Here is a 72,089-nt window from a genome sequence, read left to right as displayed (position 1 = left end):
GTTAAATCATTATTTAATAATTATTTCAATTTCACATCATTCTTAATCCTCGTGAAATAATTAATATATCATTTTATTTGTTAATTATTTCTAAATAAAAATATTTGACCTTTTTTAATATATTTTCCCTCTCCAAAAAATATAATAAATTATTCCTAACAGTTAGATCTTCATTTGGTCAATATTATTTTATTATTCTCCATTTTTTAGATCAACCCAATACTTTGTTATCAATAAGAAGGTTTTCCATTCATTTTTCACCATGATCATTATCATTGTCACCACTATCATCTTCTTGCATTGGAGCTCCCACTTGAGTTCTACACATTGTTTTGGGTTTTTCACATATTGAGAGAGAGAATAGATTACTGAAGCATTAATTTCATCAAATGAATCATCCCATGGAGGGGGATTTGCAGGCCCTTTTGTAGATCTCCTTCACTAGGTGTTACCAATAAATATTATCGTTCATTTAAAATTATTTCCATATTGGGTTATTACATTGGGTTTCTATTGTTTTTTGTTATTTTGGATTGCATATATCTTTTTACTGCAAGTTTTTCTCTTTTTATTATTTCATATCTGAAGCGTAAATAACAACAAATTATTGTTAGGGTCACTTGTCACTAGTGACTTAAGTGAAGTGTTTTTGGTACACCTTCAAAGAAATTTCATACTAACAAATGGTGACTCCACTAGTGTAGTAATTCAGTACCTCGGTGACTAAAGTTTCAGTAAATTTTAGGGTTTTCTGCAGCTATTTATAGCCTCTCAATTTCTATTTATAGTTTTCTTTCTTTTTGTCAATTTTTCGAATTCTAGTGGTTTTCTCGTTCTTTCCGCAGGTCACAGGTACCAAAAGAGTAGGAGACAGAAAAATTTATCTGAGATCTATCAACCAAGAGTCCCAGGATAAAAACACACTTTTCAGCCCTATAATTTCATTTCAGAGCACACTTTTTAGCCATGTATCAGCATTTTCCACTGTTTCCAAGTCAGTACCTGCGTTTTGGATTTTTTTCAAGACTTTTTTCAGAATTTTTTCAGACTTTCCGAGAGTGTTGTGTGTGGAATGGAAAGGGTTTCTTATCTCTATTTCAGTTTCCCCTAGGTCTAGATTCTCTCAGTTTTTCTCTTTGAGGAAGGAAAAACCCCCTAGGGTTTTGAGTACACCTCCACTTTTTTAGGAAGAGATTGGTTGGGTGAGGAGTCTAGAGTTTCATTTCAACCACTGCTTTTCAAAGTCTGATCCATTACTTTACAACACTTTTGGGTAACTTAATTTCACCTTTTATCCATTTAGATTTTGGGATTTTCCTTCCCCCCTTAGGATCCCCTTGATCATCCTAGGTTTTGGAGCTTCATACCTATCCTTTACAACATTTGACACCTCTTATTTTTGTTGCGTGTCTGCACCATTTACAACTGATTAATCCATCTAGATATCAGTCCCTTTGACATTAAATATTTTAGTCCTTTTATGTGTATTTGAGTATCTTGTTTTCCTTCTCTTGCTTAGATGCTTGATAGCCTTTTTTGGGTGGGGTTTTGTGTGATTGATTTGTTGTTTATTTTTCTATCATTTTCAGCATTATTTACAATATTTCAACACTTTATTTTCAGCAGCACATGGCGTCATAAAAAATGCTCAATTAACTCATCCACTTGACACATCATTTTCACACACTCACACCCTAAGCAAATGTGAGCTTGGTTAACATTGCCAATCCAAGACTTCAAACACTACACCTTAATAATTCAACACACATAGGTTAAGCCCAATTAGGCACTAGGGCCAAACAATATGTGTAGTTTAGGTGTAGGATCGGTGGGATAGGTTTCCGATAAAACCCATAGATCATTTACTTTGAGACATAGAAGTTGACATATTATGGAGCTTAAAATACTTCACCATCCCATGATCCAAAGCTGAAGTGCATTAGAAATTTGATTCAGAGCGGGTTAGGCTAGGTCATCATGTGAGCAGTTCTCCTAGGGGATACCCAACCCATGGAAAGGAATCTCGTGTGGTGGTCGATCACCAAGATGCTCAAGACTTTACCACCCCCATGGGGCGAAGGTAATTGTAGTGACCAATCTTAGGAAAACACCCTATAGGACTAGCTCTGGGAAGCAATTGGTTCTCTACCCTACCTTTCTCTAGACGACTCTACTGGTAGGGATGAGATTTCGTCAAGTAAGAAGCTATTTGGAAGACCATATGAAACAGTAGATTTATGATTGTTTGAGGAATTAGACCACCTACAGGCTAGAGCTATTTTTATTTGATAGGACATGTTTTCTTGTATTAGAATAGCATCGATAATATAGTTAGTTTACACTTTGCACCACTACACAGTGTGTTTGTTTTTATTTGTTTTTCTTTTTATCCTATCATCACCCTTTAGTCCTTAAAGTCATCATTGCATCCCCTATGCATTTTTCATGGATAATTCGAGGCCTCTACCCTCAGTTTCTACTAAGACATATTACTCCTCCCCATTGAGTTAGAGTTCATATTCTCAGTCCTCCGTCGAGACCTCATTCTGAGTCTAGTTCTACTGATTCTTCCAGATCTTCATTTGATTCTGCATATTCTCAAACCTATATCGTCACCATGTCAGGAACCAACGCAATTGTGGGAAACCAAGGTGGTAACTGAGGTACTAACTAGGGTAATCCCACGAACGGAAACTCCACTGGTATGGTCACTCCTACTCCATTGCTTCCTTTTATGGTTGGTTTGAGTCTCCCTGATTTCAACTAGCTCATCAACGACCCTCTTCTCAATGACCCTAATTGGCTAGCTATGCCTACCAAGATTCCTTCTGACATCCCCAAGTTCGAAGGTAATCCTAGATAAGATCCCACAAATCATGTTCACTAATTCCATATGTGGTGTTCATCCAATTCCGTCACTAAAGACTCCATTCGTCTTCATTTGTTCCAACACACCCTTATTGGAGCTGCTGCCAAATAGTATGTGGACCAACTGCATGCCTCTCATTCCAGATTTATGAATCTAGCCAAAATGTTTCTTTCATACTTCTAGTTACCTCTCCAATATGACACTAGTACTAAACTCTTAACCTCTTTCCATCAAACTTCTGCCACTCGCTTATCTGACCATGTTCAAGAATGGCATAGAAGGAGGAGCATATGTAAATATCCTAAATTAGAATACCATGTTTATATGGATTGGTTCCTTAGATCACTTTTGGCCCCCATTTCTAAATATTTCACTTCTCACTTCCCAAAATCTGACGAAGATGCGCTCCAATTAGCCTTCAAATTTGACCTCATCTATGCCCAGTCAAGTTATGTGTATATTGTCATTCCTAATCTGCCTCAGCCTAGCATTGTTAACACACCTAGGGCATCTCATGTTCTTGATGGTATCATTGGATCCATTTCTCACTGTCAACTGCAACGATATGCTCCACCTCCAATGAGTTATGGTCAACCCCAGGGGGGACCATTTCCTCTTACACCTACCTCCCCAATCTTCCACATGTCATCTCTTATCTAGGTCCCAACACGTCATATGCATATCCCCATCTGCATCAGTAGATGCTAGGGCTAGTTGTTGCTCCAATTTTCTATCCTAATGTTGCCCCACCTCCTTAATATCCATATGCACCACCTAGAGCTCCATCCTTGCTAACACCCCAGCCCCCCATGCCTCCTCCACCTCTGCCACAACAGCGACCTCCCCCACAAGGTCAAGTGAATGCTCAAAAGAGCGCAACCAATCCCTCCAACCCCAAGAAATGGAACAAAGGGGAAAGGTAACTAGAACCAACAATCTTAAGGTAATCAGGGTAACCAAGGTCCACCACCTAATTCACCTCAGGGAAACCAACCTAATTCCGCATCCTAACAACATGGCAGACATCCCAAGAAAAACAAGGCTTTTTGTATGAACAAACCTTGTGCCTATGGTGATGTATATAGCCATTATACTCATGAGTGTCCCCTTTTACCTCAAATGCATCAAGTATGTGAAGCTCAAGAAGCTACTTCTAGAGGACAAAAACCCATAGCTCCTACTCCTCCTCCTGCTTCATCTCAATTGGTTGTTCTTACCAATCCTTTTCCTCACTAAGGATATCTCGCTACTTAACCTACACAAAGTCATGTAGCTCCCCCACCCCCACCATCTAGTCATAATGATTATCAAATTCTTATGATGAATTCCAACGAAGTCAACATCGAACAAATCAACCTTCAGACTTGATTGTGCCAATATGACAATCCACCTGCTAAGTCAGCAACTGAGTCCCAACCCCAAGTTTTCACAAAGCCTCTATCCTCATCAAATGGTACCTTTCATATCCCTCTGCCTAAGGTAGAAGTTTTCCCCAATATCCCCAAAGGTCCATTATGTCGAAACGTGCTTCTACTAAAGCTTCCCATACCTATATCATAGTAGATAACTTAGCATTGTCTCCTATTGCCATGTCAACACTGGAAATCCTCCATACATGCCCATCCCAACAAAAATCTTTACTCTCTTATTTGGGTGTTGTGGATCATTCTAACGATCATATGATTGTATTTAACATTGACAAATTAGAACATCCCCCCCTCCCTTCATCTATTGCATTTCAAATACTAGTCTCCATAAGAAACGCCACTATTCAATGGTGTATCATAGACAAAGGCGCCTCCACCTTTGCGATGGTAGCTAGTGTTTGGAAGAAACTTGGTTCACTTGACATGTCCCCTTCCACCATCACTCTCTATGCTTGTGATGATCATCCCTCTCAGCCCCTTGGCTTATATCGGAACTGTCCTATCACTATTGCCGGCAAGATTGTCTCTATTGACATCGAGTCATTGATTCCCCATTAGATTATAACATCCTCTTGGGTCGTAGCTACACTTATGCCATGTCATTTGTGGCATAGGACATTTGGGGACCATTAAGGTTCTTACTGACATAATATATGACATTATCATTTCTGACACAATCTTCTTGGATTAGGACCCCAGCAACCGAATAGGAGGACATAGAGATATACAAGATATACAATGTATTCATCAAAAAATTTGAAGTGTCACTTGTAAGAAGAAGAAAAAGAACAAAAATCAAGATATTCATTCCATTATATAAATAAATATGTATACTTTTTGAATCATCATTCCAATGAATATATCACAAAGAGAAAATATAAAGGTCCTAAGGATTTTTCTATGACTAAAGGGAAATATTCTAAAGGAAAAAGAGATGAGGAAAAGCTTGATGAAGTACCACATCCATGATTTTTTTCTTATTAAAAAATGCAAGATGGACTCTAAAGTTCATTTAATGGAAGTATCTCTTGATGGGCTTCTAGATTACCATAAAAACAACTGTGAAGAAGAAACATTTGAGATGTCTTTGTTTGTTGAGGCTTTTCAAGAAATTCTCCAACATCAAATGGGAATATAGATATTGGAATTAAGAAAATGGTAATTGATAAGGAATTGTTTTTTATCATAATAGAGATGGTTGCATCAATTTGGATTCTTTTCGGATAATTTTACATAGTTTGGGGAAATTCCATTCAAACAAAAATCTCACGGAGCTTGTGTTATTTGCATTGTTGATATTAACGAAAAACCACATGATGGAAGGATTATTTATACAAATTTACTAAGGAACGTGGAATTGAAAATAATTCACTAACCCTAATTCTTCTTGATTGTCCCAAAAAAAGGGATGATCTACAAATCCATGCGACATAAGAATTATGCATCCACGTTTAGGGTTGTGTATAACATAATGTTAATTCTCTAATCATAACCGCTAGAACAAACTGCCACACTACCATGGACATTAGAAAAGAATGAATTGCATTGGATCTTTAGAGAAGGTCATTAATGGGCATTCGAGCCTTGGAAACTTTCAGATCCTATCGTACAACACAACTTAAACAAATGTGTGATGAATTTTGGGACACAACACACATTATGGTGGGAAGAAAGAGATTTTGGATGCATTATGAGCAACGATCGAGGCTGACATTGTGGAGGCATAATTATCAATAGTGATGATATAATAGCCTGTTATGACAAAAGAAGTGAAATATTTGATGTTCCAAAGTTGTCAACTAGCTTGGTATTTAGAGGTTTAAACCCAAGATTGATCCCCTTTGATGGACCCACTGATGTGGAGGTGCCAACATTCACAATAGCTATTAAATCCCACCAAAAGCATATTATTGAAGCTATAATGGCACATGTAGAATTCATATGGACCGAGGGAAATGGAAGTAGGGAAAATGGTTTCCATGGGTAAATTGAAGGAGATCATTTGTGATACAATTCCAAAGTTGCAAGGAGATATTTTGGTAAAATGCAAAGAAGTGAGAGTTAATGGATATGAAAGTTTAAACAAAAATGAATAATTATCTTTAGGATATTTTTTAAAGATTTAATATTTTTCTTATATATAGTATTGTAGGCGACTATTCTGTTTTGAAAATTCATATGTATATAATGTAAGCAAATATTCAATAAAAAAAACATGTACTTTACCATTAAAATAAGTAATGTTTTGGTGAATTTCATCCATTTAATCATATATATGTAAAAATAAATAAATTTTGAATGATATTGGTGAATAGTTATTTTCAAAAAAATTCCAAAAAATAACCTATTTGGGAAATTTTAGGTAATTATATTACAAGAGAATTGACCAACTAAGTGAATGAACACGTAGAAAATAAGTTACATGTGGAAGGTTTGGAACGAAACAAAAATTGACCAAGAATCGAGAGTTACATTTTATTCTTTATTTTCATATCAAATCTATTGAGGCATTGCACAAACTGACGTAGACAAGATTAGAAGAATGTTGCACCATTTCATAGTCTGAAGTATGCATTGGCACTATTACTGGCAGCACTACAGTAGATCAGAATGCTGTAACTATGGAAATGGTAGAATTAGATTTTCAATGGAGGAGGAATTCAATAGATAATGTTGTTTCAGTGGATAAAGTAACAATTTAGTATCCAGGTGGATGATCAGAGACGCAGAGGTGTCAGGTGTTGCATAGTGACAAACCTCGGTTGAACAAGTATATATTATTTGGAAAATTAAATGCATTAACATACATTACATGTTGAGACAACCAACTATGCATTAAAAAGGGATATCAGACAATTGATATGCTATATAGTTGAAATCCATAATGTTACAGAGATAATTGTTATTAATGTATGCAGACCTAAGGAAGTATAGCAGTGTGCGTTACATAATTAAATGTGGTTGCAAGTTCAACCTGTCATGACAAGAAAATTTTACCATAGATATTCCTCCATCTCTTCCTTGTTCATGTAGTTCAATAAAATGTTTTCCTCCATCCTATGCTTGTTAAACCAAATCTGAAATAATGTTGTCGTGGTACCATAATCCTCTGGCTCCCAAAGGGGCTTGGTATGTTTGGAAAAAAGACCAATAGGAATCCTGCATCATCATGTAATTATAATAGTAGATCTGGTGAAACAATTCAACATTCATTCAATTGTCGATGAGACCAACAATGAACACCCTTGCGTGAATACAGTTTTACTTTGGTTGTTTGCCCTAATATTGGAAGAAAGAATATAAGCAGAAGACCTCTTTGGAATATAGTTCTTTGTTTACATAAACTATTTAAACTTGTTGGGACGTGGGTGGATTTGAATATAACTATTTCCTAAATAGATGCGGGTCAATTGCGCTCTGCTTGGCATGTGCTTCTGATGGGGTATGCCCTATGGTTAATTGGGCTAATACATATCAGAATGCACAGAAGAATGAATGTGAGGATGACATTATGTTGCTAGTTGTATGAAACATAATGGATGGTGGATGGTTGAGATCGTGTAACAGTTGATACTTTTATATATGAAGCATTTGACACGGGACACACTAAAAATCGTTTTATAGTAGTGAGCATTCTAAGTCAGCTGACATGGGACAAGTGTGAAATGTGCAATCAAGACTCAGAATCTAGATATGACTCCTCTTTTCTTTAATCTCGTCAAACTCTTTTGAAATGACACCATTTATTCTAAACGCAAATTCATATCTTCTCACTTATGAATTCATCACAGTGATGTTAGATGCGCAACCGATGTTGTGGTCAGTGGTCATTATGTCTCCAAGAGATTTGAGGTTTTAGGTTTGTATATTTTTTCTTATTCAGGGTGTACAATTTTCTTAGTGGACTTTGTATTGTATAATCATCATTTATTTCATTAGTTGTGTAGTATAGTTGTGCATATATTGTAAGTTTCCATGCAGTACCCCACACCCCATTCTGGTTAGTGTGGTGTTTTGTGTAACAAAATCCAAATTTAAGTTTAGCACAATATGGCTTCTCTTTGTCTGAAGTGTTACAACAAAAATATTCTATTCATTTTTTAGAAATGAATGGAGGTGAATAGTGGCTATCACTTTTCATTTATGACTTGTTCTCAAGACATATAAAATGAATCTTTATCCTGCTATTAGTTTAATTACTATTGTATTCAAAAGAAGGAGCCTTGGTATACGGAACTGGCTCCTTGGGCTTCCAAATACTAGTACAAGACAAAACAATAGTAAAATAGAAGCAAGGATTAGTTTATCATTACTATGGTGATGCACTTTTATCCTTCATTGATGCAATTGTAACTCATGACGGGAAAACAGATTTGAAAGAGTCTAAATTACATATTGAAACTTATAAGATTTTAAGAAAGGTAATTGATTTTTCCCATGCAAATTGAACCATAAAATTAGCCTTTGACAGTACATTAGAATTTGTACTTCTAGAATTTATGCAAGCACTATATATCCCATTAATTCTTTTTCATGGTAAACCATACCCTCTTGCCATTGATGTCAAAAGGGGAGGTAAATAGAGGTGAGGAGAAATGATTCTAAGGACAAAAGGGGAGGATCACAGTGTTTCCATCAATGCCAAAGGGGGAGATTGTGTTGTAAATGAACTTACTACTTGGGGGAGGGGAGGTAAATCAGTCGTGACTATGATTATATAACTTTTAATTGTTATTACCAAAACACTAAATGATTAATGAGCCAATATCAAAACGTAATTAATAGCATGTAGAATAATTATAGCAACAAAGTAAAAACAACATGAAGAATCAACAATAAACCATGCACAAAAAAGGACACAAGGTTTCTCATGGAAAACTGTCTCTAGGGAAAAAAACCACCAGTTGTTGTTGCAGCACAAATATTTTATTAAGTGTTGAACAAATTTTTGCATAGAGGAGCTAACACCCACTAGCTGAAAGACTTGATTACTATGACAATTTTCTAGCAACATCAGTTAGAAAGACACTTCTTGGCATGACTCTACGAACAACCATTCACTAGAAGCCACCACAACCAATGAGCCTCGTTTAATTCTACTAAACTCTAGAGAAACTACTTCTAGTACTAATATGTCTACTAGAAGTTCCCCACCTTAACTACATACTTCCTGTTATGAAGTCTCAATGCCTTCAACACCTCCATGTGAACCATGATTCATGCATTTTCAAACTAGGCTCTCAAATCTTCTCAACATGAGAAACCCAGCAACCTTCTTTCTATCTGATCTGAAAATGATAAGTTGGTGTACACACACTACTCAACATGCTAGACAAAACATTGTAGAACATACTCACACACTCACACCAAACATCCTCCCACACCACCAAAATCACCAACTCAAATCTCTTACACAAGTATTGCCAAACTATCCTCAATAATATTCAAACCAATACCAACCGAAAATACCATGGTTATGCAAATACCTAGGACACTTTTACCATGATAATATCCAAACCAATACCATGGTCAAATACCATGGTTATGACAATAGCAACAACACTTATACCATGGTATATCCAAACCAATACCATGGGAAAATACCATGGTAACACATGCCAACCTACTCCACACACATACCAATACCATAATATTGACAATACCAAGGACACTTGTACCATGGTATTATACACACTCTCAAATCGAATACCAAGGGAAAATACCAAGGTATTGTTGTACTCATGCTCAGTACCACAAGGAGGAACCAAGGTAGTGGTTAACCTTACAAACACACGCATAAAACTTGAAAATATTGGTTGCAATTGCACGCATAAGGAAGCATCCATGTGGTTAAAGGAATATAATTGTACGCATAAAATTGGCTCCATGTGATTGTGGAAAAGTATAGAGAAAAAAAAAATCCTTGACACAAGACCTCTGCCAAAATTCTTCCACATCTTGACATACTTGTTCAACACTTGTACAACTGACAACACATCTATGATAAGACCTGTAACTAGTCATCTGCCATAGAAACCATCGCACTTAATACTTACAATCATCCTCAACCTTTCAATTCATCCACACACAAATCAACTACTATCTGACACTAACATCTGCGACCACTATACCTATAAGTCCATCCAACAAGGAGTCCATTTGTCCCTCAAGCTACCAACAACACAATCATCTGACAACACATTCCTAGGTTGACATCAATGCCAACCATCAATCATTGCATCCAACAATAACATTCCATACAAGCTACCAAGTTGAGATCAATGCCAAAAATCTCCCCCTTTGGAATTGATGGAAACCCCATCTGAACCATTTAAACAACCTTTCAAGAACCAAAATCCTAACTATCTCCCCCTTTGACATCAATGGAAAATGGGGAAAGTCATCAAGCACTCTACTGACCAATACAATAGGTCCCCCTAAGCACTAGCTAAATCTGATCTACAAGCATGATAAGAAGAAGAAACAATCATAACTCCCTCTGTCCTAGCAACACACTCAACTCAGCAGCAACAAATAAATGTGTCTGAGTAGCTGCAAACTCAATCAATAGCACTGAATACATCAACATCACTCTCAACCAAAGCAACAACAAGATATCATGAGGATCAACAAAAATATAACATGAATAGTAGCACTCTCTCCATCACCATCACCAACATCATAGCATAACCATTAGAAACATATAATAGGCATCAACATCAATATATAATGAGCAATAAAAAAATACTAAACATACTTCCCTTGAGCATCATCATCATCCTTCTAAGCAGACCTCCTTGTTGAAAGTGACAGCTCATAGACCAAAGAACTGACTTTTGACCAAAAGTTACCAGGAATTATAAACATTTACATGGTTATGACATCAATGACTTCATGGACCAATATATACTAATGTGTGCTTACATGCTTGAATATGATAGTGACTAAAACAACACTCACTTTTATAGGGATTCATTATGAAATATAAGACTATGACAATGACATTCAAATTCACGTACATTATGACTCAAACTTCTCAGTGCCACTATAATCAGTAATACAATGGGCATTATGCTCAACTCTTGTAGTAGAAAGCATGATACAAATCTCAACGTTTTCTACATTACATGGCTTCGTCATAAAATACAAAACATGTATACAAATTTTTATAACATCACATACTTTTCCATGCTTTCCCTGCAATAAAAAATACAAACTCACAACTTTTGTTATTGCTCTCTGGCCCCCGTAACAACATTGTCATCATAAAACTATAGCATTTACATTCTACATACAAAATCAACCATCATACTTTGTCTCTGCCTTAGTCATTTTTCAAGCTTCAAACCAACAATGTAATTTGACTTTAAGTTGCTCATAAACCATAACAAACAACATATAACATGGAATATCATATGGAAAATATAGAGAACCTTCAACTGGAAGCCAAAAAAAAAAATGTTATCCCTACGAAAACAATATTTTCTATCACAAATTCTTTGTCTATTGCATGTTTCCATTATTGATCTCTGATAAAATACCACTGTACTTTTCTACAATCTATCAATCATAGGAATAATCATATATGGTTACTTGCACAGACAAATTGCATGTGCACTGGTATATTTCTGCATTACTCACATTTTCTCATGAGCACACATAATTCTGGGCAACCCAAAATGTTTGTAATTCAGCTCATTTTTACTAAAAGCTATGCATTCCATTGAACTACTCAACTACCAATAAAAACACATTTCATTAAACAGCCTCTTCAAAGGCACCAAACGCATTTTTCTTGATCACACATTGGCATATCTTTTCAACGATCGTTATGAGTGCACCAACAATGCGCGCAGTAATATTGAATTTTGCTATGACTAAATTATTCCATTTGCACATGTACAAACCCATACATAAGTTCTCCATAGGCAGTGTATTCTTCCATAATTCAGTGCACATCACAACTTGACAGCACCACATATTTAATGTCTTGACTTGATCCATGTATTCAACGCTTTCCTCAACCATGTAGGTGTGTTACACTAATCACCATGCCTCTACAAATGACTTAATCAAACAATTAAATTTAGAACAGTTCCACATAAATATTATGAGTCCTACTATGGAGTTGATCCATATCAATCATTATGCCTCAATACACCACAACGTAGCCCAATCACATAAATACATTCACAACAAAAAAATTGTGGATATATACCTTGGTGTAGCGCCCATGGTATTTTTTTTATACATATGCATTTCAAGACATATCTTCATTCAAACCATATGCATAACTTACAACACTTCCACAACGTGTTCCCATGTTAAATTTCCCATATGGTGTGTTAGAATTAATGGAGATTAGGTGATTATTGTTACCTAGTTATGATTGTGCTTTTCTTGGATATTCAGTTCTTATCATTTAGGAATTTGATTTAATATCCCTAACAATGTGTATCTATTTATTATTGGAGTTTAATGTGAAGCCTAAGCGGCATATTTTCTTGTAGGAGCTCCTGGTGATCCGCACTTGTGAGCTCCTCCTGTGTTGTTTGCCAATTCATGTCTTCCATATGCAAATGTTGACATGGTATCAGAGCTGTGTTGTTTGCCAATTCATGTCTTCCATATGCAAATGTTGACATGGTATCAGAGCTGCAGGAAGGAGGGGCCTGTAAGCTAAGTTGGGAATATAAAATCGCGACGTCGTCGCAGGTTGAATGAAGAGTACTCACGCTGATACTATTCAAGACTATTCAATTTTTTATATTCCGGCATCGTCGCAGGTTTCTGTACACTTGCAACTAGTCGCGAAAAAGAGGTGAACAATCGTGACGATTAAAGCAGTGGAAAAGCAGTGGCTGCGGTAGTTAAAGACTGTATTTGTTTGCTACGGAGAGGAGATTAAATTTGTCGCTACGTATGAAGGAGATTAATGGTGGTTGTCTTTTTGCAGCACATTGCCACACGTGAAGTTTTCTTTTAAATTGTAAACTATTTATGCATATTTTTTAAAAGCCACTCTTTACTATAAAGCTTCAAGTGGATTTTTTTTTACCCACCCTTTTTACATTAAAGCTTCATGTGGATTTCTGAATTTGGGAAGTTTTTTAATTAAATATTTTAATTCTATAATTAAAAACAAAAAGGAATTTCATTATTTTTTGAAGGAATCCTTATTTTAAAAAAAGGGGTGTGTATTTTTGGAGTGATCTTTTTTTAAAAAGAAAAAGAGGATCTGGAATTCTTTTAAGTGAAATTGGAGGAGGGCAATTTTTTTTATGTGAAGGAAATTTGTAGTGAACAAGGTATTTATTTTAACATTTGAGGTTTTCTCAAATTGTTGAAGATTTTATTCATTCAAGATGAATAATCAAATTGTCGAAGCTTATCTCAATGAGAGTAATAAGCTTGATGGTTCCAATTACACAAATTGGAAATTTATGCTCCAGAATCTGCTTGAGGGACAAAATGCTTATAGCATTACTACCGGTGATGAATTCACACTCACTACTACAACTGGTGGATCGAATACAACAATTCAAGACTATGAGAAAAGGGAGATGAAGGCAAAGGTGCTACTCAAGTTATCAGTCAAAGATTGCATCATCCCTCACATTCGAGATTGCAAGATAGTGACTGAAATCTAGACAGTTCTCAAAGAGATGTATGAGATCAAGAACACCAGTCGAACCTTGTACCTCAGGAAGAAGATTCTCTCAACCAATATGGAGGAGAATGAGTTTGTTTCTTCATTCATATCCCGGATAAAGGAAGTTAAAGATAAACTATCTGATATCAGTCAAATCGTGGCAAATGATGATCTGGTAACAATTACCATGAACGACATGATGGATGATCATCAGATGTTTATAACTGAATTGAATGCAAGATGTTGTGGAGGTAAATCCCCTCTGCGGACAGAGGCGATCCCTACTAGCCCAGAGCGGGTGTTCTCATTGAGTGAATTTGTCTCTTTTACTCGGTGTTATGTACCTCGTTTTGCGTCATTATGCTAGGGGCATGCGAACTTATAACAAGCATAGTTTTTCATTTCGAGCTTGTGTAAACATGAAACCGAATCCAAGCAAAGTTTTCCATGGTTCAAGCTTGTGTAAAAATGAACCCATACCCAATTTACATCTCGTGATTGCCATTTTTATCCGCTGAATTCTGCTAGATGAGCCTTGGCTGTTTTCATTCCATCGCTGCCATCTCTTTGGCCGATCATATGCTTTCACTTGGTTGTCTTTCCTTTCTTGAGGAACCGAAGCGATGAGTGGTTTTATTAGCCAGCCTCTTGACCATTACATGTTTTGAGCAGTTCCACCATTACCGGAACCAGTTGCTACCCTTTATACCACTTGTTCCTCTAGGACGAGTCTCATTTAAGCTCTTTTCTGACTCGTAAAATATGAAAAGATTGCCGAGTATTTTCCCTTTCTGACTCATTAAATAGAATAAAAATGGAGGTCTGCTTTCAACTCTTTTCCGACCATTTAAAGATGAAAAGATTGCCGAGTTTTTCCTCTTGACTCGTTAAACGTAAATAATAGGCGGTCATCTTTAAACCCTTTTCCAACTGTGTAAAAAACAAAAGATTGTCGGGTCTTTGTCGTTTCAGGCTCATTAATGGTTACAAAACGACGTGATATCGATCGCTTTTTTACTTTTTCAGGTCGATGTCACTACATATGAAAAGTACTCCTCGATCGTAATGATCGGGCGGTTCTTTCGAGCATTGTTTTATACTTTTTCGGGCTCGGGAGACACAACTTTACGAAAAAGGACCCACCCTTGGATTTTTCTTTTCTGTCGTCTTTTCAGACTCTCTAAACAGGAAAAGACGCCGAGTTCTTCCTTTGTCAGACTCGTTAAAACTTAATGACATCGGATTCTATCGTAATGACACCCCACAAGCATATGCTATCCCCGTCAATCTTGTTAAAAATAACTGGGGTACTCACCAGAAATGGTGGGGAAAATGGACCCATAATTATTGTCGTGTGTCGGCAGTATGTCGCTCTTGAACATGGCAGTAGTCTGCATTCGTGTCTTGGTGGGGACATCTCATCTTGTTTTACACTTGCTTCCGTGGGTTTGGGTTATCCTATTTGACCTCTCATCTGCTCATTGCCTTGTCACCATGACCTCTGCTCATTTGATGTCAAATATTGCCAAGTCCCCTATCGTGCCATCGATATGTTCAAGAGAAGTTGACCTCTGCAGAATTACAACCTCCCTCTGATACCTCACATAATTTTGATTCACCACAACATTCTTCCTCTGTCTCGTGTCACTGATGTGGGAAACACTATGGCCCACCTTTGATCAAGGTCACTTCCTGTCGACTTCAGCTCATTATCCAGGAAGCTGATCTAGAGACTCCCTTCCGGTGCCTTGGAGCCTGCATGCCTCAATGGTAGGTTCTTCGTGTTCGACGAGAGGTTTTCATCATTGGCCTCCGATCGAATGATTCTACGGGTGTTCGACGCCAACTCATTGATTCACACGCCGTAGATTGTACCTATAGTACCTTGAGGACCATTGTCATTATTGGTGGTACCTCTCGCGTTTGTTAACAATTTTTCATCATTGACTGGTAATCAGATGATGTTCATGCATGTTCGACTTCAACTCATGTATTTGCATGCTTGAACTTGTACTCTATCCGGGTCGAGATGGAGCGCAAGACCCTGGATCTTGTCTATTGGAATCCAGGCTGCGATTTGTGGCTTGTTATGATCATTACATGACTCATTCACTGGATGGCTGCGACCATGCCTGAGTCTATTTATCGATCCTCTTTGGATGGCTGCGTCCATGCCTTGGATCTAGATTATTATATACTCTATTATGGATGGCTGCGCCCATACCACATACATCATGTACATGAGATATCAGTTGTACTTCTTTACGCAGGTTCTCCGGCGGCCGTGTTTTCAGTCACGCATGTTCTTGTAAAGCGTTTCACCCCTCTCTCTCTCGGGCCTCATGCTTTAGGGGGCATATGTTACACAGCAATTTGTCACCATTTGTCACCGTCCCTGTTACCCCTCTCCCACACACTGGAGGACTCATTCCGGGACCTGTGAGAAGTGACATGACCTGAAACCACTTGCATCATATTCCTCTAAGTATGAGCTTCATATGCCCTGAAGACATCTCCTGCAAAATACCCATGAAAACAGCTCTTTTTGCATTAGCGCGGGTTCACAGTTCACTGCCCACGCCAATGAGGGAAATCCTCTAAAAAGGGCGCGCCATTGGCGCTATGTCTCAGAGTCGCACTCGCGCCAACCGAATTGAGTAAAGTTTTCAACCAACAAGCTCCCGAAGGTTCTCTTCAACCCATTCACCAACTGAATCTATGTTGAGCTAGGATGGTTTGGCTTCGAATCTCCATAGAAGGGAAAGTGGTTTTCCACCTTTCATGGAAGTTTCCAAGTGATAAAGCCAATCCCATGAATAATGTGGTTGATCCTATCTCTTTCTTCTCTATCTATAAAAGCTTGCCTCTATGCCTTGAGCAAGCTAGTCACAATTACAATAGTTCTAGTTCTAGCATAGTGATAGAGAGTTTGAAGCTGCAAGAGCCTTCTTTGCACCCATAAGGCCAAATCTAAGTAAGGAGATTCTTGTCACCCAAAGAGAGAGAGGCTTGTTCCTCATCCCAACAAGCTTTGCAAGACTTGTGTAGCTGACTACCCAGCCAAAGGAGGATTTGACGTCAGAACAATGGTTGTATTCTTCTTTGTTATTTAATAATAATAGATGACTATCATTATGGTTCCACTCTCATTGTCTTATGTTTGATGTTGAGTTATATCCTTTCTGACTGATATATAATTGCATCTACTAGATTTTATGCTTGTTTTCGTGTTTTTCTTTGCATGTGCAGGTGTCCAATCATGGAGATCGTGGGGATCGTGACCGGCCAAGGCAAAGGAGCAAGGGCGACATCTCTTCTACAAACACTAGCGTTGGAATCCAAGTAGGTTCTCACCATCCACTTTGTATTTGCAATTAGGAACTTGCGTGATAGCATTGTGTGATTGTTGCTAGACCCGGTCTGGGCTAGTAGGGATCGCCTTTGTCCGCAGAGGGGATTTACCTCCACAACAATTTGGCGACTCTGTTGGGGAGTCTTGTCTCTTTGGTTTCTTGTTTGGTTGCTTAGATAGCTTTCTGGGTTGGATTTCTTGTTGTTTCTTGCTTCCTGGTTTGCCTAGATACTGTCTTCAAGCCCTGAGTTGCTTGCTTTTGTTTTTGACTTAGCAAACTTGATTAGCGCGCTTTCTGGCCTTACAGTCACGCCAATTGGCACAATTTGCTCAAAAACAACCCGCGCCAATCCCATGAAGGCACGAGTTGCAGCCTGACAGTCGCGCCAGGCTTGTCAACTTTTCCAGTTCGCTTGTCTTCAAGCCCTCTGAGCTTGGATTTGTATTTTTCCGCGTCTTTTTCAATTACTGGAGTGTGTTTGATCCTTGTTTGACTGGTTTTAGACCTTCATCCTTCGGGTGTTTGCCTCTTTCCATTGATTTCACTTTTTAGCCCTAGGGCATCTAGTGGCTTTGTGCGTCGATCCTTCCGTAGGAGTCTTGGGTTCTTTGATCGTCCAGTCGACTTTGTGATTAATTTTTGCATTTGCTCAGTAGTTGTCAAAGCTTTTTCTTGTTATTCAAGTGATTTGCTTCTTTTTCGCTTGGGTTTCTCTTGGCTTCATTTGGGCTTTAGATCACATAGCTCATAGAGGTCTTTGTGCTTTCTTCTTGGTTTGAAGGACTGTTTTGGTGTTTTGGGGATTCGATTGTGTTCTCATTGAGTGAATTTGTCTCTTTTACTCGGTGTTATTATCTCTTTCCATCCAATATGGTTCCACTATCATGAAGCTTGGGGGGCATGTACCTCGTTTTGCATCATTATGTTGGGGGCATGCGAACTTATAACAAGCATAGTTTTTCGTTTCAAGCTTGTGTAAACATGAAACCGAATCCAAGCAAAGTTCTCCATGGTTCAAGCTTGTGTAAAAATGAACCCATACCCGATTTACATCTCGTGATTGCCATTTTTATCCACTGAATTCTGTCAGATGAGCCTTGGTTGTTTCATTCCATCGCCGCCATCTCTTTGGCCGATCATATGCTCTCACTTGGTTGTCTTTCCTTTCCTGAGGAACCGCAGTGATGAGTGGTTTTATTAGCCAGCCTCTTGACCATTACAGGTTTTGAGCAGTTCCACCATTGCCAGAACCAGTTGCTACCCTTTATACCACTCGTTCCTCTAGGACAAGTCTCCTTTAAGCTCTTTTCTGAATCATAAAATATGAAAAGATTGCCGAGTATTTTCCCTTTTTGACTCGTTAAATAGAATAAAAATGGAGGTCTGCTTTCAGCTCTTTTCCGATCGTTTAAAGATGAAAAGATTGCCGAGTTTTTCCTCTTGACTCGTTAAACGTAAATAAGAGGCGGTCGTCTTTAAACCCTTTTCCGACCGTGTAAAAAACAAAAGATTGTCGGGTCTTTGTCGTTTTAGGCTCGTTAATGGTTACGAAACGACGTGATATTGATCGATTTTTTACTTTTTCAGGTCAATGTCACTACATATGAAAAGTACTCCTCGATCGTTATGATCAGGTGGTTCTTTCGAGCATTGTTTTATACTTTTTTGGGCTCGGGAGACACAACTTTACGAAAAAGGACCCACCCTTGGAGTTTTCTTTTCTGTCGTTTTTTCAAACTCTCTAAACAGGAAAATATGCCGAGTTCTTCCTTTGTCAGACTCGTTAAAACTTAATGACATCAGATTCTGTCGTAATGACACCCCACAAGCATATGCTATCCCCATCAAGCTTGTTAAAAATAACGGGGGTACTCGCCAGAAATGGTGGGGAAAATGGACCCATAATTATTGTTGTGTGTTGGCAGTATGTCGCTCTTGAACATGGCACTAGTCTACATTCGTGTCTGGGTGGGGACATTTCATCTTGTTTTACACTTGCTTCCGTGGGTTTGGGTTATCCTATTTGACCTCTCATCTGCTCATTGCCTTGTCACCATGACCTCTGCTCATTTGATGTCAAACATTGCCAAGTCCCCTGTCGTGCCACCGATATGTTCAAGAGAAGTTGACCTCTGCAGAATTACAACCTCCCTCTGATACCTCACATAATTTTGATTCACCACAACATTCTTCCTCTGTCTCGTGTCACTGATGTGGGAAACACTATGGCCCACCTTTGATCAAGGTCACTTCCTGTCGACTTCAGCTCATTATCCAGGAAGCTGATCTAGAGACTCCCTTCCAGTGCCTTGGAGCCTGCATGCCTCAATGGTAGGTTCTTCGTGTTCGACGAGAGGTTTTCATCATTGGCCTCCGATCGAATGATTCTATGGGTTTTCGACGCCAGCTCATTAATTCACACGTCGTAGATTGTACCTATAGTACCTTGAGGACCATTGTCATTATTGGTGGTACCTCTCGCGTCTGTTAACAGTTTTCATCATTGACTGGTAATCAGACGATGTTCATGCATGTTCGACTTCAACTCATGTATTTGCATGCTTGAACTTGTACTCTGTTCGGGTCGAGATGGAGCGCAAGACCCTGGATTTTGTCTATTGGAATCCAGGCTGCGATTTGTGGCTTGTTATGATCATTACATGACTCATTCACTGGATGGTTGCGACCATGCCTGAGTCTATTTATCGATCCTCTTTAGATGGCTGCGTCCATGCCTTGGATCTAGATTATTATATACTCTATTATGGATGGCTGTGCCCATACCACATACATCATGTACATGAGATATCAGTTGTACTTCTTTACGCAGGTTCTCCGACGGCCGTGTTTTCAGTCACGCATGTTCTTGTAAAGCGTTTCACCCCTCTCTCTCTCGGGCCTCATGCTTTAGGGGGCATCTGTTACACAGAAATTTGTCACCGTCCCTGTTACCCCTCTCCCACACACTGGACGACTCATTCTGGGACCTGTGAGAACTGACATGATCTGAAACCACTTGCATCATATTCCTCTAAGTATGAGCTTCATATTCCCTGAAGACATCTCCTGCAAAATACCCATGAAAATAGCTCTTTTTGCATTAGCGCGGGTTCACAGTTCACTGCTCGCACCAATGAGGGAAATCCTCTAAAAAGGGCGCGCCATTGGCGCTCTGTCTCAGAGTCGCACTCGCGCCAACCGAATTGAGTAAATTTTTCAACTAACAAGCTCCCGAAGGTTCTCTTCAACCCATTCACCAACTGAATCTATGTTGAGCTAGGATGGTTTGGCTTCGAATATCCATAGAAGGGAAAGTGGTTTGCCACCTTTCATGGAAGTTTCCAAGTGATAAAGCCAATACCATGAATAATGTGGTTGATCCTATCTCTTTCTTCTCTATCTATAAAAGCTTGCCTCTATGCCTTGAGCAAGCTAGTCACAGTTACAATAGTTCCAGTTCTAGCATAGTGATAGAGAGTTTGAAGCTGCAAGAGCCTTCTTTGCACCCATAAGGCCAAATCTAAGTAAGGAGATTCTTGTCACCCAAAGAGAGAGAGGCTTGTTCCTCATCCCAACAAGCTTTTCAAGACTTGTGTAGCTGACTACCCAGCCAAAGGAGGATTTGACGTCAGAACAATGGTTGTGTTCTTCTTTGTTATTTAATAATAATAGATGACTATCATTATGGTTCCACTCTCATTGTCTTATGTTTGATGTTGAGTTATATCCTTTCTGACTGATATATAATTGCATCTACTAGATTTTATGCTTGTTTTCGTGTTGTTCTTTGCATGTGCAGGTGTCCAATCACGGAGATCGTGGGGATCATGACCGGCCAAGGCAAAGGTGCAAGGGCAACGTCTCTTCTACGAACGCTAGCGTTGGAACCCAAGTAGGTTCTCACCATCCACTTTGTATTTGCAATTAGGAACTTGCGTGATAGCATTGTGTGATTGTTGCTAGACCCGGTCTAGGCTAGTAGGGATTGCCTCTGTCCGCAGAGGGGATTTACCTCCACAACAATTTGGTGACTCCGCTGGGGAGTCTTGTCTCTTTGGTTTCTCGTTTGGTTCCTTAGATAGCTTTCTGGGTTGGATTTCTTGCTGTTTCTTGCTTCCTGGTTTGCCTAGATACTGTCTTCAAGCCCTGAGTTGCTTGCTTTTGTTTTTGACTTAGCAAACTTGATTAGCGCACTTTCTAGCCTTACAGTCGCGCCAATTGGCGCAAGTTGCTCAAAAACAACCCGCGCCAATCCCATGAAAGCACGAGTTGCAGCTTGACAGTTGCGCCAGGCTTGTCAACTTTTCCAGTTCGCTTGTCTTCAAGCCCTCTGAGTTTGGATTTGTATTTTGCCGCATCTTTTTCAATTACTGGAGTGTGTTTGATCCTTGTTTGACTGGTTTTAGACCTTCATCCTTCGGGTGTTTGCCTCTTTCCATCGATTTCACTTTTTAGCCCTAGGGCATCTAGTGGCTTTGTGCGTCGAGCCTTCCGTAGGAGTCTTGGGTTCTTTGATCATCCAGTCGACTTTGTGATTACTTTTTGCATTTGCTCAGTAGTTTTCAAAGCTTTTTCTTGTTATTCAAGTGATTTGCTTCTTTTTCGCTTGGGTTTCGCTTAGCTTCATTTGGGCTTTATATCACATAGCTCATAGAGGTCTTTGTGCTTTCTTCTTGGTTTGAAGGACTGTTTTGGTGTTTTGGGGATTTGATTGTGTTCTCATTAAGTGAATTTGTCTCTTTTACGCGGTGTTATTATCTCTCAAAATTTTTTTAGTGCACTTTGCCATTGAAAAGAAAACAAACAATCTCTTTTGCTTTGAATTAGTTAATGGAAATTAGAGCTTTTCGTTGTTGTTAGCGATTAGTGACTTTAAAGAAAAGTTTCGTTAATTGCCATTAGCTGCATTAGGGTTGTTGTTGATTGGTTTGTGGTCATTTTGTTTGATTGAAAAAATTCTCAACTCTCTCATAGTTAGTGTTCATCGAACGAAATGATATTCTTTGGCATATAGCTTGCATTTAGGGAATTGTGAGAGATTACATACGGTAGGACCTAGAAATCGAAACCTAATCAAAGATCAACCGTAAAATGAACTGAATGAACTTAAAAACGCATTGGAACATAACGCTCACTATTTAGAGGTCTAGGCTAGAGACGTGCTCCGGCGTCGTTAAACCTAGTCACTTTTGTTTCACTTAAGGTTTGGTGATTCCTCCTTCCATGACGCAACAAGTACCGTCGAGTATATGGGGAGACCCGACTAGGTTATCATCCTTGATCCATAGGAAGCCGTGTCTGCCACCTTACAAGCCGTAACGCACCGAACACAGCATTCGGGAAGATTGACTGCCGTACGGGAAGTCCTTGGTTTTCATATGACTGCCAAGGTGTATATGCGGTTTTACGGATTTGTTTGGTAAACCTTTTTGCCTAGCTCTCCAGAGTAGTCATTTTTGATCCTTTTCAGACTCCTTAAAAGAAAAGGCTCACTTGAGCGCTTGTCACTTCGAGCTCACAAAACATTCGAAGGCGACTAGAGTCATCTTTTTGTCCTTTTCTCGACTCTTAAAACATGAAAAGGTCAAGTTGTGTCCTTGCATCTTAAAATTTATTCGGCCACGTTCACATTTACCCGGTTAGATCTTGTTTGCGTTAGCTTGAGTAGGCTTCTTTTCGTTCTCGATGGCAACCTTTCCGCGGTTCACCAACCTAGGGATCCCCTCTGACGGGAACCCTGGTCATTTCGCTCCTTTTGGAAATGTTGGTGCTCCTTATATGGCAACGTTGTCCCTCCCAGGGTTAACTGTTGGGTTGCCGGTTTGGTTGTTCTCAACCTCTTTGGTCCCTGCCATCTCACCGTCTAGTCAATCTGTCCCTCCACCTAAACAACATCATGTTGATTCTAAGGTGGATCTCTCCCCTTCTACGCCCACTTCTACGTCCTCATCTTCTACTTCACCTGGTGAAAGTCTAGATTCGAGTAACTAGGTGGCTAAGAAGAAGAAGAAGAAGACGAAGAAGAAGAAGGCTCCTAAGGGAGAGGTTACAAGTGCAGCTACCCCCTCGAGTACACCTGAAGTCGGGCCCCCTTCCGCTCCTCCACGGAAGGTCAAGTTTCCTTGTCGATTATGTAAGGAGGACCATCTTCTTCACGATTGTCTTGGCATTCCCAGGGTACTAGAAGTATGGTCTCGCAATCCGGCCCGCCCCTCATCGTCCTCTAAAGCTCACGGTGATGCTACCTTATCAGTCGGGAATGGTAAGGGAAAATGGAAGATTCGATTCCCCTGTAGACTTTGTGAAGGCAATCATCCCCTTCACCTTTGTCCATTCATGGATAAAGCCTCCGTTATCTTGGAAAGTCTTACACCTCCTTCACCCCAACTTCCCATTGGTTATCAACATCTCTCTGTCGCCGCAGATCGTTCCCCTGCTAACAAAGAGATTGATTCATATTCTTCTCTTGTCCAGCTTCCTCTTCCCGAACCTGGCTGTGCCCAGCCTGTCCCAGACCAACCATTGGTCGGAAAAAGTGTCGATTCGAGTTCACCACTCGTCGATCACTTTGTTTCGGACGAGCATCACGCCCATGTTCTTCTCGTCTCCTCAAATTCTCCTGAGTCCCGAAATGACTCTCCTAACCCAGCTGCTCCCGAAGGTTCTCCTTCGGTTCCTTTAGCACATGGGGGCAATCATACGATTCCCCCACCAAGTAGTCCGGTCGCTTCCTTTGATTGGAATCGCCTGATCGTCGGTCGCCTTCCATCCCATATGCCTTTGCAGATCACAGTACATGCCTGTGCTAAGGCAGTACCTGGCACCGTTTTGGATGAAGGGGCGTCTGTCAGTCTTATGCCGTACACTACTTGACAGGCTTTAGGTTCCCCGCAGCTTGGGCCAGTCACTCAGCATCTGTTGGCCTTCGACGGAGGAGCCTGTCCATCTCTAGGAGTTCTCTCGAAGTTCCCTATTACTTTGGGAGGCAAAACCGTCTATATAGATGTCTTGGTTACCCAAGGTGTTTTAGACTTTAGTCTTCTCCTTGGTCGCGACTATGTTTATGCCATGGGGGCCCTCATTTCTTCGCTTTTCCGTGTGGTTTACTTTCCGCACGATGGAAGAATTGTGACTATCGATCAAGTGTCATTCGTTAGTCCCCCGATGTATCCTGCGCCGTTGTCGTCCCCTCCTAGTTTTCATCCACCAGTTGCATCTACCCCACCACAGATCAACTACGTGGCCACCTATCCCGTGCCTGGATCCAGTGATGCCGCCGTCTTGCATAGTGTCCTAGGGGCATTGGGCCCTTACTTCCAAGATGTTTCCCTTCCACCGAGAGTGGCAATCTTGGAAGCCCCAACTTTCTATTCATTATGATGAAGTTCAGGCGGAGCACAGTTCCTTGTCTTGTGTCAAGCTCGTTAAAAAATTAAACAAAGAGTCCCGAGCATGGTTCTTGATCTTGTGTCAAGCTCGTTAAAAAATGAAACAATTTCCCCTTTCCAATCGCGTCTTTCAATTAAGATCTCGTAAACCTTCATTCCATCCACTGTGTTGAATGCAATGAAGCTTGGGGGGCATGTACCTCGTTTTGCGTCATTATGTTGGGGGCATGCGAACTTATAACAAGCATAGTTTTTCGTTTCAAGCTTGTGTAAACATGAAACCGAATCCAAGCAAAGTTCTCCATGGTTCAAGCTTGTGTAAAAATGAACCCATACCCGATTTACATCTCGTGATTGCCATTTTTATCTGCTGAATTCTGCTAGATGAGCCTTGGTTGTTTTCATTCCATCGCCGCCATCTCTTTGGCCGATCATATGCTTTCACTTGGTTGTTTTTCCTTTCCTGAGGAACAGCAGCGATGAGTGGTTTTATTAGCCAGCCTCTTGACCATTACATGTTTTGAGCAGTTCCACCATTACCGGAACCAGTTGCTACCCTTTATACCACTCGTTCCTCTAGGACGAGTCTCCTTTAAGCTCTTTTCTGACTCATAAAATATGAAAAGATTGCCGAGTATTTTCCCTTTTTGACTCATTAAATAGAATAAAAATGGAGGTTTGCTTTCAGCTCTTTTCCGACCATTTAAAGATGAAAAGATTGCCGAGTTTTTCCTCTTGACTCGTTAAACGTAAATAAGAGGCGGTCGTCTTTAAACCCTTTTCCGACCGTGTAAAAAACAAAAGATTGTCAGGTCTTTGTCGTTTCAGGCTCGTTAATGGTTATGAAACGACGTGATATCGATCGCTTTTTTACTTTTTCAGGTCGATGTCACTACATATGAAAAGTACTCCTCGATCGTAATGAGCGGGTGGTTCTTTCGAGCATTGTTTTATACTTTTTCGGGCTCGGGAGACACAACTTTATGAAAAAGGACCCACCCTTGGATTTTTCTTTTCTGTCATCTTTTCAGACTCTCTAAACAAGAAAAGACGCCGAGTTCTTCCTTTATCAGACTCGTTAAAACTTAATGACATCAGATTCTGTCGTAATGACGCCCCACAAGCATATGCTATCCCCGTCAAGCTTGTTAAAAATAACTGGGGTACTCGCTAGAAATGGTGGGGAAAATGGACCCATAATTATTGTCGCGTGTCAGCAGTATGTCGCTCTTGAACATGGCACTAGTCTGCATTCGTGTCTTGGTGGGGACATCTCATCTTGTTTTACACTTGCTTCCGTGGGTTTGGGTTATCCTATTTGACCTCTCATCTTCTCATTGCCTTGTCACCATGACCTCTGCTCATTTGATGTCAAATATTGCCAAGTCCCCTGTTGTGCCACCGATATGTTTAAGAGAAGTTGACCTCTGCAGAATTACAACCTCCCTCTGATACCTCACATAATTTTGATTCACCACAACATTCTTCCTCTGTCTCGTGTCACTGATGTGGGAAACACTATGGCCCACCTTTGATCAAGGTCACTTCCTGTCGACTTCAGCTCATTATCTAGGAAGCTGATCTAGAGACTCCCTTCCGGTGCCTTGGAGCCTGCATGCCTCAATGGTAGGTTCTTCGTGTTCGACGAGAGGTTTTCATCATTGGCCTCCGATCGAATGATTCTATGGGTGTTCGACGCCATCTCATTGATTCACACGCCGTAGATTGTACCTATAGTACCTTGAGGACCATTGTCATTATTGGTGGTACCTCTCGCGTCTGTTAATAGTTTTTCATCATTGACTGGTAATCAGACGATGTTCATGCATGTTCGACTTCAACTCATGTATTCACATGCTTGAACTTGTACTCTGTTCGGGTCGAGATGGAGCGCAAGACCCTGGATTTTGTCTATTGGAATCCAGGCTGCGATTTGTGGCTTGTTATGATCATTACATGACTCATTCACTGGATGGCTGTGACCATGCCTGAGTCTATTTATCGATCCTTTTTGGATGGCTGCATCCATGCCTTGGATCTAGATTATTATATACTCTATTATGGATGGCTGCACCCATACCACATACATCATGTACTTGAGATATCAGTTGTACTTCTTTACGCAGGTTCTCCGGCGGCCGTGTTTTCAGTCACGCATGTTCTTGTAAAGCATTTCACCCCTCTCTCTCTCGGGCCTCATGCTTTAGGGGGCATCTGTTACACAACAATTTGTCACCGTTTGTCACCGTCCCTGTTACCCCTCTCCCACACACTGGAGGACTCATTCCGGGACCTGTGAGAAGTGACATGACCTGAAACCACTTGCATCATATTCCTCTAAGTATGAGCTTCATATGCCCTGAAGACATCTCCTGCAAAATACCCATGAAAACAGCTCTTTTTGCATTAGCGCAGGTTCACAGTTCACTACCCGCGCCAATGAGGGAAATCCTCTAAAAAGGGCGCGCCATTGGCGCTCTGTCTCAGAGCCGCACTCGTGCCAACCAAATTGAGTAAAGTTTTCAACCAACAAGCTCCCGAAGGTTCTCTTCAACCCATTCACCAACTGAATCTATGTTGAGCTAGGATGGTTTGGCTTCGAATCTCCATAGAAGGGAAAGTGGTTTGCCACCTTTCATGGAAGTTTCCAAGTGATAAAGCCAATCCCATGAATAATGTGGTTGATCCTATCTCTTTCTTCTCTATCTATAAAAGCTTGCCTCTATGCCTTGAGCAAGCTAGTCACAGTTACAATAGTTCCAGTTCTAGCATAGTGATAGAGAGTTTGAAGCTGCAAGAGCCTTCTTTGCACCCATAAGGTCAAATCTAAGTAAGGAGATTCTTGTCACCCAAAGAGAGAGAGGCTTGTTCCTCATCCCAACAAGATTTGCAAGACTTGTGTAGCTGACTACCCAGCCAAAGGAGGATTTGACGTCAGAACAATGGTTGTATTCTTCTTTGTTATTTAATAATAATAGATGACTATCATTATGGTTCCACTCTCATTGTCTTATGTTTGATGTTGAGTTATATCCTTTCTGACTGATATATAATTGCATCTACTAGATTTTATGCTTGTTTTTGTGTTGTTCTTTGCATGTGCAGGTGTCCAATCACGGAGATCGTGGGGATCATGACCGGCCAAGGCAAAGAAGCAAGGGCGTTGTCTCTTCTACGAACACTAGCGTTGGAATCCAAGTAGGTTCTCACCATCCACTTTGTATTTGCAATTAGGAACTTGCATGATAGCATTGTGTGATTGTTGCTAGACCCGGTCTAGGCTAGTAGGGATCGCCTCTGTCCGCAGAGGGGATTTACCTCCACAACACAAGAGAAAATCCTCCATGCTTTGAAGAGATCACTGGGATTTTGCTATAGGAAGAGGAAAGTAGGTTGTCTCTCAAACTTCAAAATTCAGATCTTGCATTGATGACAAAGTTCAAGCCGAAAGGGAAAGTAGTGGTTGATCATAGGAGAGGCAACCCATCAAGAAAAAGGACACCACAAGGTATGACCTCGCATAAACATGACTCTACTCCTAAATGCTTTTATTGTGGTAAGATAGGCCATATTGCTAAATTTTTCCATAAGAAAAAGGCATATGAGGAAAGGTACAAGCAGAGAAGACATGCAGGTCATTTGGGTAATGCAGATGCAAATTAGAATCAGGATGTCAGATTGTTTATGGTTGAGGCTGAGACTGCTTTAGCTACTGAGGAGGATGAATTAGATATTTGGTTCGTAGATTCTGGAGCCTCCTCACATATGAAATTTAAAAAGCAATGGTTCAAAAATTTTATAGAGTCCAACACTAGAGTAAAAGTATACCTTGGAGATAATAGAGGGTACGAGATCAAGGGAAATGGAGATGGCCTTGTTACTCTACCTAATGGAAAGATTAGGAATATATCTGATGTGTGGTATATTCCTGGTATTAAGAAGAACCTGAGTTCTATGCCAAATATTACAGATTAGGATCTCAAGGTAGAATTCTTTAAATCTCATTGTATTATTAAAGACTTGTTGGACCAGATGAAGCCTATTGCTAAAGGTATTCGCATAGGAGGACTCTAAAAACTAGATGTGAAGAGTATGCCATAGCAAGCCTTGATGTCATCGAATAAGTCTACTGAAATTTTGTGGCATCAGCGACTTGGGCATATCAATTTCAGTGACCTCCTTTTGTTGCATGTTATAAACATTTTTGGGCATTGCAACCCCAAGCATAAAATGTCCATAAACCAAGGGCTCCTAAGTCCCTAAAAGTGTTTTTCCAACCCCTAAAGGAACAAGGTCAACTGATTACAGCTTCTCCCATAAGTTCTCCATAAAAAACCACTCAGAACTAGTCAAAACAGGATCATTTCACCTGCTCCATAGGCAAAGTGCGTTGCATCTCACCTAAGTACACATAGTGGGTGCGTTGCATTTCAAAAAGCCCTTCTATGGGGTGCGGTGGGCGAGAAGAGACAAATGGTAGTGTCAATCCGCGAGGTGGAGAAGCATGGAATCTTCCAGAAACCTCTCCTGTGACACTTGCCATTCTGAATTCGACCAAGGATGAGTAAGAGATCATCAATCTCCAAGTGGAAGCAAGAACTATCAGAGGGAAGACACTAATCAAATCACAAGCTGACTCATCTCCCTTACAGATATCTATATTTTCATAGTGTTGGGTGATCTAAGCTTTGCATGAGGTGAAGAAGGGCTTACTTGCTGAGAGGATGATGCTAGGTCAAAACAATTGGTTGTAACTCTCTTGGCTCTTTCTTGATTATCAATAAAGCTATTCAAGTTTTCCCCCATACTCTTGTGTCATTTATGTTTCATGCATTTGTATGGTCAATTTACATTTGATCTTAGATTTTTTATGATAATAGATCCATGTTCTTGTATAGTGTTCTGCTTCTTTGATTCTACAGGTACTCTGTGAAGCTGGGTGTACAAGGAAGCAAGTAGCAAAAAACTATCAGAAGAGAGAGGAATCGAGCAAGGAACCAAGCGCAAGATAGAGGTTGGTATCCTTTATTCTTCTCTCATCTATTCTTTATAAAGGAAAACGAAAGTAGTTTTACTTTATTTGTTTCTAAGGTAGCTACCACACCTTAGTGGGATTAGCATTTCTGCATAGACACTTTTCCCTGTAACAAAATGGCGACTCCGCTGGGGAACGACTAGGTTGTTTGTTTATCTACATTTGTTTATTTTATAAACTTACAGACGGAGCCTGAAGTTGAGCCAGGTAGCTTTCGAACTGCATTTGCATAGATAAATGTCGCTTCAGTCAATCTCCAGGTTTTGTTTATGAATTAAACAACTGATTTACAAACTGTCTAATTGCTCTTGTGGTGGCTCTAGTAACCTCCTTAGATCTACCCCTGTTGTTGATTTATTGATTACCACTTGCTCGGCCAAAATCCCTGAACTGAACTGCAAACTGTGACCCAGAACCCAAGTAAAGTATCGTCCCCAGCCCAGCGCAGTCTCTGTTCTGTGAATCTGAAATTCAGCGCACTTCTCGAGTGTAGTAGGTGCGTTGCATTTCAAATTCACTGTGTTACAGGTGCGCTAATCAGACTAGGCATTGTTCCTGAATGTTGGTTTCTGTTCACTCTTTTCAAATCTATTCAAGAATTTTGCTGCCTGTAGTCAGTATACCTCTGTTTGAAACCCCTTTCCTTGCTGTTATTCCGCCTCCATTGTGCAAAGAACTGTAAATGTTTTTGTGTATTTGTTGAGTCATTTTCAGTTCTCCTTTGAAAAAAAGTAACGTAATTGTACTGTCGTTTCTTGATTTGAAAGTGTCGCAAGTGTCGCTTTTAGTCATAGAAGAGAGTCTGATTGCTCTTGATAGTCGATTACCCTGTTACTGTTGTATTTGATCTAAATTAGTAGTTTTTCTAGTGTCGAAAGCAAGTCTTCATTTCCAAATCGCAAAGTGTTGTCATTGTCTTCATTTTTAATTTGAAAAGAAACTTGTTAGTAATTGTCGCTTGAAAAGTAATTCAGATTTGCACATTAGCTTTCTTTTTATCATTCACATATTAAGAAGGCTGAAAACAAATACATGCATGTGCATTTGCATTTAGACTGTTTGATTGGTCTGATTTAGGACAGTGCATATAGTGTGTGCTCTTTGCTCTTTGTTGAAAGAATTCTGTCTTTCTTTCCTTAGTAGCTAGGATTTTCATTGCACAAAGAAGATAAAAGACTATTTATCATATTAGATTGCATTTTAGGAATTGTACATCTACATCACACGGTGAACCTGAAAGGAAAATTTCTTAAGCAAGATCAACTATAAAATAAATTTAATGAATCTAACAACGCTTTGGAACCTAACGCACAACATCTAGAAGTCTAGGCTAGAGACGTATTCCGACGTCATAAAGCCTGGTAACTGTTGTTCTCACTGTTGGTTGGGTGATTCCTCCACTTTGAGATGATAAGTGCCAGTACGGACTTGTGCTCCCACGTACCGTCGAGTATATTTTGGGAGACCACAATAGGCTTAATCCTTTATCCATAGGAAGCCATGTCTGCCGCCCTATCGATCGCAATGCACTGAACATAGCATTCGGGAAGATTTACTGTTGTACCGTAAAAATTATTCTGCAGTTTTGCGATTGGTTTGGTAATCCCTTTGCCTAGATTTCCAGAGCAGTCCCTTTCGTTCCTTTTCAGACTCCTTAACGGAAAAGGTCCATCTGAGCACTTTTCACTTCAGGCTCATTAAAAATCGAAGGCGACCAGAGTCATCTTTTGTTTTTTCTCGACTCTTTAAAATTGAAAAAACAAGTTGTGTCAAAGCGTCTAAAATTTATTTTAAACGGAATAATTGTCACCTTTCCTACGTTGGTCTTGGGTTGAGAGAATGGAGTCCACCAACCAAGGAGTTCCCCTAGGAGGGAATCCTAGTCCCTTCTCCTCTTGGGGAGATGTTGGTGCACCCCACATGGCCACATTGTTACTTCCAGGATTGACGATTGGTTTGCCCGTATGGCTTTTCTCAACCTCCGTCGTTCAGAACACCGCGATTCCTAAACAATTGAGTCAGCAACTAGACATCCCAGAGTTACCCCCCAACCCTCTACTTCATCCAATTCTTCCTCTCCTCCTTCCTCCTCGCTTGATGGGGCTGGTAGAGCCAAAAATCAAGTATCTGAGAAGAAGAAGGAAAATAAGAAGAAAGAGAAGAAGAAGAAGGAGCCAAAGGCGAAAGGGGGCAACCAAGCGTCGTCTAGCGAAAATCCACACACTGCACCGACCAGGCCTAAATCGCCATGTGTCATTTGCAAAGGAGACCACTATCATAGAGATTGTCGCTGCATCCCTCGGATCTTAAGGGACTGGTCTCCTCATTTGCACAACCCAGTGTCGTCAACCTCTGATAATCATGTTGAAAACACACCGTCGACTAGTGAAAGTGAAGTCCCTGGACAAAAAGGAAAGTGCAAATTTCCTTGTAAACTGTGTGAAGGCGATCACGCCATCCACCGTTGTCCCTTCTTAGACGAGGCTAAAAGAGTTTTGGACGAACGTCCGGTTTCACTGTTACGACTTCCTCCTGGATATAAGAAACTCTTTCCGAGTCCGTCGCTAGTTGAAAATCCGGCTGACCCGCCCAGTTGGTCGGCCAAAACATCTATCATTGAAGATAAACCATCTGAACCCATACCAGACGGAATTCAAAAGGTCGAGGCAGAAGTTGACCCGGTCTTGCCTTTAGAGGTTCCGTCTTCAGATGATACAGTCACCGAAGGGAACAAGGATGACACCGTCCAAATTCTTTTCGAAAACACAGACTCCGATGAACATGGGGGCAGTTTACCCATTCCTTTACCGTAGGAAGGAAGTTCATCAGATTCGTACCCGGCCGTCTATTCGGTCCCACCTCCAAGCAACCTCGTTGTTTCCTTCGACTGGAATCAACTAGGCAGACCCCGTTTACCGGCTAGTATACCATTCTGAATCATTGTTCAAATGTATAGAATCATTATGGTTGGTACCATCATAGATGAAGGGGCTTATGTGTGTATCCTTTCCTCGACTGCTTGGAAAGCGGTTGGTTCGCCATCGCTTTTGCTTGAGATGAGAAATCTAACAGGCTTTGACAAAGGAACCAGTCGACCGTTAGGGATCCTTCCCAGTGTGCCCATAACATTGAGAGGGAAAACCGTTCAAATGAACGTAATGGTAGTCCAAGGACCCCTGGATTATAATCTACTCCTTGGAAGAGACTATATTTATTGCATGGGAGAAATTGTCTCCTCACTCTTTAGAGTAATGTGTTTTCCACACGAAGGAAGAGTGGTCAAGCTCGTAGACCAGCTTTCATTTCCCGGTTCACACATGGAAAATAGTCATATACCATCCCTGAATGGTCTTTTTATGCAAGGAATGTCTCATCAATCCCTATTCCGTCCACCTGATGAGCGCGAGTGATTCGGGGGACATGACTGAAACCCAGGGGGCGTGCACCCTGGTCTGCTTCGGCAGGAAAACTTCAGGTATAGGGTAGGTTTCCGCGAGAGATATATGACTAGTCTGACACTCCTATCCGTGATTGGAAAAGGGGGTTAGACTGGAATAAGATTCCCTTGTCAAAGTTATGTGAGTAGAGGCGTCTGTGACACTCACCTTTGTCTATTTCGGTAGACATCACCGAAGAAGTGTTTTGTTTGCGGTGCAGATAGAACAAGCTTTGGTAACCTGAAAGAGGTAAGCCTTTTCCGATGAAACAAATGTTTTGTCAGTATATTGAGAGGTGACCTTGAAACTCTATTTTATAGCTGGGGGCATGCAAACCTTTTGGCGTGCAAGCGAAGAGTGACCATTTATTTTTTTAAATTTGTAGGTCCTCTAACCCTTTAAACTCGTAGGATTGGTCGTTTCCTAACTTGCATAAAGAAAGGATGTGGGGTAAAGATTTGAAAAAATTGTCGTTTTTATATATGAGACATCCTTATTATACGACTGGATTATTCGAGCAGTTTTAGCACATAGTTCAAGCTCATTAAAAAATAAACATAAGTCATGAGCAAATGTTTCCCCCAGCGTTTAAGCTCAATAAAAAGTGAACCAATTCCTGGTAAATAATCATCGTGAATGTATTACTTCAGCCTATAAAGCCTTGGTCGTGTTCCCATCATCACCTCCACTCTATATTGGCCGATCATTCACCTCCATTTGATTGTTTACCCCTTTTGAGTAACAGCTGCGAAGAGTGATCCTATTAGCCATCCTTGTAACACTGTCGTGATTGGAAAATTCCAAACATTACCTGGAATCAACTGCTACCCATTTTTATCACTCGTTCCTCAAAGACGAGTCTCCTTTAAGTTCTTTTCAACTGACTCGTAAAATATGAAAAGATTGCCGAGCCATTAGCCTCTCCAGCTCGTTAAAGGGACCGGAAGTGCTATCCCTCCTTTAGATTTTAATCTTTTTGGAACTGAGGGATTATTACACAAAAAGATTGAGCGCTTGTTTTGTTCGGCTCGTTAAAAGTATCGAAAATTCATCGCTTCTGTATTGTTTTATACTTTTTCGGACTCAAGGTATTAGATGACGAAAAAGGATTTTTGGAGTTTCCTTTACGTCCCTTTCCAGACTCTCTAAAATTGAAAAGGACCGAGTTATCTTTGTCGTTAAACTCGTTAAAACCTAATAGTGACAAACTTGTCCATAGCAGACAAGAACGAGTTTCACTATCGCTAGGCTCGTTAAAACATAGCGATGGGTTTGCCCGAAGGGAAAATTATAGAACACGCATATGTTATCCTCCTCAAGCTTGACAAAAATAAAGAGGTACTGGTTAGCAATGACTGGGGAAAAATTGGGAAGAAAACTTGAAGAAACTTTGTTGGTAGCAAGTCGCTCTTGAACATGACACTTTCACTCTGCATCCAAGTCGGGCTGGGTTGTTTCATTCACCAGTCACATCACCATGGTCCCATCACACCATCCACATTTGGGGTTAATGCTACCAATCCATCATGTCAGTGTCGTCGATATGTTCAAGAGAAGTCACTCAGAGAATTCACCTGTGTCTCCCCCGCTGTAATACATTTACGCTCCATTCTTTCATGACCGCCACCCTGAACCTTATATCACCAGATTGTTTTCACCTCCATTAAAATCATTTGCTCCGTTCCGTGTCATTGATGTGGGATTCATTAAGGCCCTCTTATGACGGATCGTTTCTTGTCGACATCAGCTCATTATCCAAGAAGTCGATCTAGGAACACCCCTTTTAGTACTTTGAAGCTTGCATGCCTCAATGGAAAGTTTCTCACTTCCGGCGATAGGTTTACATCAATAGCCTTCTACCGAAAGATTTTGCGTGGTGTTCGACGCCAAGTCCTTTATTCACACCACGTGAATTGTACTGCAGTACCTTGAGGGTCATTATCATTAGCGGTGATTCCTCTCGCGCCTGTTAACAGCTTACATCATTGGCTGGTAATCAGGCGATGTCTTTCCATGTTCGACTCCAGAACATCTCTCACATGGATCGACTTGTACTTTGAGTGAATATCGAACGAGATTGAAGACCTTGGATCTAGTTTCATCCATCCGAGCTGCGATATATATTCAGGAAAATAAAGAAATCAAATGTACATCATTGCTGCACAGATAATCATCCAATCAAAGGGATGATGGCTCTATCAGAATCATCAGTCTACACTCAGACGATTGTCTGTCCTATGTACATGAAAATGAATTTATAAAGCTGAGCATGGGAATTCCCACCTCAGCTAGATCACGAAAATATTATGAAGATAATGTACTGTATTGTATCTTATTACAGGTCTCCTCCCAGCTTGAAAGAACTTCGGATCCTCATGATAAGGCATTTCACCCGACATCAAAAAGATTAACGACCTCATGCTTTAGGGGGCAACTGTTATAGACATTTTTGGGCACTGCAACCCCAAGCATAAAATGTCCATAAACCAAGGGCTCATAAGTCCCTAAAAGTGTTGTTCCAACCCCTAAAGGAACAAGGTCAACTGATTACAGCTTCTCCCAGGAGTTCTCCATGAAAAACCACTCAGAATTGGTCAAAATAGGATCATTTCACCTGCTCCATAGGCAAAGTGTGTTGCATCTCACCTAAGTACACTCAGTGGGTGTGTTGCATTTCAAAAAGCCCTTCTATGGGGTGCGATGGGCGAGGAGACAAATGGCAGTGTCAATTCGCGAGGTGGAGAAGCATGGAATCTTCTAGAAACCTCTCCTGTTACACTTGCCATTCTGAATTCGACCAAGGATGAGTAGGAGATCATCAATCTCCAAGTGGAAGCAAGAACTATCATAGGGAAGACACTAATCAAATCACAAGCTGACTCATCTCCCTTACAGATATCTATATATGGATCCCTCATCCCAGAGATCCAGAGGCTGGAATTTTGCATCTTGTAAGGAATTGTTTTTGGTTTCTTGAGGCAACATCATAATGTTGGGTGATCTAAGCTTTGCATGAGGTGAAGAAGGGCTTACTTGCTAAGAAGATGATGATGGGTCAAAACAACTGGTTGTAACTCTCTTGGCTCTTTCTTGATTATCAATAAAGCTATTCAAGTTTTCCTCCATACTCTTGTGTCATTTATGTTTCATGCATTTGTATGGTCAATTTACATCTGATCCTAGATTGTTTATGATAATAGATCCATGTTCTTGTATAGTGTTATGCTGCTTTGATTCTACAGGTACTCTGTCAAGCTGGGTGTACAAGGAAGCAAGTAGCAAAAGACTATCAAAAGAGAGAGGAATCAAGCAAGGAACCAAGCGCAAGACAAAGGTTGGTCTCCTTTATTCTTCTCTCATCTATTCTTCATAAAGGAAAACGAAAGTAGTTTTACTTTGTTTGTTTCTAAGGTAGCTACCACACCTTAGTGGGATTAGCAGTTCTGCATAGACACTTTTCCCTGTAACATTGCAGAACAAAGGTATGGTAGATGGTCTTCCTATTTTGAAAATGTTGCATATTGATTGTGAAGCATGTGCATTCGGTAAACAGCATAGAGATGAATTTCCTGCTATTAAAGATAGGAAATGGAGGGATATACTTGAAATTTTACACACTGACTTATGTGGCCCGATGCAGACAAGATCGTTAGGTGGGGCCTATTACTTTTTAATATTTTTTATGATTGTACAAGATTCACATGGGTATATTTTCTTAAACAGAAGAGTCATGCTTTTGAGTATTTCAAGCAATTCAGAAATATGATTGAGAAGCAAACAAGAAAGTTCATCAGGATTCTTCAATCAAATCAAGGCAGAAAATTCAAGAAAGGGGTTTTCATCAAATATTGCAATGAGCATGGGATATAGCAGCAATTTATAACACCTTACACTCCTCAACAGAATGGAGTAGTTGACAGGAAAAACAGAACACTGGTGGAGTGTGCTCGCATTATGTTGAAAGGTAAGAATCTAACTAATGGTTTTTGGGCAGAAGCTGTTAATACTGCAGTATATTTGAAGAATAGGAGTCCTACTAAAAGTCTTGATTATAAGAATCCTTTTGAAGCATTGTTTGACTTCAAGCCTACAGTATGTCACCTTAGAGTATTTGGTTGTAAAGCTTTTGCACATGTTCCCAAAGAGAACAGGAAGAAGTTAGATTCAAAGGCCATTAAATGTACCTTCATTGGATACTGCAGTGAGTATAAGGCTTATAAAATGTTTGATCCTTCTACTCACAAGGTGTTTGTTAGTAGAGACATAGTATTCCATGAACAGGTTGATGATGGAAATCCTATTCAAAATAATGAAGAATGGCATGTACCCTTACTTTCAGATGAGGATTGTGAAACAGGGATCAGTTAGCAATAGAAACAGCAGCAGGAACAACAGCAGCAGGAACAGCAGCAACAATAGTAGGATAAAGAGGATGAAATTGAGTTCAGTCCACAAAGAGAAGAACACAACAGAATAATTGAACCTCCAATGCTCAGGAGATCTAGCAAGCCAAAACAATTACCAGCTCGATATAAAGATTGTGCGCTCATGACTAGTATGTTAAACATTGCAGAACCTTCTAATTTTTATGAAGCTAGTAAGATTTCTGAATGGAAGGAAGCAATGAAAGAGGAATATGAATCCATTATTAAGAACAATACTTGGGATCTAGTAAAGCTTCCTAATGATAAACAACCCATAGGTTGCAGATGGTTATTTAAGTTGAAATTTAAAGAAGATGGGTCTATTGATAAGCATAAAGAAAGGTTGCTAGCAAAGGGGTATTCCTAGAAAGAAGGTATTGATTTTGAGGAAACATTTTCCCCTGCTGCAAAACTAAATACCATTAGACTAGTTATTGCTTTAGCCACTAAGCATCATTGGAAAATACATCAATTAGATGTTAAATCTGCTTTCTTAAATGGTGATTTAAAAGAAGAAGTATACTTAGTGCAGCCTGAGGGGTTTGTTAAGAAGGGAGAAGAGCACTTAGTATGTAGATTAAAGAAAGATTAATGGTTTAAAGCATGCTCGTAGATCCTAGTATGAAAAAATTGACTCATTTTTCCTCATGCATGGTTATAAATGGAGCAAAAATGATCCCAATTTGTATTCTATGTTTAATGATGAGTGACAGATAGTGTTTATTTCTTTATATGTATATGATCTTATCATGACAGGGAGTGCAGACAATCTCATTGAAGAAATCAAGCATTAGTTATCACAGAAATTTGAGATGAAGGACCTTGGATAAATGCATTACTGTTTGGGTCTAGAAGTTTGGAGAGATTGAAGCCAAACTTTCTTGTCCCAAAGTAAATATGCTAAGAGTTTGTTGACTAGATTCAAAATGGATGAGTGCAAGGCTGCATTTGTGCCTTTACAGCAGAACAACAAACTACAGGTGGATGATGGTTCGAAATATGCAGATGCAACATTGTACAGATAGTTGGTTGGTAGTCTTATCTATTTGACTACAACAAGACCAGATCTAGCCTATGTGTTATAGACATTTTTGGGCACTGCAAACCCAAGCACAAATGTCCATAAACCAAGGGCTCCTAAGTCCCTAAAAGTGTTGTTCCAACCCCTAAACGAACAAGGTCAACTGATTACAGCTTCTCCCAGAAGTTCTCCATGAAAAACTACTCAGAACTGGTCAAACTGGATCATTTCACCTGCTCCATAGGCAAAGTGCATTGCATCTCACCTAAGTACACACAGTGGGTGAGTTGCATTTCAAAAAGCCCTTCTATGGGGTGCGATGGGCAAGAAGAGACAAATGGCAATGTCAATCCGCGAGGTGGAGAAGCATGGAATCTTCCAGAAACTTCTCCTGTGACACTTGCCTCTCTGAATTTGACCAAGGATGAGTAAGAGATCATCAATCTCCAAGTGGAAGCAAGAAATATCAGAGGGAAGACACTAATCAAATCATGAGCTGACTCATCTCCCTTACAGACATCTATATATGGATCCCTCATCCCATAGATCCGGAGGCTGGAATTTTTCATCTTGTAAGGAATTGTTGTTGGTTTCTTGAGGCAACATCATAGTGTTGGGTGATCTAAGCTTTGCATGAGGTGAAGAAGGGCTTACTTGCTGAGAGGATGATGTTGCGTCAGAACAACTGGTTGTAACTCTCTTGGCTCTTTCTTGATTATCAATAAAGCTATTTAAGTTTTCCTCCATACTCTTGTGTAATTCATGTTTTGTGCATTTGTATGGTCAATTTACATCTGATCCTAGATTGTTTATGATAATAGATCCATGTTCTTGTATAGTGTTATGCTGCTTTGATTCTATAGGTACTCTGTGAAGTTGGGTATACAAGAAAGCAAGTAGCAAAGGACTATCAGAAGAGAGAGGAATCGAACAAGGAACCAAGTGCAAGATAGAGGTTGGTCTCCTGTATTCTTCTCTCATCTATCTTTCATAAAGGAAAACAAAAGTAGTTTTACTTTTTTTGTTTCTAAGGTAGCTACCCGCCTTAGTGGGATTAGCAGTTCTGCATAGACACTTTTCCCTGTAACAAAATGGCGACTCCGCTGGGGAGCAACTAGGTTGTTTGTTTATCTACATTTGTTTACTTTATAAACTTACAGACGGAGCTTGAAGTTGAGCCAGGTAGCCTTCGAACTGCATTTGCTATGCAAATGCAAAGTAGATAAATGCCACTTCAGTCAATCTTCGGGTCTTGTTTATGAATTAAACAACTGATTTACAAACTCTCTAATTGCCCTTGTGGTGGCTCTAGTAACCTCCTTAGATCTACCCCTGTGATTGATTTACTGATTACCACTTGCTTGGCCAAAATCCCTGAACTGAACTGCAAACTATGACCCAGAACCCAAGCAAAGTCTCATCCCTGGCCCAGCACACTGTCTGTTCTGTGAATCTCAAATTCAGCGCACTTCTCAAGTGTAGAAGGTGCGCTGCATTTCAAATTCACTTTGTTACAGGTGCGCTGATTAGACTAGACATTGTTCCTAAATTTTGGTTTCTGTGTCCACTCTTTTCAGATCTATTCAGGAGTTTTGCTGCCTGTAGTCAGTACACCTCTGTTTGAAACCCCTTTCCTTGCTGTTATTCTGCCTCCATTGTGCAAAGAACTGTAAATGTTTTTGTGTATTTGTTGAGTCATTTTCAGTTCTCCTTTGCAAAGAAGTAACGTAATTGTACTGTCGTTTCTTGATTTGAAAGTGTCGCAAGTTTCGTTTTCAGTCATATAAGAGAATCTGATTGCTCTTGATAGTCGATTACCCTGTTACTATTGTATTTGATCTGAATTAGTAGTTTTTCTAGTGTCGAAAGCAAGTTTTCATTTCCAAATCGCAAAGTGTTGTCATTGTCTTCATTTTGATTTTGAAAAGAAACTTGTTAGTAATTGTCGCTTTGAAAAATAATTCAGATTTTTGCATTAGCTTTCCTTTTATCATTCACATATTAAGAACGCTGAAAACAAATACATGCATGTGCATTTTCATTTAGACTGTTTGATTGGTTTGATTTAGGACAGTGCATATAGTGTGTGCTCTATGCTCTTTGCTGAAAGAATACTATCTCTCTTTCCTTAGTAGCTAGGATTTTCATTGCACAAAGAAGATAAAAAGACTGTTTATCATATTATATTGCATTTTAAGAATTGTACATCTACATCACGCAGTGAACCTGAAAGGCAAATTTCTTAAGCAAGATCAACTATAAAATAAATTTAATGAATCTAACAATGCTTTGGAACCTAACGCACAACATCTAGAGGTCTAGGCTAGAGACATATTCCGGCATCATAAAGCCTGGTAACTCTTATTCTCACTGTTGGTTGGGTGATTCCTCCACTTTGAGACGATAAGTGCCAGTACAGATTTGTGCTCCCACTTACCGTCGAGTATATTTTGGGAGACCACAATAGGCTTAATCCTTTATCCATAGGAAGCCGTGTATGCCGCCCTATCGATCGCAATGCACTAAACACAGCATTCGGAAGATTGACTGCCGTACCGTAAAAAGTATTCTACAATTTTGCGATTGGTTTGGTAATCCCTCTTCCTAGATTTCCAGAGCAGTCCCTTTCATTCCTTTTCAGACTCCTTAACAGAAAAGGTCCATCTTAGCACTTGTCACTTCAGGCTCATTAAAAATCGAAGGCGAATAGAGTCATCTTTTGTTTTTTCTCGACTCTTAAAAATTGAAAAAACAAGTTGTATCAAAGCGTCTAAAATTCATCTAATTCGGAAACATACTTCCCCTTGATTTTTAGTTGATCGAGTAATCCGCAATCATGGAAGAAAGTCAATTGAAACCCCGTCGTTTGCGGAGGCTTACGAGTCAATTGTCTTTGTCTCCAGAATCAAAACTATTACGGACAAAGCGAACTCATTTAACCGGTTCCAAATCTTCTATTAAAGTTAAAACAAGTGTTCCAACACCATCAGAGGCTCCAGTTACTCCAAACATTTTTGGTATCCCTGCCTTTATAGAAGAAGTTCAGCAGCCACCGAGGGATAGTAGCTTTGATCCTAGTTTGAAGGTAAACACTTGTGTGACTGAACCAGTATCATCTACAACCGGTTCAGAGAGTGTTATTCCCCAAACATCTGTCGCTACAGATTCCATACCTTCTTCGGCACCAGAAATATTTTACAGACCTGACGGTCTACCTCTTCCACCTGGTCTGATTGCTATAGAAGAGATTGTGGAGGATCCTCCATCTAGTACTCCATCGCAATTTGGAGTCGGGATCACTCTGTATCCTTCTTCATCAGAAATTAGTCTACCGCCAGCGGAAGCTCCTGTAGAATCGCTAGGTAATATTTTGGATAGACTAGAAATGTCTGAACAACCGTCGACATCTAGGACTATGTCGTCTGACACAGCGACAACAGAACTTCCTGCTATCACTCCAACAATGTTCACCGGTATACCATCTGTCCCAACTAGCTCTCAATCACTAGAAGGGGCCCACTCAGGGGCTATTTCGACAGTATGGTCCGTTCCTGTTTGTTCATCCAGAATAGTATCAGGAAACTCTTATGTTGAGTCTCAACAAATTGATCCTTCAGAATGTCAATTTGGGCAATCCGGTCCTCAAGGGAAAACCATTCCTTTAAGTACCGGATTACCGCCGTATGGGGGGCAGTATACCCTTTCATTGTCTCCTCTGGGAGGACAGCTATACGAGAGTTCACAACAAAATTCAGGTTATGCTGGAATTACATCTAGCGGTTGGGTATCGATACTACCTCAACAACCAAGAGTTGTATATTCGATGCAATAATGTTTACCTATGTCAAATATACCAACTACGCCAGCTATTGTGACAATGTCGCAAGTACAAGCGCTGCCTGTTGTATGCCAACCTCAGGTTTCTCAGGTTGTAATGAAACAACCTCTTGACCCTGCGACTCAACCACAATCGCCGACTGGTGGAATGACACAGGCCCAAACGGGTACAATTACCCCTCATCTTGGTCAAACAGTTAGTATCGGGCAACAGCACATGGCTTCACAACCATGGCTAGTGCAATACCAACAACCGCAATTCCAACAAGTATACCAAGGATCTGAGCAACAAATCTTTGCGAATAGTGGGCATCCGTATATTCAAAACAGTCAAAATCAACCATTCTACAATGGTTATGCCCACCAACCTTACCAAAGTTACCAGCATCAAATGCATTATGCTGGTATGCAAAGACCAACTGCTCAGGCGATTCCATCTTATCCTGGGTATGCTTCGCCTAATCTGAATCAACAGTTACCCTTCGTGGCGACTTTAGAGTTACCGGACCTAAATCGGTTAACAAATGATCCAATCGCTTACGCTCCTTGGTGGCCAGCGACTCTGCATAAACTTCCATCAGATATTCCTAAATTTAATGGAAATCCGGGTGAAGATCCATCGAATCATGTGATGACCTTTCATCTGTGGTGTTCATCAAACACCCTAAACGATGATTCGATTAGGCTTTGCCTTTTTTCAGAGGATGTTAACTTGTCCGGCAGCAAAATGGTATATCGAATTGCCCAGAGCTTCGTTTGACAACTTCAGTACACTAGCCACAACCTTTTTAACCCATTTTCAGTTACCGATAAGGTACGAAATGGGAACAAAACTTCTTACCAATTTCAAACAAACAACGGCCACTCACATATCTGATCATATTCATGAGTGGCGACGTCGTCGTAGAATGGTAAAAACATATGTTCCTAATCAGCTTTTAGCTGAATGGTTTATTAAGTCTTTGTTGCCTTCCATTACAGAAGATGTGGCAAAAGGGGGAGTCATCACCGAAAAGCAAGTTATTGCTCGTGTGTAATATTTAGACTTGATTTACACTCAGTCTGGCACGCTCTACGATAAAATATCTAACGCTCCCAGACCGGAATTCTCGGTCCCTCCTCCTCCTAAATCAAACAATGACTCTCATGCCGATGATGGCGTGATTGGCACGACAGACATGAAATCGACAAAGGCTACATCTAAAAAGGCCTGTGAGATTTCCGGTCAAAATGCAAAAGAGGAACTTCTTGCCTCGGAAGTAAATGCCGTCTCGACAGATAAAGGCAAAGAAACCAAGCGACCAGGAGGCAAGAAGAAAACCAAAGGGAAGAGGAAGAAACAGGAGGAATCATCACCTAAAAAAATCTTCTACAAACCCTCCTGGAAATAGGAAACCAAAAAATCTGTGCTTTATATGCGATGAGGATCATTGGACATCAAATTATCCACACAGAGCTGAGCTTAAAAAATTCTTCAAGAATTCAAAAACCTTAGTAGTATTAACTGATCCGTTTCCGAACCTAGGGACAAATCTGGTTGACAGTGGAAATTCTTCCTCGTCTCAAGTGTTGATGTTGTCAGTTTCCAAACAGCAAAATGATGCTTTGATATCGACAAGGAACAAAGATTATGGGAATCCACAGTTGTCGAATAACAAGGCTAATGAATGACCTAGTAGTTCGACAACAACTTTGACCGAAGTTGTGCCACCCATCATTCCTGAACCAATGATAAAGCCTCCAAATGGAGTAGTACACAAATCGACATTTAATCCTCGTGCCAAAGTAGCACAGAATTATAATATAGTAGAGGACATGGCCCAATCGCTGTCCGCTATGTCGACACTTGAGGTACCACAAAATTGCCTCTCCCAAAAGCAGGATCTATTATCAGTAATAGGTGGGATTGACCCAACGGATTCCAATATTGTATCCTTTAATCATAAAGGATATGACCCTCAGTTACCAGCTCAACTAGCTTTCCTTATTCAAGTGAAAGCCCTCAACAAAACTGTCCATCGAACAATTATTGATGAGGGGGCATCTACATGTATTATGTTGATGAGTTGCTGGAAAAATTTAGGCTCACCACCCTTGTCGCAATCATCAACAATGTTAAAAGCATTTGATGGATGATCATACACTCCATATGGGATTTTAAGTAACTTGCAAGTTGAACTAGGGGGAAAAACAATAGAAATTGATGTTGAAGTAATCGACGGAAGCCTCGATTACAACCTCCTACTGGGAAGGCCCTAGATATATGCCATGGCCGCAGTTGTGTCAACCTACTTCAGGAAGATTGCATTTCCCTTTCAAGGAGGAATTACAATTGTCGACCAACAAACATTTCTCCCCAACAGTTCACAAGTTACGGGAAGCATTCCAATGATCCATGGAAGCAAACATTCACTTCAAAATATTGGAGTAGGCCTCCTAAAATACCCTGCCTTAATGGGTACTTTTGCCCTACTGCCTTGGAGTAATCTGGAGGAAGTGGCCACAGTGGAAACCTACAATATGAAATCTTCTATATCTAATGGATTCGGAAGATTCCTAAACATTTTGTCAGCATGGATCATCGCCATTTTAGAAATATTATAGCAATCAATTTTCTTGGCTTGGGGGGCAAACCCAAATCAACGCTCATTGAGTGTTTGGATAGATAGGTCTAAGGAATATGTCACCTCTTCAGATCCTTGGTCACATGTACATTACACAGACGAAGGAATTGTTCAGTCAATGATGATTGACGGGGCACCATGGGAAGATTACCACCATCGTTCCCATCTTCCGAATTACCAAGAAGATTCTGGCAACCTTAATCATCCTTTAGTTTTTGATTTTCTATCGAATACTGTAAATACAGTGGATTTCGAGGATGGTTCTTATCTCGTGTCGACCTCGTTAAAATATGAAACAAGGAGTCATAAGGATAGTTCTTTTACTGTGTCAACCTCATTAAAAAATGAAACAAATCCCCTTTCCAAATCTCAAAGGTAAACCTTCATTCCAAAAACCGAGTTGAATGCAATGAAGCTTGGGGGGCATGCACCTCGATTTGCATTATTATGTTGGGGGCATGCAAACTTATCACGAGCAGTGTTACTGCAGGGTTCAAGCCTGTTAAAAAATAAACCCGCCACGAGCAGTGTTACTGCAGGGTTCAAGCTCGTTAAAAAATAAACCCACATCGAGCAGTTTTAATGTGGACTTCATGCTCATTAAAAAATAAACATAAGTAATGAGCAAATGTTTCCCCCAACATTTAAGCTCATTAAAAAAATGAACCAATTTCCGGTAAATAACCGTCGTGAATGTAGTACTTCAGCCTTTAAAGCCTTGGTCGTGTTCTCATCATCACCTCCACTTTGTATTGGCCGATCATTCACCTCCATTTGATTGTTTACCCCTTTTGAGGAACAGCTGCGAAGAGTGATCTTGTTAGCCATCCTTGTAACACTACCATGATTGGGAAATTCCAAACCTTACCTGGAATCAGCTACTACCCAAATTTATCACTCGTTCCTCAAAGACGAGTCTCCTTTAAGCTCTTTTCAACTGACTCATAAAATATGAAAAGATTGCCGAGCCATTTCCCTCTCCAGCTCATTAAAGGGACCGGAAATGCTATCCCTCCTTTAGATTTTAATCTTTTTGGACCTGAGGGATTATTACACAAAAAGATCGAGCACTTGTTTTGTTCGGCTCGTTAAAAGTATCGAAAATTCATCCCTTCAGTATTGTTTTATACTTTTTCGGACTTAAGGGATTAGATGACGAAAAAGGATTTTTGGAGTTTCCTTTATGTCCCTTTTCAGACTCTCTAAAATTGAAAAGGACCGAGTTATCTTTGTCGTTAAAATCGTTAAAACCTAATAGCGACAAACTTGTCCATAGCAGACAAGAACGAGTTTCACTATCGCTAGGCTCGTTAAAACATAGCGATGGTTTTGCCCGAAGGGAAAATTATAGAACAAGCATATGTTATCCTCCTCAAGCTTGACAAAAATAAAGAGATACTGGTTAGCAATTACTGGGGAAAAATTGGGAAGAAAACTTGAAGAAACTTTGTTGGTAGCAAGTCGCTCTTGAACATGACACTTTCACTCCGCATCCAAGTCGGGTTGGGTTGTTTCATTCACCGGTCACATCACCATGGTCACATCACACCATCCACATTTGGGGTTAATGCTACCAATCCATCATGTCAGTGTCGCCGGTATGTTCAAGAGAAGTCACTCAGAGAATTCACCTCTGTCTCGCCCACTGCAATACATTTACACTCCATTCTTTCATGATCGCCAACCTGAACCTTATATCACCAGATTGTTTTTCACCTCCATTAAAATCATTTGCTCCGTTCCGTGTCATTGATGTGGGATTCATTAAGGCCCTCCTATGACGGATCGCTTCTTGTCTACATCAGCTCATTATCCAAGAAGTTGATCTAGGAACACTCATTTCAGTACTTTGAAGATTGCATGCCTCAATGGCAAGTTTCTCACTTCCGGCGACAGGTTTACACCAATGGCCTTCGACCGAAAGATTTTGCATGGTGTTCGACGCCAAGTCCCTTATTCACACCACGTGAATTGTACTGCAGTACCTTGAGGATCATTATCATTATCGGTGATTCCTCTCGCGCCTGTTAACAGCTTACATCATTGGCTGGTAATCAAGCGATTTCTTTCCATGTTCGACTCCAGAACATCTCTCACATGGATCGACTTGTACTTTGAGTGAATATCGAATGAGATTGAAGACCCCGGATCTAGTTTCATCCATCCGGGCTGTGATATATATTCAGGAAAATAAAGACATCAAATGTACATCATTGCTGCACAGATAATCATCCAATCAAAGGGATGATGGCTCTACCAGAATCATCAGTCTACACTCAGACGATTGTCTGTCCTATGTACATGAAAATGAATTTATAAATCTGAGCATGGAAATACCTGCCTCAGCTAGATCATGAAAGTATTATGAAGATAATGTATTGTATTGTATCTTATTACAGGTCTCCTCCCAACTTGAAAGAACTTTGGATCCTCATGATAAAGCATTTCACCCGACATCAAAAAAGATTAACGACCTCATGCTTTAGGGGGCAACTGTTATAGACATTTTTGGGCACTGCAACCCCAAGCATAAATGTCCATAAACCAAGGGCTCCTAATTCCCTGAAAGTGTTGTTCCAACCCTAAAATGAACAAGGTCAACTGATTACAGCTTCTCCCAGAAGTTCTCCATGAAAAACTACTCAGAACTGGTCAAAACTGGATCATTTCACTTGCTCCATAGGCAAAGTGCATTGCATCTCACCTAAGTACACACAGTGGGTGCGTTTCATTTCAAAGCCCTTCTATGGGGTCCGATGGGCGAGAAGAGACAAATGGCAATGTCAATCTGCGAGGTGGAGAAGCATGGAATCTTCCAGAAACTTCTCCTGTGACACTTGCCTCTCTGAATTCGACCAAGGATGAGTAAGAGATCATCAATCTCCAAGTGGAAGAAAGAACTATTAGAGGGAAGACACTAATCAAATCATGAGCTGACTCATCTCCCTTACAGACATCTTTATATGGATCCCTCATCCCAGAGATCCGAAGGCTGTAATTTTGCATCTTGTAAGGAATTGTTGTTGGTTTCTTGAGGCAACATCATAGTGTTGGGTGATCTAAGCTTTGCATGAGGTGAAGAAGGGCTTACTTGCTGAGAGGATGATGCTGGGTCAGAACAACTGGTTGTAACTCTCTTGGCTCTTTCTTGATTATCAATAAAGCTATTCAAGTTTTCCTCCATACTCTTGTGTAATTCATGTTTTGTGCATTTGTATGGTCAATTTACTTCTGATCCTCGATTGTTTATGATAATAGATCCATGTTCTTGTATAGTGTTATGTTGCTTTGGTTCTACAGGTACTCTGTGAAGGTGGGTATACAAGAAAGCAAGTAGTAAAGGACTATCAGAAGAGAGAGGAATCGAACAAGGAACCAAGCGCAAGACAGAGGTTGGTCCCCTGTATTCTTCTCTCATCTATCTTTCATAAAGGAAAATGAAAGTAGTTTTACTTTGTTTGTTTCTAAGGTAGCTACCCGCCTTAGTGGGATTACCAGTTCTGCATAGACACTTTTCCCTGTAACACTATGCAATGAGTGTTTTGAGTCAGTTCAAGACTTGACCTCATGAGAACCATTGGATTGTAGCAAAAGGAGTGCTGAGGTATCTGCAAGGAACTTCAAACTTTGGTATTTTGTATTCTGACTCATTTGATGTTAGTTTGACAGGTTATACAGACTCTGAGTGGGCAGGAAATTTAGATGATAGAAGATCAATTACAGGTTAGACCTTCATCATTGGGTCCAGGGTCATCTCTTGGTGTAGCAAGAAGCAGCATATTGTTTCTTTATACTCAGCAGAAGCAGAATATCAAGCTATGTGTGCAGCAGCATGTGGGGCAGTTTGGTTGTGCAGACTTCTCCAAGATGCGAGAGAAGAACAAACAGAAGCTACGTTTATCAATTGCGATAACCAAAGTTCCATCAAACTGGCCTATAATCCTACGTTTCATAAAAACACTAAGCACATAGACACTCAATTTCATTTTGTCAAGGAGAAGGTGCAGTCCAAAGAGACTTGTGTTGAATATTGTAATTCTTGTGATAATATGGCTAATATATTTACTAAGCCTCTGGGAAGACTGAAATTTGATTTGTTTAGGGACATATTAGGTGTGTTTAAGAACCCTTTCTCCATTAAGGGGGAGTGTTAGAATTAATGGAGATTAGTGTTGAAAATGCAACAAGATGATGGAGCTTAGTGAAAAGAAGTCGCTTCACTAAGTGGGCCCACAGGCTATTTTTGGCGCAAAGTCTATTTTTAGACTATGTCTATTTTAGACATATGGATCATGGTCTATGAGTTGCAGGATGCTATTTGTGGATGATTGGTCATGTTGGTAAACATAGATGGACTTCTATTTTTAGACATATGGGCAGAGTCTATTTTTACACTGCTAGGCTAAAAATAGAACAGTCGAATATTATTAGCTCTTAATAATATTTGGACTATAAACATTATATTATCCTATTGGAGCACTTCAGTTCGATCTACGGATGTGGCACATGCAACTACCAGAAGGAAATATGCTTTTCTTATGGGCCAGTTGAGCTATTGCATGATGGACTTCAATTAGAACTCAAGTGATTGAGTTTGGTGGAGTTGATTGAGGAGTTGATGGAGTTGTGTTCAGTTTGACTTAGTTGAACTAGTTGTATTTAGTCTAACTGTAGAATACACTAGTGATGAGTGATGTGAATTAATTATTAATTAATTCACTAATTATTAACTCATAAAGCAACTAAATAATACATCAATTAACTCAGTGCATGGACAGTTCAGTGGAGACAGGTGTTAGAGGTGGAGACTACTATCAGTTGTGACTATAGCTATGCATGAGATTTGCACAATCAGTGATTGAGATTTCCAATGAGGATTGTGCAGTAAAAGCCAAGGAAAATGAGCTTGGATCATTCCTATTCTCACTTTGGATTGCGCAATAGAGGCAGGCAGACAACAGAGGAGATTTGAACCTGTGACTTGATTCAGATCTGAGCTAGTTTGTGTGTAGCAGGTGGAGATAGTACTGAGTACTTGTTATAGACATTTTTGGGCACTGCAACCCCAATCATAAATTTCCATAAAACAAGGGCTCTTAAGTCCCTAAAAGTGTTGTTCCAACCTCTAAAAGAACAAGGTCAACTGATTACATCTTCTCCCATAAGTTCTCCATGAAAAACTACTCAGAATTGGTCAAAACTGGACCATCTCACCTGCTCCATGGTCAAAGTACGCTACATCCCACCTAAATACACATGAGAGGTGCGATGCATACTGAAAAGCCCTTCTATGGGGTGTGATGGGCGAGAGTGTACAAATGGCAGGGTCAATCTGCAAGGTGGAGGATCATGGAATCTTCCAGAAACTTCTCCTGTGACACTTGCCTCTCTGCATTCGCCCAGGGATGAGTAAGAGATCGTCAATCTACAAGTGGAATCAAGAACTATCAGAGAGAGGGCACTAATCAAATCTCAAAAGCTGACTCACCCTCCTTGCAAACATCTATATATGGATCCCTTATCCCAGAGATCCGAGGCTGGAATTTTGTATCTTGTAAGGAAGTGCTGCTGGTTTCTTGGTGTAACATCATAGTGTTGGGTGATCTAAGCTTTTCATGAGGTGAAGAAGGGCTTTCTTGCTGAGAGGATGATGTTGGGTCAGAACAATTGGTTGTAATCCTATTTGCTATTCTTGATTATTAATAAATCTATTCAAGTTTTCCTCCACATTCTCGTATGATTGATGATATATGCATTTGTGTGGTCAATATATATCTGGTCCTATATTGTTTATGATAGTAGATCTATGTTCTTGGATAGTGTTATGCTGCTTTGATTCTACAGATGCTCTTTTAACCTGGGTAGATGAGGAAACGTGTGGCAAAGATCTATCAGAAGGGAGAGGAATCAAGCAAGGAACCAAGCGCAAGATAGAGGTTGGTCTCCCTCTTTCCCCTCTTATCTAGTTCTCATAAAGGAAAACGAAAGTGGTTTTAGTTTGTTGGTTTCTAAGGTAGCTACCAGCCTTAGTGGGACTAGAAGCTTTGCATAGACACTAGATTTTCCAATAAAAAAATGGCGACCATACTAGGGAGCGAATAGATTGTTTGTTTGTCTATATTTGTTTACTTTATAAACTTATAGATGGAGCCTGAAGTCAAGCCAGCTAGCCTTCGAACTGCATTTTCTATGTAAGTGCAAAGTAGATCAATGCTGCTTCAGTCTATCTCTGGGTTTTGTTTATGAACTGAACAATCGATTTACAAGCTCTCTAATTGCCCTTGTGGTGGCTCTAGTAACCTCCTTAGATCTACCCCTGTGATTTATTTACTGATTACCGCTTGCTCTGCCTAAATCCCTAAACTGAGCTGCAAACTGTGACCCGAAACCCAGTTGAAGTCTCACCCCTGGACCATCGCATTGTCTCTTCTTTGGAAACTAGATGCATCGCAGTTCCCATGCGTAGTAGGTGCACTGCATCTCACTTTCCCTGTGTTATAGGTGTGCTGATCAGACAAGACCTCTTCTGCTCTTAGATTTTGGTTTCTGTGTTCACTCTTTTCAGCTCTATTCAGGAGTTTTGCTGTCTGTAGTTAGTATACCTCTGTTGAAACCCCCTTCCTTGCCATTATTCCGCCTCCATTGTGCAATGAAATGTAAATGTGTTTATGTATTGTGATCCATTTTCAATTCTCTTTACAAAGAAGTAGCGTAATTGAACTGTCGTTTCTTGATTTGAAAGTGTCGCAAGTGTCGTTCTCAGTCATAGAAGAGAATCCGATTGTTATTGATAGTCGATTACACTGTTACTCTTGTATTTGATTTGAATTAGTAGTTTTTCAAGTGTTGAAAGCAAGTTTTCAATTCCAAATCGCAAAGTGTCGTCATTGCCTTCATTTTGTCTTGAAAAGAAACTTGTTAGTAATGTCGCTTTGAAAAATAATTCAGATTTTCACTTAGCTTTCTTTTTATCATTCACACATTAAGAAGGCTGAAAACGAATACATGCATGTGCATTTGCATTTAGACTATTTGTTGGTTTGATTTAGGATAGTGCATATAGTGTGTGCTCTCTGCTCTATGTTGAAAGAATATCGTCTTTCTTTCCTTAGTAGCTAGGATTTTCATTGCAAAAAAGAAGATTAAACAATTGTTTATCATCTTAGATTGCATTTTAGGAATTGTATATCTATATCACGCGGTGAACCTGAAAGGAAAATTTCTTAAGCAAGATCAACTGTAAAATAAATTTAATGAATCTAAAAACGCCTTAGAACCTAACACACAACATTTAGAAGTCTAGGCTAGAGAGGTATTCCGGCGTCGTAAAGCCTGGTAACTGTTGTTTTCATTGTTGGTTGGGTGATTCCTCCACTTTGAGACGATAAGTGCCAGTACGGACTTGTGCTCCCACATACTGTCAAGTATATATTGGGAGACCACAATAGGCTTTATCCTTTATCCATAGGAAGCCATGTCTGCCACCCTATCGATCGCAATGCAGTGAACACCGCATTCGGGAAGATTGACTGTCGTACCGTAAAAAGTATTCTGCAGTTTTGCGATTGGTTTGGTAATCCCTCTGTCTAGATTTCCAGAGTAGTCTCTTTCATTCCTTTTCAAACTCCTTAAAGGAAAAGGTCCATCTGAGCACTTGTCACTTCAAGCTCATTAAAAATCGAAGGTGACTAGAGTCATCTTTTGTTTTTTCTCAACTCTTAAAAATTGAAAAAACAAGTTGTGTCAAAGCATCTAAAATTTATTTTAATCGGAATAAACATCACCTTTCCTACATTGGTCTCAGGTTGAGAAAAATGGAGTCCACCAACCAAGGATTTTCCCTTGGAGGAAATCCTAGTCCTTTCTCCTCTTGGGGAAATGTTGGTGCACCCCATATGGCCACATTGTTGCTTCCAGGATTGACAATCGGCTTGCTCGTATGGCTCTTCTCAACCTCCCTCGTTCAGAACACCGTGATTCCTGAACAATCAAGTCGGAAACTAAACGATACCAAAGTTACCCCCCAACCTTCTACTTCGTCCAGTTATCCCTCTCCTCCCTCCTCTTCGCTTGATAAAGCTGGTAAAGCCAAAAATCAAGTAACTAAGAAGAAGAAGGAGAAGAAGAAGAAAGATAAGAAGAAGAAGGAGCCAAAGGCGAAAAGGGGTGACCAGGCATCTTCTAGCGAAAATCCACACACTGCACCGTCCAGGCCTAAATCGCCATGTGTCATTTGCAAAGGAGACCGCTATCATCGAGATTGTCCTTGCATCCCTCGGATCTTAAGGGACTGGTCTCCTCGTTTGCACAATCCAGTGTCATCAACCTCTAATGATCATGTTGAAAATACACTGTCGACTAGTGAAAGTGAAGCCCCTGGACAAAAAGGAAAATGTAAATTTCCTTGTAAAATGTGTGAAGGCAATCACGCCGTCCACCGTTGTCCCTTCTTAGACAAAGCTAAAAGAGTTTTGGACGACCATCTGGTTTCACCGTTACGGCTTCCTCCTGGATATAAGAAGCTCTTGCCGAGTCCGTCACTAGTTGAAAATCCGGCTGACATGCCATTGTGGTTGGCTGAAGCGTCGAGGCGGCAGTTGACCCGGTCTTGCCTTCAGAGGATCCATCTTCAAATGATACAATCACCGAAGAGAACAAGAACGACGCCGTCCAAATTCTCTTCGTAATCACAGACTCCGGTGAACATGGGGGCAGTCTACCCATTCCTTTACCGCAGGAAGGAAGTTCGTCAGAGTTGTATCCGACCATCTATTCGGTCCCACCTCCAAGCAACCTAGTTGTTTCCTTCAAATTGGAATCTACTAGGTAGACCCCGCTTACCAGCTAGTGTACCATTTCGAATCATTGCTCAAATATATAGAATGGTCATGGCCGGTACCATCATAGATGAAGGGGCTTCTGTGAGCATCCATTCCTCAACTTCTTGGAAAGTGCTTGGTTCGCCATCGCTTTTGCCTTAAATGAGAAATCTAACAGGCTTTGACAAAGGAACCAGTCGACCGTTAGGTATCCTTCCCAATGTGCCGATAACATTGAGAAGGAAATCCATTCACATGAACATAATAGTAGTCCAAGGACCCCTGGATTATAATCTACTCCTTGGACACGACTATATTTATTGCATGGGAGCCATTGTCTCCTCACTCTTTAGAGTAATGTGTTTTCCGCATGAAGGAAGAGTGGTCAAGCTCGTAGACCAGCTTTCATTCCCCGGTTCACACATAGCAAATAGTCAAATACCATCCCTGAATGGTCTTTTCACGCAAGGAATGTCTCATCAATCCCCAGTCCGTCCACCTGATGAGCGCGAGTGATTTGGAGGACATGACTGAAACCCAAGGGGCATGCACCCTGGTCTGTTTCGATAGGAAAACCTTGGGTATAGGGTAGGTTTCCGCGAAGGATATATGACTGGTTGACACACCCGTCCATTTAGGAAAATGGGGTTAGACCAGAATAAGATACCTCTGTTAAAAGGTAGGCCTTTCCCAATAAAACAAATGTTTTGTCTGCAAATTTAGGGGTAACCTGGAAACTCTACTTCACTATACCTGGGGGCATGCAAAACTTTTGGCGTGCAAGCGAAGAGTGACCATTTATTGTTTAAATTTGTAGGTCCTCTAACCCTTTAAACTCGTACGATTGGTCGTTTCCTAACTTGCATAAAGAAAGGATGTGTGGCAAAGCTTTGAAAAAATGCCAATTATATGAGACATCCTTATTATACGACTGGATCGAGCAATTTTAACGCGGAATTCAAGCTCATTAAAAAATAAACATAAGAAATGAGCAAATGTTCCCCCAAAGTTTAAGCTCATTAAAAAATGAAGCATTTTCCGGTAAATAACCATCGTGAATGTATTATCATCAGCCTTTGAAGCCTTGTTCATGTTATCATCATCACCTCCACTCTGTATTGGCCAATCATTCACCTCCATTTGATTGTTTACACTTTTTGAGGAACAGCTGCAAAGAGTGATCCTGTTAGCCATCCTTGTGACGCTGCCATGATTGGAAAATTCCAAACCTTACCTGGAATCAGCTGCTACCCGAATTTATCACTCGTTCCTCGAAAAACGAGTCTCCTTTAAGCTCTTTTTAACTGATTCGTAAAATATGAAAAGATTGTCGAGCAATTGGCCTCTCCAGCTCGTTAAAATGACCGGAAGTGCTATCCCTCCTTTAGATTTTAATCTTTTTGGACTTGAGGGATTATTACACAAAAAGATTGAGCACTTGTTTTGTTCGGCTCGTTAAAAGTACCGAAAATTCATCCATTTTGTATTGTTTTATACTTTTTTGAACTTGAGGGATTATATGACGAAAAAGGATTATTGGAGTTTTCTTCACGTCCCTTTTTTAGACTCTCTAAAATTGAAAAAGACCGAGTTATCTTTGTCGTTAAACTCGTTAAAACCAAATAGCGACAAACTTGTCCATACAGACAAGAACGAGTTTCACTATCGCTAGGCTCGTTAAAACATATCGATGGGTTTGCCCGAAGGGAAAATTATAGAACAAGCATATGTTATCCTCCTCAAGCTTGACAAAAATAAAGAGGTACTGGTCAGTAATGACTGGGGAAAATTGGGAAGAAAACTTGAAGAAACTTTATTGGTAGCAAGTCGCTCTTGAACATGACACTTTCACTCCGCATCCGAGTTGGGTTGGGTTGTTCCGTTCACTAGTCATATCGCCATGGCTCCATCACACCATCCATATTTGGGGTTAACGCTACCAATCCATCATGTCAGTGTCGCCGATATGTTCAAGAGAAGTCGCTCAGAGAATTCACCTGTGTCTCATCCATTGCAATACATTTATGCTCCATCTTTTCAATACCGCCATGCTGAACCTTATATCATCATATCGTTTTCACCTCCATTAAAATCATTTGCTCTGTTCCGTATCATTGACGTGGGATTCACTAAGGTCCTCCTATGATGGATCGCTTCTTGTCGACATCAACTCATTATCCAAGAAGTCGATCTATGAACAACCCTTTCAGTACTTTGAAGCTTGCATGCCTCAATGGCAAGTTTCTCACTTCCGGCGATAGGTTTACATCAATGGCCAAGTCCCTTATTCACACCACACAAATTGTACTGTAGTACCTTGAGGGTCATCATCATTATCGGTGATTCCTCTCGCGCCTGTTAATAGCTTACATCATTGGCTGGTAATCAGGCGATGTCTTTCCATGTTCGACTCCAGAACATATCTCACATGGATCGACTTGTACTTTGAGTGAAGATCGAACGAGATTGAAGACCCCGGATCTAGTTTCATCCATCCGGGCTGCGATATATATTCAGGAAAATAAAGACATCAAATGTACATCATTACTGCACAAATAATCATTCAATCTATCTTATGTACATGAAAATGAATTTATAAAGCTGAGCATGGGAATGCCCACCTCAGCTAGATCATGAAAAAGTTATGAAGATAATGTATTGTATTGTATCTTATTACAGTTCGCCTTCCAGCTCGAAAAAACTTCAGATCCTCATGATAAAGCATTTCACCCGACATCAACAGATTAACGAACTCATGCTTTAGGGGGCAACTGTTATAGACATTTTTGGGCACTGCAACCCCAATCATAAATGTCCATAAACAAAGGGCTCTTAAGTCCCTAAAAGTGTTGTTCCAACCTCTAAAAGAACAAGGTCAACTATTTACATCTTCTCCCAGAAGTTCTCCATGAAAAACTACTCAGAACTGGTCAAAACTGGACCATCTCACTTGCTCCATGGTCAAAGTGCGCTGCATCCCACCTAAATACACATGGGAGGTGCGATGCATACTGAAAATACCTTCTATGGGGTGCGATGGGTGAGAGTGGACAAATGGCAGGGTCAATCTGCAAGGTGGAGGATCATGGAATCTTCCAGAAACTTCTCCTGTGACACTTGCCTCTCTCCATTCGCCCAGGGATGAGTAAGAGATCATCGATCTCCAAGTGGAATCAAGAACTATCAGAGAGAGGACACTAATCAAATCTCAAAAGCTGACTCACCCCCCTTACAAACATCTATATATGGATCCCTCATCCCAAAGATCCGGAGGCTGGAATTTTGTATCTTGTAAGGAAGTGCTACTGGTTTCTTGGTGTAACATCATAGTGTTGGGTGATCTAAGCTTTTCATGAGGTGAAGAAGGGCTTTCTTGCTGAGAGGATGATGTTGGGTCAGAACAATTGGTTGTAATCCTCTTTGCTATTCTTGATTATTAATAAATCTATTCAAGTTTTCCTCCACATTCTCGTATGATTGATGATATATGCATTTGTGTGGTCAATATATATCTAGTCCTATATTGTTTATGATAGTAGATCTATGTTCTTGGATAGTGTTATGTTGCTTTGATTCTACAGATGCTCTTTGAAGCTAGGTAGACGAGGAAGCGAGTGGCAAAGATCTATCAGAAGGGAGAGGAATCAAGCAAGGAACCAAGCGCAAGACAGAGGTTGGTCTCCTTCTTTCCCCTCTTATCTACTTCTCATAAAGGAAAATGAAAGTGGTTTTAGTTTGTTTGTTTCTAAGGTAGCTACCAGCCTTAGTGGGACTAGCAGCTCTGCATAGACACTAGATTTCCCAATAACAGTACTTGTGAGGAGTATTGTACTATGTATTGTTACATGTTCTCTATCATTATAATATACAGATAGTTGGGGGTTTTCAGCTATATGCTTTCCCCAGTACATACTGTGTTTATATGTGTGATTAATGTTTCAATGTGCCCATGCGATTGTTTCTTAATTCTGCAAAATTGATGATCAACGTAGAGGAGGTTATGTATTATGCATGCATTCCAAAAATAGTGTATAATCAAGATAATCTCTGTGAATAAGTGTTATATTATTCAAAATTTCTACATGGTACTAGAGTAGAGTTGATCATCAGATCTATTATTTAGAAAGTGATTACATTTTATTTCTTCAGGCAGAGTCTGTAATCGGGCCAGGTAGCTTCTAGATTCATCCTTCTTTTGGAAGGTGAGATATCCAGTAAAAGCCCATACAGTCAATCTCTGTATGACAAATAATTTGTTCTCACAAATTTTAGATCAGAAGCGGTTGAGTTTTGAGCCGGTGGAATTCGAATTTGCAGTAGTGTTTTCTTGGTGTCAAAGTTGAAATGTTTTTCAACGGATTGCGATTGGAGTATGCCGTTGAAGGCAGCTCGAATTATATTGCATGGAAAGATAGGATGGAGGCGGTGTTAGATGACAATGGGTTGAAGGAGTTCATAGAGGCTGAGGTCCCAAAGCCTACTGATGCTTCTCACATTGAGGTTTGGCAAAAGAAGACAGTAAAGTGTCGAAGGATTCTGTTGGAGGGCGTGAAGGATCACATTGTATCCAGCCTGCATGGAAAGGCTTCTCCATACTTGATGTGGAAAGCATTGACAGATTTATTCCAAAGCAAGAGCGACCATAGGAAGTTGGCACTCAAGGATAAACTCAGAAAAATTAAGTGTGAGAAAGGAGACTGTATGCCCAAGTATCTCACGAAGTTCACTCAATGCCGGGATGAGCTGGGAAGTGTGGGGGTGATTGTCGATGATGAGGACTTGGTGAACTTGGCTCTCCTTGGTCTTCCGAAGAGTTGGAATTCCTATGAGGACTCTGTTAATGGTTGGGAGAAATTTCCAGGATTGGAGAGACTTTGGTCGGATCTTGTGCAGGAGGAGATCAAGCGGAATACTAGGGACGGATCTTCATCAAAGGCATCTGATGAAGAAAATTGCGCTTTGGCTGCCAAAGCAAAGAAGGGGAAGAACAAGAAAGCTTCTCATTCCAGTGCGAAAGGCAAGAAGCAGGACATGTCCAAGGTGAAGTGCTTTCACTGTCACTAGCATGGACATTATGCCACAAATTGTCCGCAGAAGAAGAAAAATAAGCAAGCTGCTGGATCTGCAGTGGGAGAGGCCTTAGCCTCGCAGTTTGAGCTGGATTTTTCATTGATCGCATGCTTGGTATCAAGTGTGATGGGATCGGTATGGTTCTTGGACAGTGGTGCGTCTTTTCACATGATAGGAGATCGATATTTGTTTTCTGATTTGGACGAGAAAGATCTTGGAGTGCACATCGAGATGGCGATGATGGTAGATACAGTGCGACCAGTATCGGTACCATTTCCTTTGAGAGGGAGTCTAGTAAACCCTTCGTATTGAATGAAGTGATGCATGTTCCAGGATTGAAGAAGAACCTCATCTCTGTGGCGATGTTAGAAGATAATGGATATGATGTTGTTTTCAGCGAGGGAAAGGCTTTCCTACGTAGTAAGACACCTGGAGAAACCCAGAAGATAGGGGTTCGAGTCAAGAACCTTTATCAATTGCATGTAGATGGCTGCACAGTAATGGCATGCAAAGCAGAAGGATTGGTGAGTCGAGATGATGGCAAGCTATGGCATAGGAGATTGGGCCACCTTCACCATGGAGCCTTGAAGATATTGCAGCAGATTTCTACTGGGCTTCCTAAAGGCACTCTTGCGCAGTCAGATCAGTGCAAGGGGTGTACTTTGGGAAAATTTGTGAAAGCCACCTTTCACGAGAAGGATAGTCGCACCACAACGATCCTTGAGAGAATTCACACAGACGTGTGTGGGCCTTTCTCAGTAGCTTCGACAACAAAGCACAGGTACTATGTGATCTTTGTTGATGATTTCTCTCGAAATTGCTGGATCTTCTTCATGCAGAAGAAGAGCGATACATACTCAAAGTTCTGTGAGTTCAAAGCACTAGTCGAGAAGGAATCGGGGAAGAAGGTGAAGGCTCTTAGGAGTGACAATGGTGGTGAATTCATCTCATTCAAGGACTTCTGCAGTGCAGAAGGGATTCAAAGAGAGCTCATAGCTCCCCATAACCCACAATAGAATGGGGTTGCTGAGCGGAAGAACAAAACAATCGTGGGTTCTGCACGGGTGATGTTGCATGATCAGGGCCTACCCCTTCACTTGTGGGCGGAGGCATGCAATACTGCAGTATATGTGCAGAATCATTGTCCTCAAAGGATACTTGGCATGAGTACACCCAAGGAGGCTTATTCTGGTAAGAGGCTTGATATTTCCCATTTGAGGATTTTTGGTTCTAACGTTTACATGCATGTGACGAAGGATGCCAGGAAGAAGCTGGAGCCAACAGCAGAGGTTGGGATATTTGTGGGGTACACTGATATGCCCCATAACTATCGTGTGTATTTTCCAGACAGTCGCAAGACTGTTGTGCGATGGGATATCAAATTTCAGGAGGAGAAATCCATGAAGTATTCGCTTGAGAGGGAGCCACACTTGCATGCAGATGAGGAGCTATTAGTTCCTAAGGATGAGCTTTAGGACGTGGATCAACCACAAGATGAAGTTCATGGAGTGGAAGAGACCACTCATGCAACGCCAACCATCAGAGGGTTAAAGCACACTACAGAAGTTGAGCGACTGGCTCAAGATGCAGAGAAGGTTGTAGGACCACCTACAGGACAGCGCAGAGAGAGACAGTCACCTGATCAGTACACTAGATACATGGCTCTTGTGAGCAAATGTGTTGTGACTGAGCCATCCTCTTTCGAGGAAGTTGTTGAGGATCCCACATGGGTAGATGCCATGGTGGAAGAGTATGATTCGATTGTCAGAAATAGTGCATGGGAGATTGTCCCAAGATCGGAAGGGAAATCAGTAGTGGGTTCGAGATGGATCTACAAAGTGAAGCAGGCAGCTGACGGGAGTGTGGAGAAGTACAAGGAAAGATTTGTTGCCTGAGGCTCCTCACAGATAGAGGGGATCGATTATGAGGAGACCTTTGCACCTGTCGCAAGGTATTATTCCATACGGACGATTCTTACTCTCTCAACGCAGATGGGGTGGCACATTCATCAGATGGATGTGAAGACTGTGTTCCTCAATGGAGTCATTGAGGAGGAGGTGTACATAGATCAGCCCAAAGGTTTTGAGATCTTCAGCAGCAAGTCACATGTGTGCAGGCTCAAGAGAGTGTTGTATGGGTTGAAACAAGCACCACGTGCTTGGTACACACAGATAGACAGTTATTTCATCGGACTTGGATTCTCGAAGAGTGAGGTGGATCCTAACCTATACCAGATTGTGGTGGAGGGTAAGTTGCTTATCATTGTACTTTATGTAGATGATTTGATTTTGACAGGAGATGAGCTGTTGATACTTTCATGCAAGGAGGATCTTGCTAGAGAGTTTGAGATGAAGGACTTGGGCCTCCTTCATTATTTCCTAGGATTGGAAATTTGGCAGTGTAGTGATGGACTATTTGTTTCTCATGATAAGTATGCTCGGGAGATACTGGAGAAGGTCAACATGCATGGCTGCAAGCCTGTTGATACTCCTCTTCCTGGAGGTTGGAGGAAGGAGGATGCTACTTCAGCAAAGGTAGTGGATGCCACTGTTTATCGACAGTTGGTGGGGTCGCTTATGTATCTGGTCAATACACGACCCGATATATGCTATGCTGTTAACCAGCTTTCATAGGCTATGGTTCAGCCAACCAAGCTCTTCTGGAAGGCAGGAAAGCATGTATTGTGTTATCTCAGAGGCACATCGAGATATGGATTGTGGTACAAACAGGAGGATGAGGTGAAGCTATGTGGCTTCACAGATGCAGATTGGGCAGGGAGCCCAATGGACAGAAAGAGCACATCTGGAGGGATTTTCAGTATCGGGTCGACAGTAGTTTCTTGGTACAGTAGGAAGCAGAGATCCGTGGCACTCTGTTCAGTAGAGGCCAAGTATATGGCAGCAAGTTTGGCTGCATGTGAGGCTATATGGATGAGGAAGATCCTGGTCGAGTTGTTCGGGTCACACTTGGAGCCTACAGTGATTTATTGTGATAACCAAAGTTGCATTAAACTCTTAGCTAATCCGGTATTTCATGATAGATCCAATCACATCGACATCAGGTACCATCATATCAAAGATTGTGTGCAGTGGAGAATCATGTTACTTTCATACATTCCCATGGAGGATCAGGATGCTAATATCTTGACGAAGGCGCTCACCAGCAGAAAATTCGAATACCACCAAGGCAGGATAGGGGTTGCCAATAATCCATATCTTGTTGAGAGGGAGTGTTGAAAATGCAACAAGATGATGGAGCTTAGTGAAAAGAAGTCGCCTTCATTAAGTGGGCCCGCAGGCTATTTTTGGCGCAAAGTCTATTTTTAGACTATGTCTATTTTTAGACATATGGATCATGGTCTATGAGTTGAAGGATGCTATTTGTGGATGATTGATCATGTTGGTAAAAATAGATGGACTTCTATTTTTAGACATATGGGCGGAGTCTATTTTTAGACTGCCAGGCTAAAAATAGAACAGTCGAATATTATTAGCTCTTAATAATATTTGGACTATAAACATTATCTTATCCTCTTGGAGCACATCAGTTTGAGCTACGGATGTGGCACATGCAACTACCAGAAGGAAATATTGCATGATGGACTTCAGTTAGAACTCAAGTGATTGAGTTTGGTGGAGTTGATTGAGGAGTTGATGGAGTTGTGTTCAGTTTGACTTAGTTGAACTAGTTTTATTTAGTCTAACTGCAGAATACACTAGTGATGAGTGATGTGAATTAATTATTAATTAATTCACTAATTATTAACTCATAAATCAACTAAATAATACATCAGTTAACTCAGTGCATGGACAGTTCAGTGGAGATAGGTGTTAGAGGTGGAGACTACTATCAGTTGTGACTATAGCTGTGCATGAGATTTGCACAATCAGTGATTGAGATTGCCAATGAGGATTGCGCAGTACAAGCCAAGGAAAATGAGCTTGGATCATTCCTACTCACTTTGGATTGCGCAGTAGAGGCAGGCAGACAGCGGAGGAGATTTGAACCTGTGACTTGATTCAGATCTGAGCTAGTTTGTGTGTAGCAGGTGGAGATAGTACTGAGTACTTGTGAGGAGTATTGTACTATGTATTGTTACATGTTCTCTATCATTATAATATACAGATAGTTGGGGGTTTTCAGCTGTATGCTTTCCCCAGTACATACTATGTTGATATGTGTGATTGATGTTTCAATGTGTGCATGCGATTGTTTCTTAATTCTGCAAAATTGATGATCAACGTAGAGGAGGTTATGTATTATGCATGCATTCTGCAAATAGTGTATAATCAGGATAATCTCTGCGAATAAGTGTTATATTATTCAAAATTTCTACAATTAGGTGATTATTGTTACATAGTTATGATTGTGCTTTTCTTGGATATTCAATTCTTATCATTTAGGGATTTGATTTACTATCCCTAACAATGTGTATCTATTTATTATTGGAGTTTAATGTGAAGCCTAAGTGGCATATTTGCTTGTAGGAGCTCCTGGTGATCCACACCTATGAGATCCTCCTCTGTTGTTTGCCAATTCATGTCTTCCATATGAAACTATTGACATTGTCGAGTTTGGATTGTATTGATAGAACATATACCATCCCTTGTACACCAGAGGTTCAGTTAGATCTTTCATCTTCTCAAACAGAAAGTGACATCTAGTTTGAATCACGCCCTTAACAATTATCCAAATTAATTTCATTGTTGAGGACATTTTGAAAACCCAAATTAATCAATTCTAACAATCAGTGCACTTGACCAAATCTAGTAGAAATGATCCATAAATTTTGTTTTCCATGAATAATGATAGCTTCAACACTAGGGTAGAAGATTCCAACAGTAGAAATCAATGAGTAGAAAAAATGCTCCTTTGAATATCCATAAGGGTGAAGAGCATCTGAAGCACGTCTTGAGATATTAAGACCACAAGCAAGATGTGTCTAATTTTTAAATTTGTTTTAGAGTTCACAACCTCAACAAGCATTACATGACTTCTTGTTATTAGCTATACTTAAAATTTCATAGAGAAAAACCAAGAAGTTGCATCAATTGATCAAGCTCTACACATGTTCTGCTTTCACTTATCCATTTTCTTGCAAAGCAGGGGTAGAAGAGAATTTTGAAGTGAAATAGTTCACCCCAACGCCAAATGACAAATAATTACATTCCTTGCCAACTCGTGGTAAAATTTTTCCAACACCAATTAATTCATGACTAGAAACAATCAATGCACATATGGTCGACCAATTCACTTTGCACTTTATTGGTGTTAAAGAATGAAATATTTAGTTTGAGTGCCAACTTTACTAAATTTTTTTCCTCACATGCAGACCATCATCTTCTATGAATTTCTTTCCTGTTTTTTATTTACAAAATCTAATCATATATTTTTTGTTTGGTGCGGGTCATTTCTCATTGTTTTTCATGTGCAAGGATTTCAATCATGAGATTTAGCCATAGTTTTTGCAGGAATAAAAGTGGATTCATATTCTCAAAACCATATCATGCATTCAGATCCAATGTCATTCAAGAAACAATCACATAAAGATGAATCAAACTTACATCAGTTGTTGGAAAAATTCTCCTTTTCTTGGAGTAGCTTCCCTTTAATTTTTGTTCTTTTTTCTTCAAGCTCCCCATTAGGCCAAGTTGGCCTCAATTTTCCTTTTACTCCTTTCTCTTCCATATTCTCTTGGTTTTCACTTATTGGTTGCTTTGATGCATGCTGGGAGTATTCACACCAAGATTTGTTTTCTTCCATCTAGACTCCATGAGGGCCAAGGGAAGCTTGTAGTCTTTGGCCTTATGACGAAGATTATCACAAGTAAAACATATTATGTTCCAAAGAAATGGCTGAAAGGATTCAAGTATTTTGTTGATCTGCCTTTTTCTACTTATGCCATGAAACCTACAATCAATAGATTTATGCCCTAAGTCATTATATGAAAAACATTAGCCATAAAATGAATTTTTGTACCTAACCAAAGGTGATCTTACACGATGTGTCTTTTTGTTTGATAGCTTCTTCTACTGCATGCTTCTGCAATTTTCATAAATATGCCCAATATTTTGACAACTAAATAATTTAATTGATCTTAAGGATGTAGATGATTTGTCTAGTACAACTTATGCCTCATTTGTTTGTTGGTTATGTTGTTGTCCTCCATTACTATTGGCACCATATTTTGTTGCTAGTTGTTTAAATGATGTTTCTGAACTTGTTTCTCACTTGTGCGGGATAGGATCTTGAGACTTTTCGCTAGTCTTCAACCAAGTGAATTTTTCTTTCAAATTACTTCTCAATTCAACCACTTCTACTTCCAATATTTCACATTGATATTATTTTCTTCATATTTCTTTCTCATTCCTTCTTCAACCCGCCTTCCTTCATCCAGCTGATTTTTCAGATTAGAAATTTCTTCCTTGAATGCGTGCTCTCTTTCCTCAAGAATCTGAAGAATTTTATTCAGATATTTATTCTCCAACATGAGCTTATCTATCAATATTTATTGGGTTTGTTTTCCACTTCAAGGGTTACTATTATCTTAAGTTCTTCATCCCATATTCCTGCACCGTAAAGACACCTTCCTCACCTCTTGAGGAATCAACTTTAAAACATTGACTATCTTTTTATAAGCTGTCAATCTCAATAGAATCAATATCACTACATGCATAAGGAATGTACAACCAGAAAAAAGATGATTACTACATTTACCTTCATCATTCTTTACCAGCAAGAAGAGGGATTCTTATGAATTAGAAATCTTCTTCACTTGTTTGTTGTTCCTTCTTTTCTAAGCCTTCTTCCTCTTATTCTTGGCCATGGCACACAATTTTATCTTAGGTGGTTAAGCTTCACTGAGAGAAACCTGATCTGATACCAATTGTTGGACATGAGCTTACTACTGGGGGGGGGGGTATGAATTAGTACTGACTATGATTCTGTAAATTTTAATTATTTTTACCAAAACACTAAATTATTAGTGAGCAAATATCAAAACAAAATTAATAGTATGTAGAATCATTGTAGCAGCAAAGTAAAAACACCATGAATAATCAACAATAAACCATGTACATAAAAGGACACAATGTTTCTGGTGGAAAACCATCTCCAAAAAAAAAACCACCCACTGTTGTTGCTACTCAAATATTCTAAAGTGTTGAATAATTTTTTACATGGAGTAGCTAACACCCACTAATTGGAAGACTTGAAAACTATGACACTATGCTAGCAACATCAGTTAGAAAGACTCTTCTCTCATGACTCTACAAACAACCATTCACTAGAAGCCACCACAACCAATGAGCCTTTCCCAATTCTACTAGACTCTAGAGAAATTGCTTCTTGTACTAATTTGTCTGCTAGAAGGCCCCCACCTTATCTACACACTCCCTATTATGAAGTCTCAATTACTTCAACACCTCCATGTGAACCATGTTTCATGCATTTTCAAACTGGGCTCTCAAATGTGCTCAACATGAGAAACCTAGTAGCCTCTCTATCTGATATGAAAATGATAAGTTGATATAGACATACTACTCAACACAGATATAGATATGTAACATGCTAGACAAAACACTATAGCAAAAACTCACTTCAAACATCCTCTTACACCATTAAAATCACCAATTCAAATCTCTTACACAAGTATATTCCAAACTATCTTCAATAATATTCAAACCAATACCAAGGGAAAATACCATAGTTATGCCAATACCTAGGACACATGTACCATGGTAATATCCAAACCAATACCATGGGGAAATACCATGGTTATCTCAATACCCAGGACATGTACCATGGTAATCTCCAAACCAATACCACAGGAAAATATCATGGTTATGCCAATACCTAAGACACATGTACCATGGAAATCTCCAAACGAATACCATGTGTCAACCTACTCCACACACATACCAATACCATGGTAATGGAAATACCAAGGACACATGTACTATGGTATTATACACACTCTCAAATTGAATACCAAGGGAAAATACCAAGGTATTGTTGTACGCATGCTCAATACCATAGGAAAGAACCAACGTAATGGTTAACCTTACAACCATACGCGTAAAACACCAGCTGCAACCACATGCATAAGGTAGCATCCATGTAGTTAATGGCATAGAACCACATGTATAAAACTACCTTTGTGTGGTTGTGTCAAAGTATAGAGAAAAACAAAAAACCTTGAACCAAGACCTATCCCAACCTTCTTCCACAGCTTGACATACTTATTCAACTCTTGTAAAAATAACAACAGATATATGATCAACCCTATAACTTAGTTATCTTCCATAACAACCATTGCACTTAATACTTACAATCCTCCTCAATATTCCAATTCATCCACATACAAATCAACTACTATATGGAGCACTAACATCTGCAACCACTATACCTATAAGTCCATCCATCAAGGAGTCCATCTGTCACTCAAGCTACCTACAACACAATCATCGACAACACATGCCCAAGTTTACATCAAATCCAACCATCAATAATTGCATCCAATAACAACATCATCAATGCACGTGCAACAAACACATCTCCATGCAAGCTACTGAGTTGACATCAATGCCAATCATCAACTCATCATCAAAGCCAACATATTGTTGAAAAAATTGCCAATGATGGCAAGGGAGCAACAAGGTATGGTGAAGTGTTGTTGATCAGGAGGTGAAGGAGTTGAGTATGTTAGAGGCTATTTGCATATGTTGTGATATTTCTTGTCATTGAACTTCTTGCATATATTTCTATGTTGTGAATTCAAGCAATGTTATTGAAAGGATCTGAGGATGTTTTCTTATTGTTGTTGAAGTAGTTGAAGAGGTTAGTTTCATAAGTACTTGAAAAGGTTTAGATGCAATGTAATTAAAAATGGCTTGAGCACTAATGATTTGGTTGAGTATGGTTTGTTTGACAGCAGAACAAAGTGTTGTAAAGATGCATGAAGAGGTGAGGAACCAAAGTCCATACTCTATTGTATGGATAAATAAAACTTTGGAGTTTGGATTTTTTAATCATTAATATTGGCCTATGTTACTTCAAATGTTTGAATAATTTAAGGTCAATTTATGTCTAAAATTGGAAATGGTGTGAAACGAATTAATTGAATGCATAGAGACAAGACTGTTCACTTCATATTCTTGTGTGTAATACAAAAAAACAACAAAGTTTGTTTATACAATATGTGATTTTGGAGGGCTGAAAAGTTAGAGAGCATGTTGAAGAGTTGAGTTGTTGTGAGTCCTTGTTTGTTAGTTACTTGGCACAAAGAGAGAGAGGTAGAAGAGTATATGTGAAGCTGATTTGAGGAGGAGAAAAGGAAGAGATAGATATGGAGGTATGTTGAATTAAAGACTAGGTAAACCAAGAGATTATTTTCTTTATATATCAGGGGATTGTAGTCTCCTTTCAGTTTGAATTTTGAAAAAGAACGAGTTGGAGCCTATTGAAGTGGAAGTAGGAGATTCTAAGCAGGTAGTAGCTCACAGAACAAAATCGAGGTAGGAGCCTCTTGTAAGTTGTATCCTACAAACATTAATGTAAGAGGGAGTAATATGATTCCTAGAAAGTTATAGCTTTCAAAATAGAAGAGAGGTAGGAGCCTCCAAAAGCTGATGTAATAGAGGAAGTAGGAGCTTTCCTTTGCATCACAACAACAATAAATTCATGTCTTCCTTCCTTTATGGGTTTCCTCTTATATATGGTGTCCACATGTGATTAATTTTATGTGTTGATTTTATGTTGTGATTTACATGTTAAATGTTGGTTATATGTTAAATTTTTTGTTCATATGATGTACTTCTTTTCAGTTAATAATTTTAGATAAATATTTAAAGGAAAAGAAAACAAATATTTAATGCCCATGCATGTACTAAATTTATTCAATCGCCCCTCTCAATTTATTCCAGTTTCCAATAGAATTACTTATCTAAAGAAAAAGAAAAGGACTTATTGATTTGGAACTTGAATCTTAGGTCAAGATAACAAAAAAAAGGTGTAAATCATTTTGTGAAGCAAGAGAAAACATATATATATATATATATATATATATATATATATATATATATATATATATATATATATATATATATTCAAGCTACCAATAGGATCTATTATCAATGCTAGCAAAGGAGATAAATTCCATGAAATTTTTTCCTTTTAATCTGCCTCCTAGTCTAGATTGTCTAGCTAACGTATTTTCTCAACTCATGATGGATAATTGAGCCCTCTCCTTAAAATTATGATATAGAAATAAAAGAAATAGAAATAATTTGTCATTTCATAAATTTTACTCTTCTTTTTGTCATTGTAGACCATACACCATCAGAAAGTAGAGACTAATCTCCCTCTGTAACATAAGATATAAAATTATAGAAACTATGTCAACTAATAGACTGAACAAATTCATGGTTAATTAGGTTTCAAGAAATCAGACGAGTTTATAGCAAGGAAAATAATACTACAATGGTGGGAGAGGCCTTCCACACAACCAAAATACAAAATAAGATAGATTCATTCTTGAAGAAACAGAGGGAGAAGGCTTATGACAAATTAGAATGGAGATTCTAAACAATAGTGCCAAATTTTTAAAATTTTTGTTGGCATAATGGTCTTTGGATAGGTATAATTTCCTTATATATTAATGAACAAGCATCCTACTAAATTGTTTGCAACCTAAATATCTGGTTAAAATTTTCCTCTATCACTTCTATTTAAAAAAAAATGGAGCTAAAGGAACTTAGCTCAAGTGCTATGGTTCACAATTTGTGTCCCAAGTAGCATGGGTTGATTTATGATTCCCTTTGATAGATTCAAGTAAGAATTCAAATCGTAAAGAATCTTAGAGTCTGAAATCTACTCCGACTTCCTCACCAAGAATCAACTAGACAAAAGTTTTGTTGTACATCAGGCTTAAAGATGCATAACAGTAACAACAACTTGACATAATTTTCCAATAGTCGTTGGAATTAGTTAAGGTAAAGGGAAAAGAAGTAAAAAATCCCAAGAAAGCTCAAGTCTTAGCATCATCTATTGAAGAGGACTCATTACAAGAATTTAGGTATGCCAAATATGCTTTTATTGAAAATCTTTGATAGAAGATAAGAGAGGCCCAACAAACTACCACAATGCACACCTCAAAACAGAATGGTAGTTCCTCTCAAGAACAGAATTAGTCGCAATCAGAATCAATCATAAGAAAAAATGTCCAAATACCTATGATTGATTCAACTTCAAACTCACCTCCTCTATCTCTGAACATGTTGAAGAAGAATAGGAAGGGACTAATAAGACTCTGTCAAATCAACTTGAATCATAAGAGAATTCATCAGAACACACTAGGTCGGATGAAACAATAGGAAGGGATACTACAAAGACACTGGACAGATTACATACACAGACAACTCACTAGCAAGAGTGACTAGTTCAACCGAATTCGATTAGCACACTGTTATACAGAAAAATGACCTCCTCATCAGCTAAGAGGATAAAGACATGATGACTGAAGGACTGACCAAGTTCATAGGCCCAATTGTCAAGCTAATGTTGTCTAGACACTATCAACCTACTTTATAAAGCTTCTCAACAAACCTACGGGTGTGTTAGTTCCTAGGGTAGCTCTACTTGTTACCTCTGGAACATCGTTAATGACCCTACATCAGTTTCTATGGGTCAAAGGAGCAAACTGACTGCGAAAATATCCCTAGATTCTCTCCTATATCAGCTCATAAAAGCAGGGAAATATCAGAACTAGAAACGTTGGTGTAAAAATTCTATTACTGTGGATTCTCCGGTCAAAAATTCAAAGAACTAGACATGTTTAGGGGAATTACTAATTCGTAATGGAGTATGCAAATAGGAAAGAGCACTAAGGAATGGAAACATCACTGCTTTTGCCTAATGGAACTCATGAAGGACTTGGAAACCCTAACCTTACATGCTATATATGCAAGGCTAGAGCCATTATGAAAAAGGTCTAACTGTTTCAAAGGATTGCCTATTTGACTATCGAGCAGAATCTCGGACTAAGGCATCAAAAGAGGTTAAGAAGGGAGAGAGAGAGAGGAGCTGGAGGGGTAAAGGAAGGATGATGCAACTGATGGTTGTAATCACTCTTTCTACATCAATATAGAATTGCAGTTGTGTTTTCCACTCTGTGATGTTGGTAGTATAACTTGTTTATATGTTTATTCAATATCTTTTATCATGAGTGGCTTAGTTATATGCAATTAGATATCTTTTATATGTTCATGCATTTGTTTATCAAGGTTTTATGATGTGATATTGCACTTGTCTTTGTTATGTGCAGGTTTTGATCTGGAGTCATCTCAAGGGTCTTCCGCCTAACTGCATTGCGCTCTCTAGCAACACCCCAATAAGGCTCGAGGTAATGATTCCTTCTCACTTTGATATTCGTTTGTTAAACATAGATATGCATGTATCTTCATGACAGCTGCAGCTAATCTAACTGTCTGCCGAGGATCCCGGGAAGATCCTTGAGGGTTTCTACATCACCAAACACCCGTGCATTAATCCCTATAGCAGAATTGGTGACTCCACTGGGGACTACACTTAGTTATTGGTTTTTCCCAGAAAGTTCCTAGATCTTTCTTTCTTCCAGGCCTTCCTATACTTCTTCATTCCCTTTCCAACCATTCAGGACCATACAACACCCTTCTCTTAGTGCTCAGCCCTAGATCTGATCCCCACAACCCATTTGTTGAGTATTTTTCCTCACTAATGCAGGTTACTAGTAAAAGAGTTGCTTTATAAAGCATTGTGCTCTCACAAACAATGCGTTAGCACTGAAACTAACTCTCTGTAGCCTCTAGTACAGAGCATTAGTCAACCATTTCTTGATAAACATCTTACCCGTGACCTCATGGGTTGGGAAATCTACTTGTACACTGATCAGGGATCTGCATCTACACTTGTTTGACTAATCTGTGTCCTAAAAAAGTTTTCTTTTAAGAAAATACCTTTACTTCTTAAAGTTTTTGTTTTCATTAAAGAAAAAATACAATTTTTTTACCGTTTTCTGCTTAGCTGGTTCAATCTGCATTATTTGGTTTCAATAGTTGTTAGTGAACATTGAAGTTCTGTTGGTTATGCTAGTGTTT

Source organism: Pinus tabuliformis, chromosome Q (assembly GCF_031772625.1).
Source record: "Pinus tabuliformis cultivar Carrire ecotype Pingquan chromosome Q, CPIR1, whole genome shotgun sequence".
Taxonomy (NCBI): Eukaryota; Viridiplantae; Streptophyta; class Pinopsida; order Pinales; family Pinaceae; genus Pinus; species Pinus tabuliformis.
Note: the sequence above shows the minus strand (reverse complement) of the source record.